The sequence below is a fragment of the Chlamydotis macqueenii genome, chromosome 3 (genome assembly GCF_036417535.1).
Source record: "Chlamydotis macqueenii isolate bChlMac1 chromosome 3, bChlMac1.mat, whole genome shotgun sequence".
NCBI lineage: Eukaryota > Metazoa > Chordata > Aves > Otidiformes > Otididae > Chlamydotis > Chlamydotis macqueenii.
This window is the reverse complement of record NC_141558.1, coordinates 47462748-47534836: the sequence shown is the minus strand read 5'-3', so window position 1 is coordinate 47534836 and position 72089 is coordinate 47462748. Positions and strand designations below refer to the sequence as shown.

General features: G+C 37.6%; 1 protein-coding gene across 4 annotated transcripts; it reads left to right on the top strand.

The window, feature by feature from the left end:
• Positions 1-11680: 11680 nt before the first annotated feature.
• On the top strand, positions 11681-67349 carry HACE1 (HECT domain and ankyrin repeat containing E3 ubiquitin protein ligase 1). Of its 4 annotated transcripts, none has more exons than XM_086744791.1 (24): positions 11681-11843; positions 15967-16021; positions 17241-17330; positions 19245-19349; positions 20659-20734; positions 21019-21150; positions 22323-22405; positions 24878-24974; positions 27312-27413; positions 29507-29613; positions 34048-34198; positions 39796-40133; positions 45179-45247; positions 45952-46039; positions 47420-47531; positions 47624-47721; positions 47915-48002; positions 49053-49202; positions 53661-53857; positions 58371-58502; positions 59198-59296; positions 59590-59660; positions 65908-66021; positions 66429-67349. In XM_086744791.1, exons 1-24 carry the CDS (start codon positions 11768-11770, stop codon positions 66529-66531), a joined length of 2733 nt encoding a protein of 910 aa, XP_086600917.1. In that variant the 5' UTR covers positions 11681-11767; the 3' UTR covers positions 66532-67349. The 4 variants fall into 4 exon arrangements, with proteins under 4 accessions (XP_086600917.1, XP_086600916.1, XP_086600918.1 ...); XM_086744790.1 differs by having other exon boundaries at positions 34048-34294; XM_086744792.1 differs by lacking the exons at positions 11681-11843; positions 15967-16021 and adding an exon at positions 19888-19965 and having other exon boundaries at positions 17267-17402; positions 34048-34294.
• The last annotated feature ends 4740 nt before the right edge of the window (positions 67350-72089 follow it).

The following is a 72089-nucleotide window of genomic DNA, read 5'->3' as shown; positions in this document are numbered from 1 at the left end:
CATCCTGCCCTCTGGGGAACACGCTCGTGCAGGGAGGAAAAGGAGACTGCAACAGAGAACTGCTAACTCTGCATGTCTCACTGGGCTTGGGTGGGTTTGTTTTCCACCCTTAAGTGCGTGTTCTGAAGGCCCAAAGTGATACTGGAAGGTGATGCAGAGGAGGAGGATGAGGGTAGTGGTTGTGGGTAGGCATGCTTTTAAAATCAAAATGAAGTGGCAGAATAGGAAAATAAGGAATGCAATGGGTAAGCTTAGGAATGCAGGGCAGGAAATGGATTGTGAATTAGCATCTTGCCATGGGGGAAGGCAAAGGTCGTCTGTCATCATCACTGTCAATGGTTAAAACTGATGTGGAAAGAAACATCAATCTATAACTTTGTCTTAAAATGCTAAAAATAGAAAATCACATACTGAGAACAGGTGAACACGTGAATAACATTTAAGAAGCTGATTAAGCATGCGGCCAGGAGAGAAAACTCTAATGGAATACAGTAACTCTATTAGCTGTCTTCAATGAAACTTGAGCTTGGGTTGTACTGACTGATGTAAAGTTACCCATGAAACCACGTGCTCTAGGAGCTTCTGGTTTAAGAGCTGGGGAGTTACACTAAGCAATTTTGTGACATGAACAAGCTCTTCAAATGGCAAATTCTAATAGACTGTGTTTAGAGATGTTGGAAAAAATACAATTAACTGACTTGTCTGAAAATTTGATTTTTTGTATGTTGGAAGCATTGGATTTTCTGCAGAAAGTATCTATGTCATATATTTTTAGATAAGTTCTAGTATTTAATTGTCTTGTTGACATTTTGTATTTCTCCAGTGGTACTCATTGCAAAATAATTGATGAGTACTAAATCAATGTATGTTAACTCCTGAGTCTATGATTCTATATCTCTTCTGACTGTGGTAGTGGTCAATATGTATCATTGCTTTTCAGAGAAGAAAGTACACAGGAATGAACTGATTTTGTACCAAAAACCAGACAGATTCCAAACAAATTACAAGACAGAAGTTGAGAGAAACAAGAAACAATAGCTTTTCATTCTTTACCTTTCTACTGTTAATATTTGCAAAGGATTACTCTAAGTAAAGGATACTGCTATAATAAGTGATGTATCAGGAAGGAGCTTTAACATCACAAAACATTTCCCCTCCTAAATTTTGAAACATCCTACCATAACACGTTCATTTTACAAAGCACAGAACAGATCTCAGCAGAACAGGAGTCGTCTTTCCACCAGGCACACAATTAACCTGTTTGCAGACACGCTGGTCCCAGACGGCAGGTGACTTCCAGCCAAGGGATGCAGATTCAGACTTCTGGAGGCTCCACACCAGAACACCTCCCTCCTTGCCCCGCACGGGTGCATTTTGTCTGTCCCTGCTTTGGGGGTAGTATTAGGCAGTTGCGGGGTGGTGTCTCTCCTCTCTGTTGGCTTCTCACCACTCAAAAACCCAGAGCCAAGCCCCACAGCATCTTTCATCTGCATATTAGGATGCCTGCTCTCTTCATAAAGCAGAAGCAAATGTCCCAAGGGAGACTGGCAACCATCAAGCAGTGCATTATGAAACCTGAAGACACAGCATGTGAATTAAATTTTAAGGCCCAAGTAACTTTAGTAAAAGTCCTTTCACTTAATACCTGAATGACAAGAGTCGGTCAGCTTCAGTTAGGTGGTTTGTAAGGCTGGAGGCGTGAGGTGCAGCGGAGGACGGCAGCCTGTGTAAGAACCTTGTAAGATGGGAGCCTAGAGGCTGCTGGCTTGCAGCGAGCTGAGAGTGGCTGAAGGAACTAAAGGTTCAGGGCTTAATTTCCTGTTAAGTATTGTGGTGCCTCAGGGTATTTCAGCTATAAATTGATGCGTAAGGATTTTAATTGTGTTCTGGGCAACTTGTCTGTGACTGCTGAGGGAGCAAATGCTGCAGCTTGTCATTGCATATCACAACAAAGGAATCAAAAGCAAATTTGGGTCAAAGCATCTTTTGGTGTTTCGTCTGTGTCTTCAGAGCATGGGTAAGATCCTGCTGGGAAATTTGCCTGTTATGGCAAAGTTGCTGTGCAGATCCTGGGTATCACTTCAACTTTTTAAGTGCAACTGAGAGACTGTATGGACTGCAGAAAGAAAGTGTTAAGCAGAGACACAGAAACAGTCAGCAGATTTGCTGCACAACAGAACAGAGCAAAGTAGCACAGCATGAACAACCAGCAGAAATGATGACAGGAGGCTGTGACTGATGGCAATAGCTAACGGTGAACCTGGCTGGTGTGAGCAACTGGTACCAAACACAAGAACATTCCTTGTGTGAGTAGCCAGAGGCAAATAGAGCATCCCTCAAAAAAAGCAACTGAGAGCACAACTCCTTTGTCAGCTTTCAAATGGTGAACTATGGGGAAATAGATTGCAAAGTATTCCAGGAACAACGATCAATATCTGTCACTTCAATGTCTCCAAACCTGGACTGGAAATGGAAATTGGACTTTCTTATTATCTTACAAGAATTCAGAACTGTAGGATAAGAACATGGTCAAGAATATAAGGAAAATAAAAATAGTTGTACAGGGAAAAGCCAAAAGTCCCTCTGGTCTGATACCCCAGCTCTGACAGCAGATGCTTAGAGAAAGAGTGTAAAAATGGGCAAGTGGGGAGTGACAAACCCCTGCTATGTCCTTCCTGTGAGGCTCAAGCACAAGAATTAAATATTCAGCTTTTTTTTTCTAGTAGTAACAAGTGTGCATAGGGACTACATTGAGCTGACAATTCGTTTTTCTGAGTCTGTTTATGACTAGGAATATTATTCTTAGATTAATTTCTCCACGATAAATTGTTTTTCCCTGTCTTACCAGGAAGGAGCCAATCGGAATAATCTGCTCTAATTCATTAAGGCTGACATCTTGTGGTTGCTTTTTGTATGCCGCCTTCTGCTAGAGTTCCTCAGAAAAGAATGATTTTCTCCCTTTGCTTAAATAGCTATTGCACATCTTCTCTATGTCACTGATTGTGTATTAGCTACACGACTCCGAAAATTATTCAGTAAACCCAACAGGGAGCTGAGAAAAAAAAAGTAATGCTGGTATAAAAATTTACTTCCATTTTTCTTCAGAGCTTTATGGTTTTGAATTGCTAATGTGTTAAAGCCTTCTTACCGCTGCAATTGCAGCCTTCTTTAACACATCTCTGTTTACATGCTGATACTTACCAGCTTTAATATTTTTAAAACTGGTAGTAATCCTACCCTAGAACACATTGTATAGCATTTGCAGCAATTAGCAGAGAAACAGCAGATGAATTATCTTCAGTTATTATTGTGTTAAGTAAGGATAGATCAACTCAGTATTTTCTCATGTGTATGTATTTCATCCACTTATTTATTTCCTTGAGAAAAGAGAGGAGATTGCCTTCCTTAGAACTTTTCTGAGTGACAGAACACTCCCTTGTCTCCCAAAAACTACAATTAGCCCAGTTTTAATACAATCCCAAGAAGGAAAATAGTTGATCAGGAACAAATTAATAGACTTTTTTTTTTAATCCTTCAAAATAGAATAAATTCTAGAATGACAGCAAATAGTGTCAGCGTGAATGCAATATTTTTTTTTAGCATTAACGAGGACCTGAAATAGGGATAGATAATGAAAATCTCAGTGTATCGTAAACTCTAAATTTGCAGCAAATGCAACTAAATAATTAGTTCCACTGTTCATTTAATATGTTTAGTTTGTTGTTGAGGATGTAATCTAGTATTTCAGCAGTGTTCACCTTGCAGGTTTCTTACTGTGACCTCTGCTTGAGTATAGAGATAATGAATTACAGGATCTTAAGTCATGGTTACTATTGCAGAACTGTTCATTGCATGCATGTTCTAGAAACATGACGGAATGTAAAGAAATTGCCACAATGATCTGGAGGGAAAAAAACCTCACATCTGTAGAGAGCTGCAGCTGCACAGAATAAAGCTGCAAACACAAGTAACCAAAGAAGGGAAAACATGACAGCCAGCAAAAATCTTACAACAGTGGTATCATCAAAATGAGACAGAAAAAACCAGAATGATTATTGATTTCTTATTGCCCAAGCAGATGTTTAAATAGTCGGCTCTTCTCTGACTCCACCTAGGCTTACACCAAGAGGAGTATAATGATTAGCAGAACAAAGGCTTGTGTCCATGTCTTATTTACCCTTTGATATTTTCTGCTCAAAAATGCTTAGTGCAGAAGATGGGTTTTACTAGAAGAAAAGTGATGCTGTTTTTAAAATATGAGGCATAGTTGTAAGCTTTTCAAGCTCCAGTAAAGATACTGCAAAGTTAAGGGCTATGATGTTATGAAAATAGTTTGAAGTATCTTCACTCTAATCCTTGAGCACTGTTGATTTGTTTTGAGGCACAGTAAAACTTTCTTTAAAAAAAATTATTTAACAAAAGTGTAGCAGAAATACAGAAAAAAATATAACAGAAGTGACAGAGTTGCTTCAGACCAGAAGCATGGATGTATTGGACAAAGAGAGAGTTAAAAAATATATCTTCAAGCCTGGACGCTTTACTACTGAGAAATTTCAGCAACTCAGCTTTAAGGAAATGTAGGTAGGCGTCAAGTAGCACTAACGGCTCCACAGAGAATAGAAATGGATGCTGCACAAACTGCAATTGATGGCCCTTTACTTTAGAAATAATGTTGAGCGTCAGTGTAAATCATTTGTGCCATAAAAATAGACAGTAACATTTTTAACCTTGTTAGGTTCTAATTAGAATTAAAACAAATTTTTAAAAAAAGATCTATACCTCTTTTGCAGCACTGTCATAAGTCTCAGGAAGAGAAATCAGGACGTAGTATAGTTCATATAGCAAAGCAGGAAAGAAACAGAAGGAAAGAATACATAGTTCAACAATGCAGATAAAACCAGAAACAGTGATGGGGAGTTTCTGTGATGTCCTGACCCACAGCTACTCACCTGCCAGTTGGCACAATCAAAGCAACTGCAGTGCTTTCAGAGCCTCCTCTGAGTGAATTTACTCCCCTGATGAAATCTGTTAACAATAAAATGAAAAGAAACACAGTCAAAGTATAGATGACTTGTACTTTTCTAGAATATAGTTTTCAGTATTATTTAGGGAACTAAGTTCATTCATTAAAATAAGATATTAAAATGGTTTTAAGAAATCCCATTAAGTGATTATAAAACCAGCATCTTTTTACATAGGATAATATTCCTCAAAAATAAGACAAGACATAGAAATAATGGATCTTATTTTGTGAGATTTATTATTATTATTACAGCCTCTATTAGTATTGCTTTGCCATCTATAGCACAAATATTGAGGCTTAGAACACAAATCTGAACACAACTAAATTCACATTTCATTTGGCAGCAGAAATAAATGTGTGGCCCTAATCCATACTACTATTATTGTCTTATAAATCCTATTGACAACAAAGTAAGGTTGCATTGATTGTTTTTAAGATGGATATGCAAATGAAACAATTGATTTCCAGTCCAGATAACAGATAAAAGTGAAACAGCTTAATGCTATGTTTTCTTACCCTCAATACTATTGACAACAAGGCTGAAGATAGATTTTGGAATCAAAAAAGCATCTGGAAAAACAAGGATCCATGTATATATGTATAAAGCCTATCTATTCAATGATACACAGCTAATATATCTTGGAAAGGTTACTGTAAGTCTAACGGCAGTAGCATTTTACGTGGTCAGATATACTAAAATACAGCGGTATGAATTAGTGTATAGCGCAGACAGGCAGCTGCGTTAGTAGGGGAATTCACAGAGATACCTATAGATCCTTCATCATTGTTTTCACTGGGATTATGCATGGTTCTCTGTCTGGAGTGGCTTGATTTGATTTCCTCAGTCCCTAAGAGCATCTATCCAGCAATACGAGCAGTCCTCTCAAGAGCAGCAGGAAAGTAGCATGGACGTGTTTTCTGTGAATGTCTCATGTTTTTTGACAGTAACATAGGAAAGAGGAAGGTAGCTGAAGTAGGTCTCTGTGAATGAAGTTGATCTCTACTATAATTCTGCAAAGGTCCTCTGTTACATAGCCTCGTCTTCAGCGCAGGCAAGTTCCTGCCCAGAAGATGCAGGCAGTTTCCCAACTCAGTCTGCTGGCGTGTCCAGAAGAAGCCAGCTCAGCTCACAGGGTGCACATGACTGTTGGGAAAAATGGCTCCAAGCCACACTCCGAGGATGTGCTGACTCCTAACACTGCAATGCAGCGGAGAAGCTTCAGACACAGAGCAGAGTAGCTTCCAGGAAGGACTCAAATTGCACTTGTGAGCCCACTGCTAGGGAAGGGAATCAAGGCTAATGGAATTGCAGGGAGAAGCACATCAGATCACGCCTGCCTATCTGGAGTATCCCACAGAAATATCATACTCCGTTAGATTTTAAGTTAATTCCTTGATGAAACATGAGCTAACATGTTATGTGCTCCTTCAGTATGAGTGGAAGACAAAAAAAAAAAAAGGAAAAGATACTCTTTTACCTACTTGTAAATATTTAATTATATTTTTCCTTTCTGAAGAGATTTGATCTTTTTTTTTTTTTCAAGCAGACCTGTCTCATAGTTTGCCAGTAACTGAACAGGGTCTGAATCTGAAAACTTCATCAGAATCTCTTTTTTTTTTTTTTTTTTTTGGCAAAAGGAGACAACAGAATATAGCTGAAGTGTGCTTTCCCACAAATTGAATTAGTTCCTGCATTTTGGCATCCAGTGATGCCAAAAAGGTCCAATTTAGAACCAGATGCTTGGGCTCAGTGCTGTCCAGGAAAGACTCTTTGTGAAGACCTGGCAACCTAATGATAGACAAGATGTAACAAAAACTGAGATCCAAAGTTCACTGAAGTCCTTATGTCACAAATTTCTCTGGGGATTTTAAACCAGAAATATAAATTTCTCTCATCTGTGCTGTAAGCTAACTAACTTGAAGTTCTTATAATTTTGTATGTCTGTGTGAAGAATGTACAGAAGAAAAACAGAGTGAAAGAAGTTTTACTTAGTACTACATTCCCTTTGTGACAATGGCCTGCATTCCTCCAAATCCTGAAAATAAAATAATTTTTCTCTCTGAAGAAGATTTTGCTCATAGCAAAATAAATGCCATGAGCTCCACAGTTTTAAATGTCTTGACGGTACTATGTTTTTGAAAAGAAACACAGTCAATCTCTGGTTTCCCCTGGGAATGTTCATGGCAATGAACTCCCTGTAAAATCCAGGGATGCTGTTTCTCTTGCAGGACTGAAAATTGATTTGATTTCATTCACTGGAAAAGACAAATTTGACCAACTGCTTTTAGGCAGTGGTCATGACATCTTTAAATACGTGAGTGCAATAGATAGATATATTAGTGTCTGCTTATCTCAGTATGGAAGGGAATACTGCTGGCTGTATTCAATGAGCAAATGACTTAAAAGCTGTAAGTGATAAGCTGGGAATCTTAGTCTTTCCTTGGGATGGCATTTTTTTCCTTGACACCAAGGAAGTCAATAAAATTTGGAAGTATTATTGATGACACCTGTCATGTGTAACTAATTTTAGCTAATTTTACTACTTTCAACTAATTCTAGTCTATAGGATCCATTTTTCATCTTACGCCTGAGCCTCCACACTTAGAGAAAGCGTTCTGTACAAGTGCGGCAGGTGAATATTTCCTGACAACAATATCACGCAGGGCTGGAAAGGAAGAAGGAAAGTGTGGCAAGATCTAGGTATCAGAACCCTGTGAACAAGGGAAGAAGAAAGCATTGTTTTGGCAACACAGCTAGGGATAAGCACATTTGCTTGTCTGTGGTGAGCAGCAAAGACATCCACATAGATATAAAAATGCCAGACCAGAGCACATGCTGTTCCGGGTAAGAACTGTCACACTACATAAGGCCAGTCTGGCTTCTTGTGTCTGACCATGACGAGTGGTGAATACATCCTCTGACATCTCTTGCAGACTTACAGAGTTTACAGAACAAGGTGTGCACAGTGTGATTCTTGACCTGGTTTCCACATTCGGTTATGGAAGTCTGTAGTTCAGTGACAGAGTCAGATTGCACCTACATCCACCATGTTTAAAATCTGCTGATGACCCAGTACTCCATGAATTGTTTACTTTTTGTTGGAATGCACTTTGCACACTAGCCTCTGCCACACATTTACCTTAAGCTTGTTGTGTGTTAACTTCATCACCTAGTCACTTCTCCACATTAATAAGATTTTAAGAATCTTTATCATGTCTGCTCGAGTCCACCCTTTTCACGTGAAAGAGTCCTAGTCTTGTTTGCTTTATCTCATAGACAAGCCATTCCACATCACTGACGTTGCTTCTCTTCTTTTCAGAGGTAGTGAAACCTTGTTTTTTCTGTGTCAAGGTGACCACATATGTGCCCATAATATTAAAAATATGTACCTTTTTTTCTGCTCTTAATTCTTTTTACATGTTAAAGAGCTACAAAGACTACAGCTTTTAAACCTGTCATTCATAATTAAAACTGAAAAATACTCAATCACCAATAAAACACAGGCTTGAGAAAAGAGATTGGCTTGAGAAAAGTTGATATTCAGACTATCAGACCAATGGAGACAACAAATTCCAGTGCTGAAAGTCTTTCACTGTGTATGCCCTCTCAGCATTCTCCAGATATTTTAATCGACTGACTTTTAGATGGAATACCTCAGCTGCTATCATCTACCAGGGGAGTTCAGGCTGTCACCCAGGTACCTAGGAGCTTTCTGAAGGTCAGGTAGTGTTATAATGTATATTTAAAAAATATGTAGGCAGATTAGCAACCTATTTTCCTCAGTCTGAACGTCTATTTGGTTTCTGTGTTTTTTTTTGTTTTTTTTTTTTCTTGCTAAACCTGTCTTAGAATATAAACAACTACCCTGTTTTATCTGCTGTCTGGAAACTAAGACTGATCCCTAGGAAGCACAAACTCCTTTCATTAATCATGGTGGTGCATTAAATTCACAACTCTTGCCTGCATAATCAACATCTCAATTACCTTTTAAAAAACACTGTGAAAAAGAAATCTGATGAAAGGACTGGAAGTCATCTGATAATTTCCTAGAGCAGGCTGGAGTCTAGCCACCACACATCTAGTAGGTATTAGTCTGAGACAGGATCTTATTGATGCAGGACTAATCTTTCTTTTCCCTGTTTTTTGACAGATAAAAAAGCAAACCTTAAGCAGTTAGGCATTTAACTTTGGCACACGGAACTAGGTATTGCAGTTCACCTGATCATTTCTAGTCTACTACAATATTCCACGTAATGCTAACCAGTAGAAACACATCTAACAAACTGAGAGTTATTAAAATGGCATTCAAATAAGTAAGTATATGCCTTGTTAACTAGCATCTCATTAAATTTTCACAGCATTCCATCACCCCTTGCTACAATACTAAAACTCACTCTAGAATTTTATTCCTCCTCAACAGTTCTGTATTTTCACTTTGAATTATCCTACTTACATTTTTTATTTTTTACATAATTGAAATTGCTTATTTTTGTGATTGGGATTGGGGATTCTTGTTCAAAACACATCAGTGTTACTGTGATACAAGTAATACATATCCAGTATTTTCCACAGAATTTTAGGAAGGGACTCCAAGGTGGTCATCCAGGCATGTCTTCATCCCAAAGCAAGAATAATGGATCTACATCACTCCTCTCATATGCTCCTCTTGCAAAGTATCTAATCACATCTCCTCAGACAATCTATTCTACTACTGCTATGGCTATCAGGAAATATTTCTCTAGTATCAAAGCTAAATCTAAGCTCCAAACAATTTGAGGACAGTTAGAGACTTCCTGAGGCAGATATGACTTCTGTATTGTCTTCTGTGGATTTTCATTCCATGAACTTCTCCAATGTTACTATGTCAGTTTTCAGCAATCATCACATCATTTGGCAAGAACTGCAGTTGTACTATCTCCTTCTGTTTTCTTCTGAAACTGTTACCAGCTACATGCCGTGCTCCCTTGCCTGACTACAGAGAGACAGTGAACAACAGACCTCCATCTCCTCTCCATGCCACTCATCGTTTTTCCAGTTCTACTCTGTCCTCTCCAGTGTTTCTCTTCCAGATAGCAAGGTTCCAACTCGGTTCTCACTTACATGGAAGCCAATCCACATCCCTTGATTGTCCTTGTTGTCTTTTCCAAACCTTTTCCAATTCTTAGATCTCTCTTCTCCAATTTACCCTTCCAGGTCGGAGTCATTGAAATGTGTTATGGCATTATCTTACTGAAATGTTGTACAGAATGAAACAATGAAATCATTACACAGAATCAGATCATGACAGATCCCTGTGGATTCCCACACACTTCCTTGCACTTAGAAGTTGATTATTAATAACAACTTTTTGTGGTATGATTATCTGACCATTTTTACATTCTTACCTTACAGCACTTTCATGTAACTCATACTTCCCTGGCTTGCCAAGATTACATTAAATAACACCTGAAGCATCATTAAGGCCAAAATACCTGACATTGAATGCTTCCTTGCACTTGACAACATGTATTAACCCACCAGAAGAAGAAATGAATTGACAAGCTCACTCTGGCAGCTGTTTCCTTGTTGACTTTGAGGTATCTACAGTTTTTGTTCTGGAACTTTTGCTGAAATTTAAGATACATGGACTTGCTGACAAACCTCCGGGGTTTTCCTCCCCCACACTGACTGGCACTATGTCTGCTCTTTTCGAACCCCACTTGTTAACCAGGAGTCCATCTCAGTGAGGTCTTGGCAAGTCTTAGGAGGGAGTTCATGAGGCACAGGTGACTTGAGAGCATGTAACTGATCTTTCCTTAGTCTATTCTCAGAGCGTAACAAATTCTTCTTGGATTCAAGTGCTTGATCTGCTTTGTTGCAGTTAGGAGTGACAACTGAAACAAAAAAAGGCGACAAATAATTTATGAACATTGGTTCTTTGCTTCTTATGTCTTACTCTATGTAGTATTGCTATTATTACATGCTGCTTATATTTTTTTAGGTTACAGCCCCTAAATCCTCCTTTTCCTGCATTTGTTCTAAAGTCCTAGCAAAGTCAATCACACTTTTCATCCTTGCTACATGCTTCCTTCTTCATTTTTATTAACCCCTCAGGTTTAAAGCTCCTAGAGTTTGGCTGGTAAGAGCCCATTTTCCCCCGGTCTGGGGCTTCTCTGACCGACACAGCAGCCTGGCGGCAATTTCAGGGCAGGGATTGCAGCAGAGCTGCCCCATCCTGCTCGGGGGCGTTTGCCAGGAGCAAAACGTTTGCCAGGGGCTTTTTTGTTTGTTTGCTTGTTTGTTTGTAATGGTGAGAGCACACAGCAACGACTTCCCTGTCTGCCGTTACCTCCCGTGCCTCGGGGGAAACGCAGGCCCTGGCAGGAACACTCGGTACAGGCGATTTCAAAAGGCAGTTTGAATTTTTTTTTTTCCAAAACCAGTAACAAGCAGCTGTTTAAATATCTGATTTACACAGGTTTTAGAAATTTATCGCCCCGACTCTTTTCTTTCGGCCCCTAGGAAAAAAAAAAAAAAAACTGAGCGCGCGCCAGCCGCCCCGCCTACAGGCTGCGCGCGATTCCCGCCCTCCCGGCCCCGCCCGCCGCGCATGCGCGCAGCCGCCCGGGCTCTGAGCATGTGCAGTGGGTCGGGGGCCGGCGGCGGCTCGGGGGGTGCTGAGTGCCGGTAGCGCCGCGATGGGCTGAGGGGGGAGGCGACGGCGGCGGCGGGGTGTCAGCGGCTCCAGCCTGGGCGCCCCGAGGATGGAGAGAGCCATGGAGCAGCTCAACCGGCTGACGAGGTCCCTGCGCCGCGCCCGCACCGTGGAGCTGCCGGACGGTAGGAGAGGGGGCGGCGGGCTGCCCCGGGGCCGCGGCGGCCTCCCCGGCCCGGCGGGGCTGAGCTGCGCCGAACCGGGGGCCGTGGGGTAGGGAGGCGACTCGGGGGAACGGACGCCGGCTGCCTCCCTCCGCCTCCGAGGGGCTTCTTTGTTTGTTTGTTTGTTTGTAATGGTGATAGCACACAGCAACGACTTCCCCGTCCGCTTCCTTTCCCCGGTCTCCCGGGGCGCGGGGTGCCCCTCCCCGCCGCTGCCGCCCCTGGGCCCGGGCGAGTGGGTGGTCCCGGGTGCTGGACTTTCTTTTTATCTGATTTTAAGTCCTTCGTTAGGTGCTTTGTCGGTGTCACACTAGTGATGACAATCTTTGGTTTGGTGGTTTTTTTTTTGTTTTTTTTTTTTTTTTTTTTTTTTTTGTATAGTGCTGAATTTTGTTTGAAAAGGTGTAAGTCACTGTCACCGGTCACAGGCTAATTTTTTTTGGCTCTAAACTCGTGGATGCTAGGCACCCGATATCGGGATGGACTTGAAAATGCAGATTCAGGCTCTTATGGCAAGTATTTTAGTGTTCCAGCCAGGTCCAGCTTTTGGGAAGGCTGTCCCTGCCAAAGCTTTTGGATGTGCAAAAGTTTCTGTTCCTGTGAGTCATGTGCTGTCATTGTACTTTCTTCAGCGTTTATTTTTACAGACAAGTCTTCGGCTGTATGTCTGCCAGCTTTCATTTCCAGTGTTGGAGGAAAATCAGTAATGTTCTATTTTCTCTGTGTTCCCTGTTTGGACTTCCTGGCTCCTGCATATGGACTTCCACCTATATTGAGCTGCTGCACTCTTCCCTTATTGTCATCTGTCAACAGTTTCAGTGTCTGCCAGGGCAGTGGCTCATAAATTTCACAGAATGACAGACAAGTTTCAGATGCATTTTGCTGCTTCTTGTAAACTCTTGAATGGCAGCAGCGAAAACTGATGTAATACTGTTAGTGCAAGCTCGGACTTAAAGAAATAATGTAGTAGCACCAGTTTAACTAATTGATGGTGGTAACATGAGTAATGCTTAGCTCAACCTATGCCAGTTGGAGCTGCTTCAAATTTACTCCAGTACTAGTGTAGGCAAATTTATTCTGAGTTTGAGTGCAGCTGTTTTCTTCCGATCTTGGACATTTTTATCTTACACTTCAGATGTAATTATGCCTGTGGTAGCGCAAGTGCAAGACCTGTGACCTCTGGAAAAGTACTTCTTTTCCCTCTAGTGCAGAAGGAATGCCAATCCTATGTATTCTTTAAGAATTACATGAAATAAATCACAGCTGGACTGAAGTAAGGAGCTAAATGGACTTCAGGCACAGAAGTCTCAAATTACATTCCAATAAAACCTCCATTCAATGACCATCTAACTTCAGATACATCTGTCTTGACCTTGGTGTTCCCTAGGTTCATGCAGGCCAGCCCAGACTCTTCTTGAGAAGCAGGTTTGGTTTGTAGTGTTTTACTCCATGTACTGACAGGATCAACTTAGAAAATACCACCACTGACTGGTCTAGTATGGCAAGCGGTTTGCTGGCTTCTTGTGTGCTTCTTTGCATGTGCTGTAGCTGTTAGGATATCAAATGGATGGTTCTGACACTTCTTTAAGATTGTGATCTCTGCCAAATTCAAGTGAATATCTCTTATGAAATAAAATAAGAAGTGTATCTGGTCAGGCAGCGTTCTAGATGATTAATTTTTTTCTAAAGCAAGCATTAACACCTGGGTCCAGTGCTAGTAAATACCTTAAGATTCCTATTGGCAAGGCAAATAGTATTGGTTTTTTTCATCACTCTTCTGAAGTGTGCTTCAGCAGCTGTTTTCTGGGCACTTAAAAGCTTGACACAAATTTGTGGATTCTACTGTTAGGGCTCAGTGCCTGAAAACTAGATCTTGCAGCCCAAAGCTGTAGGTTTTAGGCCCTTTGTTACCTCTGGCTCTGCATTTTTGATGCCTTTTTTTTTTTTTTGTCTTTAGATATTCATGACTTGAAGTGCAAGCAAGTTAGATAACAAATAAGTTCTATAAGTGCATGGAACATATAATGCTTTTTCTCTCCCCGATATAATGTACTTTAAGTCAATAGGAGTTTGTTTATGAATGGGATAATATTTACCCAAAACAGTAACAAAAGCTCCTTAGTCCCACACCCTTTTAATTATTTCTGTACAGAAAAACTCTGGCAAAATCCGCATATGTTCCACAGTGTGGATTCTGTTAATAGAGTAGCAAAGGGCTTAGTTTTGTAACTATACCATAAACACCTTAATGGCCCAGCTACACTCATATTTAACTATTGTCTTTTTCTAGATCACTGTATGTGTAATGCAGTTAAATTTAATTAGGGTCAATTTTAAGCATTTCAGTTAAGTGTGCTGGTATATTTAAAACTTTTTTTTTGTCTCTTCTCTTTAATACAGCATGATTATGGAAATACATAAGGATGTCTTGCTCAGGTTTAGTTGGCATTCTGAAGTTGTTTTCTGTTTCAGTGGAAAAGCTTTATCTTCTTGTCAGGAGATCTGTGGAACAGAGCTCAAGCAATAAGTTGTTTTTTTTTTTCATTTGCGTATACTGGGAGCTAATAATGGATACATTTTTAAAAAGTGATCAAATCTTTTCCACAATCTATTTATCTTTAATTTATCTTTATTTGGCATCTATTTAATTTTATTTTCTAGACTCTCCTTCTGCCTGTGTTCCCCACACCCCTAGCAGTCAAATTCTAGTGGTGCGTGTTGGGAATGGAGTTATCTGATGCTCACAGAATTCTGCCACAAGGAACAATCTATAGACAGTTGAAACTCTTGAACTTGGTGATGGTTAGAATTACTCTCTGCAGCTTTGAAATGTCATTTGGTGTTTTGAGAGGCTTGTGTCTCTTCCACCATGCATTCACTATAAGCAAGATTGATTGATTTTAATTTTTTTTTAACAACTTATCTCTTTTCAGTGTTCAAAAATATTAATAGATTAGCATTGCTTCTTTCTTTTGTTAGCTACAACCAGGCTGCTTCAAAGAGTAGGGTAGCAGCACTTATCTTGGCGCACTGCAGAGGAATAATAACAAGTAGCATAGTTGCAGCATGGTAAGGGTTTCTCTGGCTCCACTTGATAACTCTGAAGAATTCTTTGTTTAATATTTGGTAAATGTCAGCTTGCTTGTCTAGTGGAAGTAGTGAATGTATAGGAGCATGGTATGTAAAAGATATGAGAAACTACATTTGTTTGGGTCTGCTTTAATTCTTCCTGTTCTGATTGCTTTGTAACTTTGGTATTTGGATCAATTAAGGAGGAGGAAAATGAGGAAAAAGTTCAAAATAGAAGTTTTATGAGAACAGTCCTGTATTTCCATATCCTGGAGCCATGATACCTGCATTCTCAGAAAGTGTAATCTCTCCTGTCATCAGCTGGCATCTACCTGAAGAGTCTGTGGAGAATGTACTCCCAGCAATGGGTTGTTTGCCTGAAGTTAGAAATATAATGAATAAATAATAGTTATTGTACATTAATATTATTAACAGTTATTATACATTAAAGCCTTTTAAGTTCGTCAAATTAATCCTTTAAAAATAATATTTTACTCCAGAGAGTCTGTAAGTGACCAAACAGGCACATCGTACCCTTACAGTATGCTGGCACATGCGGCAGTGGTAGCGACAGGCGCTGTATAGCTGAGTGTCAGTCTGTTCCCACCATTGTCTTGGATCTTTATGTTCTGGCCTTTTTTCATTGCCTTCAAATGTGGTATATGAAACTGATCAGAAATTAAAATGAAATTTATTGTATTCGGGTATTCAAGTTTAGAGACAAAAAATGTGTATTTATGGAGTAACTTAGTTTAAAAAAATTATTTTTACAAACTCATAGGTATCAGGCGTATGGAATTCACCTTGGAACACAGGAAACTTCCTTCTTTTTAAAATAAGCTGTTTACTTTTTTTTTGTTAATATACATTTCTTAAATACTTTGATTTAATTAACAGAATTGTCAGTTGAATGATCTATTGAACAATGAATAAAAGGTAAATAAATGTTGCTAGATGAATTTATTTTACGTATAATATTTCTTTATGATAATGGAGTAATTTAATTTCTTCACAGATAATGAAACTGCTGTCTACACACTAATGCCCATGGTTATGGCTGACCAGCACAGGTAAAAGCTTCCTTAAATTTATTTTTTTTTTTTAAGGTCCGAAAAACCAGCATGTTTGCTGGAGTTGTACCTGCTAGAGCAGTTTCAGGACTTCTGCTGCTGAACTGCTGAGATTTCTTCTGTAGCTGGAGTTAGTCACTGACTGTGTGCATCTCAGCATATTTTTACCCAAGAAACCTGTTTTATGTTGTGCCATAGACTGGAGCTATGATTCGTTCTGTTGATGCACATAGAGAAATTTGTCCTAGGATAAGAGCAAAAGCATTGTTTTGTAATTGGTTTGTAGCTTGAGTGTGTATTTATTGATGACATAGAAGCTCATAGTCTCGTTAGGTGTCCCAAAAAGACATGGAATAATAGTTGGACAATAAGATTGATACTTCTGGGATACCTCAGATGAGCAGCTATTTCTCGTACCCACTTGTCTTCAGAGTGATTGGGTCCTGGGGGCTGTGTAGTGCCAGCTAAGTGGCGCTACTTTCTGCTAAATTTTGTAGGCAAGCAGATAGTAACTCTTACTGAAACTGTAGACTGTTTATCTAATCGGGATAATGTTTGTTCTGCTACATAATATCTTGTTGAGATTCTGTGCAAGTTTTTAAAATTATGTGATCAGCTCATTACTGGAGGTTGAAATCACCACTACACTTGCAGTTTCACCTGTTTTGAAATATTTAATCCTAACTAATATTCTGTCTTTACTACTTTGTTAGGGCTTGAAGGATCCGGTTTAAATTTCTTATCCTGTTGGCATATCATATGTCTTTCAACTTCATCATGATGATTTTGCATACCAGTCTTCTTTCTGAACTTTACCTATGTTTGAGAAAGCTGCTGGATATCTGGTTAGGGTGTCTGTGTTGAGAAAAGGAGGAAAATGGGAATTTATTGTTTTTCAAACGAAAGCTAGTAGTATGCTTGTTTTCCATATTTATAAATAAGTGATTTGGCCATCTGATCTAATTCTTACTACTTTACATTTGAAACACTTGCCCAGTGTCACAGTTTGTTTTTTATGTACAGGAAAGAAGTGAAAGAGTAAAAGTACTGTTAATATGCAGATCCTTGAAAGCTGTTGTATCTCTTGTTCAGAAGTTGATTGGAGGGAAAAGAAATAGTGATCAAGTAAGAAACAGAGTACTTGTGTACAAGTTACAGTATATACTTTGCTTGGATATTGTGAGCTTTTTTTTAATTGAAGTTATATTTCTGTTTGAAGGTCTGTCTCAGAGCTGCTATCAAATTCAAAATTTGATGTGAATTATGCATTTGGACGTGTGAAGAGAAGTTTGCTTCATATTGCAGCAAAGTAAGACTTAAGTACTTGAGTCCAGTCCAGAAGTTAACAGTGAAAGTATTACCACAAATCTGAGGCACCAATGTAAGCTGGAAAACTCTGTAGCATCAGTTAAGATTATGTTTTTACACATCCTTCTTATATTTCATTTGTTCTCTTAGCAATGTGCCTGCCTCATTGAGAGGACAGGTTTTACACATGATATCTCACGGCTTTCCAAATTCTAGTGAAGGAAGTCTTGGTGGATACTTTTTTTTTGTTTCTGCCACATCTCAGTCTGTGAAAAAATGTAGCCATTATGTATATCCTGTATAGCTAGGTTACTCTTGCCTTTGCAGATTTAGAGCAACCTTGTCTGCAGGTGCTGCTTGTTTTTGAAATATTCTAAAACGGTGGGAAGCACAGTTATGTTTGTTGGGAAGCAGCTATTCTGAAATGCTTCCTGAGACCATAGCTAAAGGGGATATAACTTGGCCACTCCTAATACATTTTTTGTATCCTGAATAAAGGACTTAAGTGCAAATTTCAAATCTGTGGCCTAGATTATTTATTATTTATGTGACCTTTGAAGATCCCTTCCAGCCCAAACTATTCTATTATTCTTCACTGAGGATAAATGAGGATAAGTCTATATTGCCAAGAAACACTCAGATTAACATAACCTTAGTAGAAATGACCTAGATACTTTCCTGAAAGGCCATTTCAAAAACTAAACTTTAAACTAATGAATGAATGCTTTATATCTGGGTCCCATTGTAAATATCTTTAAAGTTCTTACATTTAAACTGTTAAAAAAAGTAAAACCAAAATAAATAATAGTAGTATTGCATATAAATAGCAGGTATTTGGGCACAATAAAGGTAGAAGTTCCAGCTTTCTAAGCAGACTGTTTTAGAGGTATTAATAATTATTAATACTTCTATAACATTCCTTCCCCCAATTCCCAAATATTCCGTCTCAGAATTACATGCTGTGTATATAAAATTTACTTAAAGTATTTAAAGAAAAAAATGCCAGCAAATTCTTAGCATACATCTTAGAAGTATCTTTGAAAATCTATGATCTTTATTGATCATAAAACCCAAGAAAGCATGTTACATATAGCTTCTGGATTCTCTTTTGTCTTGGCTCGTTGTTGTGTCATTAGGAGGTCATTGAGGTGCCGTTTTTTCCAAGTTATTGTGCAGCTAGCCTTCAGTTTGGGTTGTTGTGTAGCAGTTTTGTCACTGGAAAAACTAGTAACAGTGGATAAGCTGATTGTGATGGATACAAAAATACTGTATGTTTATTCTCCTGATGAGCTCTTCCTCTTGAAGCATTCAGGAGTAAGATAAAAATATAATGCAAAGTTTCTACGTTGTTGGTGAAATTGATTATCCTGAAGAGATGCCATATTATGAAAGGTAAAAGGGAGTAACAGATCCAGAATAAATATCTGTATGAGTTTTAGAATTTCTCTGATGTTTAAACTTTAAACTTAACTTCCAGATACTGAAACAAAACAACCACAAAAAAAAAAAAAGATATTGGAATTGTTATTTAACAGAAAATTCCGTCCTATGAATAGATTAAAAATCAGGGATGTGAGAGAAAATAGTAAGCAAAACATTTTGTTTTAAACAACTGGCAGTCTGAAAGATTCACTGTTGGGTTTTAAAGTCACTAAAATCACATAGTAGGCCACCACCTATTCACTAGTACAAGTTATTATTGTCAGTTCTCACTGCATTTAAGTGTCTTTCCTTTAGCTTTGTGTAACTTAAACTATGAGGGTTTGAAAAAACGGCTTCGTGTTAAGATTCTATGATTCTATGATTTTCTACTGAATGTAATCTGTATATAGTATTGTTGTTGTCTTTACATTAATATAGATTTGGTTTGTAAATATCCTTGTTACAGTTTTTCCCTTCCTTACTTTGTTCTTAGCTGTGGATCAGTTGAATGCCTTGTTCTATTATTAAAGAAAGGAGCAAATCCAAACTATCAGGACATTTCAGGATGCACACCTCTGCATTTAGCAGCAAGGAATGGGTAAGAAAAAATTTTGAAAAACTCTTTAAAAGGTTTTGTGCATAACATACTGGAGCTGACATGTTCTGTAAAGTTTTTGCATAGTTCAAACAAAATATTTTAGTTTTCACTTTTGAAAGTATAGATGGCACACGTGTAGGGAACATGAAGGTTAAAATCCATACTTTGATTATTCAGAAAATAATTTTTTATAAATAGGAAGTTATGTCTGAAGTTGACAATTTTAGCGTTTTCTGTTAAGCAGGAGCTTAATGATTCTTACAACAGTGATCGAAAAAGGTATGCATTCACCTTCCAGTTAGCTAAGTAAAATATAAAGAGGGCACTGAAGAGTTTGGAAGAGCCTAGAGATTTCAGATTTTTCTCAGTGTCTCTGAGGAAATTTTTACTACAAGGAAAGGAAAACAAAATTTGTCTGCGCAGTATTTTGAGGAGAAAACAAAACAGTGAACAAGCACTTTTTAAATATCTTATTTCTTGAATTGTAGTGTGTGGAAACACACAACTGATAATGGTAATTTTGTCTCTTTCTTTTTAGAGCATATGTGTGTTACAGTAACTGAATTGTATCATGGCTGATATTTCTAATGAGGAGGAAGTGTTTGGTGGCTTTTAGGTATGTGGGAGGAGTATTTGTAAAAGGCAGAAAGAAGCAGCCAACTGATACATGGTGAAATGCATAAATACACGCAGGAGACAGTTGTGTGGAAAGGAGGTATAAGAAGGCTGTGAGAGGTACCAAATAAAAGAAAAAGTAAGAAAAAACTCTTAAGGGTAAAGCGCTTAGAGTATTAGAGAGTGTTAAAAGACCAAACAAAGCATGAAGTATGCAAAACACCCCTGCTTTCATTAAGGCAGTTATTGTACTTGCCGAAGATTTACATACTGTTAGAATGAGTGTCTCATTAAATAATGATTTAGTGGTGTGCTGCACACGTGTTCACTGAAGTGTACAGATGATGATGAACTTCATGGATTTCTATTAGCTGAACTCTAGCTTCTTGTCTTGAGAGCATAGTTCACCCTGAGCTGAAGCTGTTAGAGTGGTGGCAAAGTATTTCTACGCTTTCCACCAAAACATTCAACTACACAGCTGTGTTTTTAGCCCTGTGCTGTCCATATGCCACACTTGCACTGTATGAGTCTGGTGCAACTTTTTCACATGTGCGGTACCATACTCCTTATGAAGTAAAATTTCCTACTATGATTTGTACAATGATGAATTAGAGTGAGTGGAGCTCTAAGAAGATAGTTGGTCTTCGTAAATGATTTTTCCTGGCTGGGTTTTAATGTATTCTTTTGTTTATAGCCAGAAGAAATGTATGAGCAAGCTACTGGAATACAGTGCAGATGTCAACATTTGTAATAATGAAGGCTTGACTGCAGTAAGTGCTATTGATTCTCATGGTGTTCTTCAAATGAATGAGGAATTTGAAGATTCTCATTTCTTAATTTTCTGCTGTCTTACATGTAAATAAACAAAACTGCCATGTGTCCAGTGCCCTTAAGAATCAAAAGATATGATCAAAGTACCTAAGCATATGGTAGTATTGGTCGAAGCTTCTGTTTGTGAAAATGTTGACAATAGTACAATCAAATTTAAAATCATATTTATTAAATACTTATATAATTGCTAAAAGAAACATGTATATCATAATTTTATATTTAGATTCATTGGTTGGCTGTCAATGGACGAACAGAACTGCTTCATGATCTTGTTCAGCATGTCAGTAATGTAGATGTTGAAGATGCAATGGGACAGACAGCCCTTCATGTAGCTTGTCAAAATGGACACAAGACAGTAAGTTTCTAAATTTTATTAACACATTGCATTTATGAAGAATTGGGTAATGCCTCAGTGGTGTTGTGTTTTTTTTATAAACTGAAGGCTAGTCGTGCACGTGATAATGGTCAGAAGAGTGAAGAACTCTATTGTTTATCTTCGTATCGACTGCATGCACTTCCATGGGGAACAACTGATTATTCTTGTGGAGGTGATTGATCTCAGTGTTTATGGGAGTTTAAGTGACTTACTGTACACTGTTCAGCTGTTCTGTAGTACTATTATTGCCTTGTTGATTGCAGGTTTTGATGTAGTGTTAAACATTTGAAAATGTTTTTCCTTTTTGTAATGTGTTTCCTTCATTATTGTACCAGCTATTATATGCTTTTGAAATCTGAAATGTTCTTAATTTACTGTGAATAAAAAATGAACAAAGAGTTGAGTCAGTTAGATATTTAACATTAGAAGTAAACAAGTTCACATAGACTCTTCTATTGATCTGTGTGAATAATTTTTAGACCTGGCCTTGCATTAAGGCTGGCTATTTACTCTCAGAGTACACGTCTGAATGCTTTACTTGAGCTGCATTAGTCATGTACGTTAGCAGTCTTGACTTATACAGATTGTCTCCGGAACCACTTACTGTTCAAAAAAAAGTTATCTTTCTACCTACATCCTTTCTCTTGTCATTGTCAGAGCCTGACTTTGGAAGACCAAATTCTGAGAAACTGTTATCTATAGACTTACCTACCTTATGTGACTGGAATATAACAAAAGTTGTCTGAGAGTCTGCTCAATGTTTTCATAATTTAGAATGTGCTTAGTTATTTCTTCTGTTCTAATGTGTGTTTGAAACTTCAGTTTGTGATAAGGCTGTTCATGGCTGTCAGTAACTTGAGGTTTACTTCTCTAAAAAGTGTCATCTTCCTTTTTAAGTGGCTTGTAGTTCCAGGGGTCTTTGGGATTAGCTGAAGTTCCATAAAAGGCATTGTTATTAAAATGGAAAGTTCAAAAGAAGCTTTATGAGCTCTGACAGCTATGGTTTTCTATGTATTTTTTAGGAATTTTGAGTTTCGTTACTGAAAATTAAATCCTTCAGTGTAATTAGACATGCATGACACTAAATAGTTGCAAGCTAATAGACTTTTCTGTTGCTCTTTTTCTAATGCTAGTATTTTCTTCTGTTCTAGACAGTGCAGTGTTTGCTAGACAGTGGTGCAGATATAAACAGACCGAATGTGTCAGGAGCAACTCCGCTATATTTCGCTTGCAGGTATATACTCTTAACTTTTGAATACTGTGCTAGAAGTGAAACACTCCCCCTACCGCCCCCTCGACCCTCTCTCCGCGATAACAATTATTAGAAAGCACAAAATTTAGGAAATGTAAAAGCTGACCGTTGTTTAATCTTTACTCTGGTTTGGATATAGTTTAGTGTCTCATCTAAATACTTATCTTAGTACTGCAGATTTATATACCTCTTCCTAGCAGACATATTAAACACATAGCTGTACATGTTCTAGCGTGAGTCATAAATCAATGACTACTGAACTTTTCTTCTGAAAAAATGAGATCTACCAACTTAGATTATTTGGAGTAAATGAAAAATGCAGCCTTTTATAAGGCTTTTATATTCTTTAATGTACATTATAGTATTACAGTGTACATGAAATGTGCATAAATACCTTAAAGTTACAATATTGAGTTTAAATTGTATTGTTGCTCTGATCAGTTCTGTTTTCTTGACAGTTTAGTTTTATTTCAAAACTAATCACCTATGATAAATGACCTGTTGTTTTAATTGGAGCATTTCTGCTATTTGTTAGGACATTTACAATTTTATAATCCCTGTGCTTTGGTTACAGGTTAAATAGTTCACCTATGATTGAATGCTACTATAAACAAAAGGAGAAATGGACTGACCTGGTGGCCTGCCAAGAGTTATGTTGTGGGACCCTTGGTCTCTGGAACTAGTGTGTGCTGACTCTTGGCAGTTAAGAAGAAGGGAAGTGTAGAACACATAGCTGCTAGTTAATTAAGTGCCTTGGTGCTTGATTTAGGGACTGGTATTGGCATCCATTTTAAAAGAAGTAAGCAACTTGCCTTGGCTTGGAGGTTTTCCATGAGAAGGAAATGTGTTGCAAGTACAGCAGTGATGTTCTTTTTAGAAATTAACGATTAGAGCAGTTGGCAAAGTAGAGTGAACAGGGTGTGTAATGGAAGTCAATGTCTCCTTGTCAGAGGGACCAATTTGTGGTGCTGCCACCCGGGGGAGAAGGGTTGTAGGTCCCTGATGACAAGGAGAGCAGAATGTGCTAGTAGCAACTGATGATGGCTGGAGAAAAGGTGTTGGTGCTCCAAGTCTGGGTCTGAAACCTCTGTTTTTTTGAACGTGTTGGGTTGTGCACTTAGTCTAGAGAATTACAGTGAAGAGGTGCTTCAAGTAGGCCATTAGTATTCGCTTCTTTCTGAGATCTGATAGCTAATTATTAATACTTGTTTACATTGGGATGAAGTCTGGTACGTTAGATTAACCTGTTAGTTTCCTGGGCTGGAAAGACAGGGATGAGAATAACTCAACTGGGAAATATTCAGAGACCAGTGAAGCTACCTCTTGCCCCTCAACTATTAATTGTCACTTTTCCTGTGCCTTTCCTGAGCTGTTAGTGCAGGCAGCCTCGATGTGTTCCAGAACAGCAAATACTTATATACGTTTGTGTACGCGGTACGCTGCAAACTAGCTTATCTAAAACTTCATTGGAAACTTGTATCCATAACCTTAATTGCTATGTCTTTTGTATCAGTCTTTTATTTCATGCTTTAGATACTTCTGTGTTACATTTGTCAGTACGTGCACTAAATATCAGTAAAGGCAATAGTCAGCTAGTCTTTCAATATGTTTCTAATGGAGTCGACATCTAATCACTGGTACCCAATTTCTCATTTTCTTCATAAGAAAGGATTCTAGAAAATATATGCTCTAGGTGTTGAGGGGATATAAATAATCTTTGTCCTAATATTTTTCCAGGTAATGATGGCCTCTTGGAATAGTTGTTTGTGAAATTCTTGACTCAAGGAAACACAAATGTCCTACACACCCTGTAAATAGATGAGTGAGATTGTGAAATAGACTGTGAATGGAATAGTAGAACTCATCACTCTTCACATCTAAAGGCTAGACAGAACAGTCACATGTATTGGTTAAGAGAAATTAGAGCAAAGAGTGATGTATTGAACTCATGCAAAAAAAGATGTTTTATCAATAAAAGCATCTTACTAATATTTTACTGGTGTTTAAAGCACAATTAGATTATTTTTTTTCTTCAAATCTGGTAGGAGTGAGCAAAGAACTCAATGAGTAAGACTTTCTCGGTGAAGTAAATTAGGCTGTGAAGTGAGAAAGAGCTGCTTTTTTTTTTTTTTTTTTCCCTTCAGGAAATGCAGCTCATATGTATTTATGAGGCTAGGTGAAGATGAATAATTTCTGAATGATGAGGGTGACTTTGGCTTGATAAATGGGCCATACCCAGTTTTGCATTGTACTTCTGCAGTGGCTTCGGAAAGTGGTAGAATATAAGTGGCATTATTTTCCATCCTTTGTTTCTGCTTAGTTTCATACCATAACTGTTTGTTTTTTTCCTAGCTTGTGTTGGTTTTGTTTGTTAGAGGCAATGAAGTCAGATTTATCTCTCATCATAGAGCGTAAGTGCTGTATTAACTGTCTGTCTTCTCTTCTTTTGAACAGCCATGGTCAGAGAGACACTGCACAGATTCTTTTGATGAGAGGAGCCAAATATTTACCAGACAAGAATGGTATTACTCCACTGGATCTCTGTGTACAGGTATTGAGTTAGCAACAGTCTTTTTCTGTCAAATCTATCACTGATCAGTGTTATCTTTTTTATTTTTAAGGCCTGTGAAAGGTGATCCTTTGGCAAAACAGAAATGCAAAAATTTTTTTTTTGTTGTTAAATTGATCCTGTAGGCAGGTTCCTAGTTTGTATCTTTGCAAAAGTCTTTAACATCTTTAAAGACTTTGAAAGATTGGAGCTTATGAGAAACAAAGAGTTTCCAGAACTTGTTTGACTAGAAAGTTTGGGAATCCTTGGTATAATGGTAGTAGACTCTGTTTAGGTGGTAAACTGTTAACAAGTAAGAGGTAGAGGCATGCAGAAAGGAGTGATTTTTTTAACAATCTCAACTAGCATATTTTCTTTTATCTTTTATTAGTAATATCTAAGAGAGATTGCTAATAAAAACAAACAAAATTTACATGGTGCTGACTGTTACTTTTCAAAGGTATTCCTTTGAATGTTCCTCGCCCTATATCTGGGTGAGGAACAAAAGTCTTGAGCATTTTCAGCTACTGTACAAAATGCAGTCTTTCTTGTTTGATACCAAATAATGTCTGTACTGCTTGCTAAGGTGTCATGTCCTGATTTGTGAACACTTACATGTTTTTCTGTATGATCAATTTAAGGTCAGTGTATAAATAACATGGAATGAATGGAAGCTTTTGAACCTTTTGGTAGTAACCAGCAGATGAGAAAACTCTGAAATGGAGGCTAAAAAGCCTGCAGTTGAAGTAGCTGTATGTATGTGATAAAGACTGCTGTCTCCTGTACTGTGGGATATTTTTGGAATTATTAACTCTGAAAAATTTATTTCATAGACTATCTGTCGAAGGTCTTGAACAAGCTAAGTTACTTACAGCTTTTCTTTTTGGATCTGAGAAATCCTAGTAAGTCCTCAACTCCAGCTGCTCAGAAGTGCCAGGTCACTATACTGTCTCACTACTGACTCAGCTGGTGCTCTGAGTTAGGTTTTTTTCTTTATTATGGCAAAATCAGTTACCATAACCGTAAAACTACATGAAGTCTAGTCAATTTTGAGACTTTGTGCAGCCACAGACCTGTAAGACAGTATACCAGTGTGTATTTAATGATACTAATCTTAGTTTTTATGATTAGTGTTTTGAATGTCTGCTTCAGTCTCCAGTCTTACAATCCCTAGGGCACCACTTTATGCATCAAAATTCTGTCAACTTTTTTTAGGTATGAGTGGTGACACCTGATGTTTGCTGTTCTGTAGTGATCTTACTGTGTTTGAAATAGTCTAGTTTACAAGTTCATGATATTAAGTAAAAAAGGAGAAAACAAAATACTTTCCTTTTGCATCAAGGGTTTTATTCGTTTACAGATTTGCTTTTCAGAGTAGATAAATGTTTCTAGAAGACTGAAATTACAGCTTCATATACTTCTTGCCAACATGGTATTACCTTGATTTTGAAGAACTGACTTTCATTAAGTCTTGCAGATTCTGAGTGGTTTTAATGTTAATACTTAATTTCTTGGCTCTAGAAACAATGAAATGAACCTGTTTGAATCTGTTATTACTGAAGCGAGTTATAAACTGTCATGCAAAGAGAAGGAGCCTCTGGAGTTGCAGCACTTAATTCATTACGTGATCATCTTTCCAGTGTAGAATTTGATGTGTATTCAGGTTTTAGGTGTCTGCTTAAAAATGCAGCTGTGTTAAATAAGAGTTGATACAAATAAATCACAAATTCAAGGTCTGTTCTTTCAAAAAAAACCCATTTATGTCAAGAAGTTGTGATGTTAGTCTGAGCTGTTGATCTAAAGCATATGTGGAATCATACTTGTGTATTGATTTTTAAAGTTAAATAACCTTTTCATGGGTTTATCTTATTTCTTCCTTTAACAAGTTGGATTTGTACCTTATGAACTTTAAGGAAAATATTTGTTTTGAAGTATTACATTCTGGGTGTAGTTAGGTAGACATGTGTCATCCGTCAGCAATGGGAAGAGAAGCTAGATATTGCACTGTTTTTAATCTCTGGTAAGTTGTTAGGTGAAGTATTGTTCAAATGTAACTTTCTAAGTAGGGAAGTGTTTCAAAAAACAGAAGAAAGTGAGCAGATATATGTAAGCCAATATACTGAAAGAGTGTGATTCTGTCCTTTCCCGAAAGTTTTGTGATACGTAACTTTGATACATTGTTGAATTTCAGTTTGTCTTAGGACTGGATTTCGCCACTCAGCATTTAAAAAAAAACCAACCCAACTGTAATCATCAGTAGATTTTAATGCCTATAATAGTATAAACCCCAATTCTAATGTTTCTTTTAATTAAAATTGTTTTTGAACTATTGCTTTTTAGGGTGGGTATGGAGAGACTTGTGAAGTCTTAATACAATACCATCCTCGACTTTTCCAGACGATAATTCAAATGACACAGAATGAAGATCTGCGGGAAAACATGGTAATACAGTGTTACGTGTTTTATAGCTACTCATCTGTCCATGTTGTGGAGATCGGATGGCTGAATATGAGTGTTCTGATTAAAAGACCGTATTAGGAGTTGATTATCAATGCCACAATAGTTTACCACTATCTACTTCCCCCCCATCCATGGAAAATGTACAGTCTTCACATAGTTTGAAATACAAGAATTTGGGATTAAATGTAGGATCCACTTTAATTTACTTTCCATATTTGCCAAAGTGATCTAAACAGTGTAAGAATTGAAAGAGCAGACTTGTTGCAAGCTGAAATACAAAGGTGCTAGTAGAGCATTCTATACGTACACTTAATTTGTGTAATGGAGCCTATTTTCCTTTGTTTAGTGGTTATCTGCAGAAATCCATTCTAGGATGTATCTCCAGGCTTGAACTATCTAGACTGAACTTGAACATTTGGACTATGAGTACTCATCTGTATGAAGTTGCCTTGTACAATTACGGTGTAAAAGACTGCAACTGCAGTTTCATTTGATTATTATTGCTGTAGATGAAACTGTTCTTTTCCTTTTTCAGTACTGCTTCTGTATCTTTTCTTATTATTATGGGATAGTACAATCTAAAGCAAAGAAAAAACAAATTCCAAATCTAGCTAACTGTGGGGTTTTAATATATTGTTTGCTGGAAAATAACTGCAAACAATTTTACAGACTGTAATTTTTTTTTTTAAAGAAAGAGTAGATATAGTAAGATGTTGACACTAAAACCATGGAACAAAAAAGACCTACAGGAAGGTAAATGGCAAAGTATACTAACATATATTGTAGAAGTGAAGACAGTAAACAAGAGAAATGAATGTTTTGTCGGAGTAATGGTGCAGATGTGCGCAAAACCAATATCTGAGTGAGAGGGGTATGTAAAATATATTAGATATACATGGCATAGTTATGCTTCATTGACAAAATGGAAGCTTATTTTAGATGTGGTTTTCTATGGCCAAGTCTGAGCTGTTCTCCCCAAAATCTTGGATAATGACCAGTTCACATTGTCTGAAAGTGATGACATGGAGAGACTGGATATATGTTAGAAGTCAGGACTCACATTTTCAATGTTCTTGACAAACTGGAAAAAATATCAACAGACTGCGAGGAGTAAGATATTGACATAGACATTTGTAGCTAGAGATTCAACTGAACCCTGGGGAAAAACTTCCACATGGTCAAGGACAGTGAAGCGTTAAAAGAGATCACTTAGTGAAGCTGTAGGGCTTCCAAAATAGAAGATATCTAAAAATCAGGCAGGCAAATTGGGCAAGCCAGTTGGATCACAGATAGAATTGTTCCTGCCTTGAGGCAAAGTTTTTGTGAGATTCATTTTCGTTTCACCTTTTTACAGTTCTGTGAGAAGGATTACCGAACTTACTGAAAGTGAGAAAGGAGGGAGTAAATGAGGATACAATAGAAATGCATGAAGAGCAGTGTCACTGAAGAGTTAATTTATCTGTAAAAATGTCTGGGCTAGAGAAAAATGTAGAACAAAGGAGATGAAGACAGGACAATGTCTGGGCATTTGCAACATCTAGTCTTTATGGGCCAAGTGGTGGTATTAGCAAAAAAACTCAGGCAATTCTCAGAAGAGGGTGATCATAACAGTTATGGATTAGCAGGGTATGATCTCTTATGAAGGCAGTGAGAGCAAACTCTAGGATCCAGAGTTCATTTACACTGTGTCATAACTAACTAAGGAGTGAACTGGGGAATACAGGTAAATTATGAATATGCTCTTAGCTTTCAGAAGTTGAAAGTGTATCTTACTTATTTTTCAGATGAAAATATATTTTTCTTATGAATTAATAATACATGGTTAAGCATTCAGTGTTCATAGCATTCTATAATATTACATATCCTGTAGTACATGTATTGACACTAGAATATATATCTTTTCAGTTATCTTTGTAAATTATAATGAAGCATTAACTGAGGTTAGTTTAGATGTTGGACAATGTAGACCTACATTAATATTGCTAGATATTAATACTTAAGTAATAATGTTCTAAAATAAACGTTGGTCTGACTCTTCATGACACTATGCAATTTCTTTTGTTTTAATTTATCAGTTGCGGCAAGTTCTGGAACACTTGTCTCAGCAGAGCGAAAGCCAGTACCTTAAAATTCTAACTAGTCTTGCTGAAGTTGCTACAACAAATGGTCACAAACTGCTTAGGTAAGTGTCAGAGGATAAGCAGGTTGGTAAGCTACCTGGTAGAAAGTGCTACTTAATAGTTTTAGTAATCTAAACTATCTGATACTGGACACATGCTGGAGTAGATGGATCTCAAATCTGATTCTGTATGACCGTGCCTGTTCAGATCACTGTATTTATGAGGACTTCAGCAGATAAAGTTGGTGTCTTTGTATAGCTGTTGGTGCCCAGAAGCTTGAGTTGCAGAAAAGTGTATTTTTTGTTTGGTTAGTTTGGCTATGTCAGCTCTAGGAAGGGAAGCTTTTTAGCCAAGTATAAATCATTTACTTTTTTCTCTTCCTTTTTTCTTCTTTTCTACATCTTTGCTTTCTGTATGCTTTCTTTGTATGTTTAAGGAGAGTTTTCTTACTTCAGACACTTGTCTTATGTTTACTGGCTCTGATTTCTTTCCATGTCTACGAATATAAGACCAAAAATTTCATCTACCTGTGTGCTACTCAGCGGCACAAGGAGTGGTTACTTGTGGAAACACATAAAACAGGCAAGCATGTACTGGTTCTTGTGGCATTTGTTTGAGGGAGTTTGTGCAAAACTCCTCATCTGTAGTCTGTTGTAACACCAGTAACATTTTACTGTTTTCGATAGCTAGCAGGATTTGCTCTGACCTTTGTGCTTTACTAGAAGCTAAGAAAATCTGTTCTGAAAGAGGTCAAGAGCTTGAAAGCGTGAGTGGAAGTTCCCTGCTAACATGTTTTGGCTGGCTTTTTGGAAAAGAGAGGTTTAAGAGTGTTCCATAACCGGAGAGGCCTGTCGGCACAGGCTGCAGAGGAATAAGACTTTGAATGCTTCTTTTCAATTGAGGCTGGGGCACGAGAAGCCCATCAGTTAAATGGATGCTGAATACCGTATTCTTAGTTCTAGGTGCTTTTTTTTTTTTTTTTTCCTTCACTATCAGTCGTGTTAAATTTGGTTGGAACTTCCAGATAGCATGTCAGAACTCCTAGACAATGCTAGGAAATTCATGATGCCGTTTATCAGTCTTGTTCTGGTGAGTGTTTGCCTCGATGAATGAGCATAAAAGACTTAAACCCCTCGAATGTTTCAGGTTAAAGTGCATAGACATATTAATCATAGAATAATATAATTTTTAAGGTTGGAAAAGACCTCCAAGATCATCAAGTCCAACCATCAGCCTAACACCATCATGCCTGCTAAACCATGTCTTGAAGTGCTGTGTCTACATGTTCTTTGAACACCTTCAGGGATGGTGATTCCACCACTGGGCAGCCTGTTCCAGTGCCTGATCACTCTTTCAGTAAAGTGTTTCCTGCTATCCAACCTAAACCTCCCCTGCTGCAACTTGATGCCATTTCCTCTTGTCCTATTACAAGTTATTTGGGAGAAGAGATCAACACCTGCCGCCCTACAACCTCCTTTCGGGTAGTTGTAGAGAGCAATGAGGTCCCCTCAGCCTCCTCCAGACTAAACAATCCCAGTTCCCTCAGCTGTTCCTCGTAAGACTTGTTCTCCGGACCCTTCACCAGCTTCGTTGCCCTTTTCTGGATGCCATTTTCTTGTACTGAGAGGCCCAAAACTGCACGCAGCATTCAAGCTGTGGCCTCATCCGTGCTGAGTACAGGGGCGCAGTCACTTCCCTGCTCCTGCTGGCCACCCTGTTCCTGATGCATGCCAGAATGCTGTTGGCCTTCTTGGCCACCTGGGCACCACTGCTGGCTGCAAAGATAACTTTTTGAAGGACTTTGGCTGTTATTGTGCTTCAGTGTGTAATCAGCTTAACTTGTAACATACATATTCCTTTTGTCTTCATATTTCATTAGAGCAAATAGCTCTCCCACAAATAAACTGTGATAAAGTATAAAACCATTCTGCAGGAAAGGGTTTCACATTTGCTTTGTATGGGGACATTGTCAGAAATCATGGTAGCTGAATTAGATGATATGAAGTGGTATTTATTTCTATTTCAGTATGTTCAGAGATAAATTAAACTGATTGTGTGTTTAGATTTGATTTATTACTGTTATTGCTCCTCTGTATTGAGCAATGTTCCCTCAGTATGGCTGTAGAAACAGTATCTGTGTGCCTGTACTCTTTCTGAGTTTGAGCCGTTTGAGGAGTTGAGTACTCCTCTACTGCTGCATATGGCTTCACTAGCGGAGGCTGAGGACAAGTTGGAAGCTTTGTGTTGTGTTGGATGGGCAGGCATTTCCAGAGATATCTGTGCTTAGGGTACCCTATGGAGTCTTACTGGCCCACTTCTCTTTGGTACTTTGTAGTATGTCACAAGGGAAATGGAATTATTTTCTTTCTATTACAAGAAACAGTTTCACAAAAACGGTGTCTCTGTTCTCTCCAATTTTGTTTCCTGTCAGAGGCTTCAATCTCTACTTCCACTAAGTATTTCTCAGTTGCTATATTATTAACGTAATGAGGATGAAGGTAGTACTTGCTGAATACATACCTGTGAGCTTGGCCTCTTTCTGCTCCCTCCTTCTTCCAATAAGTAGTATGTAAAATGCACTCTCTACATTAAAACCTTAAATAATGATAGTCTTGCATGGCTGAACTAGTATTATCGCTATTAGTTTCCTGGGTGGTAACCCACAGTCCATTGCTGTTGGGTTTGTTGGTTGTTTAGTTCAACAGTGTCTTAAGTTGTTTTTTGTAATGCGTCTAGCAGGTATCCAGGAGTACCACCAGCCTTCTGCCTGAGGACTTGTGCCTTGAATACCAGCAAGAAGTCTGTTCAATTACTGTTACCTCCATTGTGTATTTCCTCTTTCCAAGAAATAGTTGTAGTGTGACAGGATTTGGTCTTGCTAGTGCAGATTTGGCCTAGCTGAATGTTTACAAATATGCTAGTAAAAGCATCAGTAAACCATTAAAAGCACTTTGAAGTTTTCCTATTTATGTAAGTCCTCTGCCTGGAGACTAGGAAATTTAAACTAAAATTTCACAGGAAAATATTGCTGCTGAGGGATGATAAACCTCAATTCCCACCTCCCCTCCCCGCCCCCCAGTACTTAAGTTATCTTCTTAATGTAGCTTCTTTTCTTCATAGATTCTTCTGGTATACAAGCAAAGATTTTTCCAAATGCTAATTTGTGTCTGTGACCAGAGCTTCTGGTAATATAATTGCAGCCTGCCAGTAAGGGAATTTTCATTACCTGGTTGCAGATGTAACATTCCTACTCTTGCACTGTTTACTCTTTTTATTCCTTTCTTAATCTAGATTTACTGAGAACTTATCTGTTTGAAGTCTAAATTGTGGCAAGAGCGTAGTACTTTGTGTGTGGCTTTTTAAATTTAACACCTCACTGGCAGTCATTAAAATGTGATGCCGTAAACAAGTACGTCTTTTTCTTTTACCCATGCCATAGGGAGAGTGAGGTCATGATAAAGGTACTGTGGTGTTACAACTAGCTGTGTTTCAGACTTATGAATGAATGGATGAGTAATTGCATCAGAGATTTACAGCATTCTCTAAGGTGCCAGTTTTCTGGCGTATACTGAAATTATAGTTAGAAAGCATGCTCTTAAGTTGCAAGTACTTTAAGGATAGAATTGAATATGTACTCGCTTATGTAATATTTATCAGTGAGTGGAGTTCAGTAGAAAACATTTCAGTTTCTTGCAGTTTTTGTTACGTATTCAAGACAAGAATTCTTACTGCTTCGGGTTTAAGGAGAGAAAACTAAGTGGAATTTGATGGAACGTGTTCTGCTTGTGTGTGAACTTGTGAACATTTCAGATTCTACGTTGTATTGGTACAGAGTTCAGTATTGACCAGTTCAATTAAGAAGGCATAAAACTTGCAATGTATTTATTGGATACGTAAAAAGCATAGTGGTGCTTTTATGTAGTATGTTTTGGATCATGTTTCTCTTTGAGTAGGAATAATGCCATCTTTAATATCTTGATCCCTTGTCTAATTGAGGTAGTTAATGAGCACTTAGGATAGTAGCTAGGTGAGGATGGGGTGTGGCTGCATATTTAATTAGCACATTTTTAACATTGGATGCTATCTTTTCTGAATTGAAAAACATTTTCAACTGGATATCTCAATTCGTTTTGTACATTGAGATCGTTACTTCATAAACTGAGATCCTTGCTGTAGTAAGTTTAATTTCTTATCAGTGGTTCATAAGAAGTGTACATGTGCATAAAAACAAATTAAGTATTTTGCAAAATCTGCAATTTGCTGTTCTTATTTCACGTCTACCTAAGATGATGAGTACATGTTAATAAAATTATAGTGCTTATGTTTGACATTTCAGGCTGGTGCATAAAAGAAAAGTTAAAATTTGTTAGATATTAAAGCTTAGGGGTGGGGTTTTTGAGCATGTGTGAGACCCTACCATTAAGTTGCTTACTCCTTAATATACTAAATTGTTTCATCTAGGAAAAGAAACTTAAACATTCCATTTTTTCCCCCAGCTTGTCAAGTAATTATGAAGCTCAAATGAAGAGTCTCTTAAGGATCGTGAGGATATTTTGCCATGTCTTTCGCATTGGCCCATCCTCTCCCAGTAATGGAAATGACATGGGCTACAATGGAAATAAAACTCCAAGAAGTCAGGTGTTCAAGGTCAGAAAAGTATATGATGTTGTTAGGAAGATAGACGTTAAAGAGATGAATTTCACAAAGCATGCATTCATTAATCAGGCATCTCATGAACAGGAAGTAAGTTTGGTCCCTATCCCTTCTTAAGTTAAGCCTACCTTTTTTTTTCTCCTTAATTTTTTTTTTTCTACTGGGTTCATTTAACCACTGATGCACATCTCATCTTACGATTTCTGTTTATTTAATATATTGTTTATTAGGTACTGAAGGTTTAGTCACGCAACTGATTTTGGTAAACTTTGTTTTGATTTCTGTTATGTTATTTAAGAGTGTAGTAGTCTCAAAATGTGGTAATATTAATATAATAGATTGTATTAATGTAATTTCAAAGTGGTATTTGGAGATTCATTGGGAGTTTTGATCATTCAGTTTTGTCCAGCTTCAGAAGATAAATGGAAATAATTGAATTCTTAATCTGTTTATTGTTTTCACTCTGATCATCAAGTTTTTTCCCAAGTTGTTCTTGAATTTTATTATTACCTGCTTTGGAATGTACCAGCTTACTACCACCCTCGCAAGGTTATTGATTTATAGCTGTTTTCAGACACTTGCTTTAGATCCTTGCCATTTAGATGCTTAATTCCTGAAGGCTTTTTTTTTATAATACATGTTGGATGAGGTATCCCTCTATAGAAAGTCATAGCTTGCCTTTCTATAAAGCAATCCTGTGTTCTGGTTTCCTGTATACCACTCAGTCTGCATTGGGTATATAACTGATGTACTATTCAAAGCACCTAAGTAATAACTGAAGGGTAGTCTCTTTTTTTCATGTCCGTCTCCATCCTCTTATAAGGCACAGTTCATATAATCAAATTTAGATGCCAGTGATTACATGAGAATTTTCCTTTACCTTCACATTTATTTCAGGGTGTTCTGAAAATGATATTTTGAAATCAACTGCATTTATTTGATGATCCAATGTGTTCATCAGGTTACTTCTAATGTCTTTTGAGACAGCTGTATTGATAAGGTCATGAAAGATGATACTCTAATTCCAGCTATATTTAGTTAATTAGCTCAATTTTTGTTTAAGTTTATTCTCTTGGAAAGAAGGAAAACATTAGACTGTTTAAAAAACAAGAACAAATATTTGTGTTTCTTCTAATAAAGCAGTTTTAGTAATTACTTGATTTGTATAATGAATATAAAAATAGTATGAAATACTGTGCAAAATGTAATGCATTGTACAGTGTGCAATGTAATAATTGTCCTTTAGAGTACTTCACTGAATTATATTGAGCTAAATTGTAAATTCAACCAGATTTCCAATTTCAAATTACAAAGCTCTACTCAAATCCCAAGAATAATTGTATTAAAGACAGTATTTTCCAAACTGTTTTAATGGAAATTGGTTTAAGTATTCAAGGCCAGGTTAGACAGAGCTCTGAACAACCTGATCTGGTTGGAGATGTCCCTGCTCCTTGCAGGGGGGTTGGACTATGTGGTCTTTAAAGGTCCCTTCCAACTCAACCCATTCTATGATTCTATGAAATATACATTTTATATGTGTTTGTTATTTAATATGGTGTTTAATACAGGAACTATCTGCAGTGATATATACTGTTACCTTTCTGTGTAGATATTCTGTTACCTTTTTTCTTCAAGGTTTTAGGAGTACTTGAACTAATCTTGCATTTTGTGATTGCTCGTATCTTAAAAAGGAAAAGAAAAGTTTCATGCTTTTCAAGTCCAGATCATTTTAGAACTCGCTATAAAATGAAAAAACCCTTTCGATTGCTGTTTCCTTCATAATTGTATTTCAGCAGAATCTCTTGTCTTTGTGCCCAAACTACTTTGTGTGCTGGAAGAATTGTTTTTCAATTTAGTATGGAGTTAAGTCTTGTGTGGTAGAATTACATTACAGAACTGCCACAGTTGTCCCAGAAAATATCAATAATTCATGTGTATTAAAAAACACATGTTTTTTAATAAATAAGCAGAATATATACTACTGTTGCATTAGCTAACAAAGCAAAAATTTCAGGATGGTTTTAAATTATTATTTTTATTTATTTTAGAAGTATTAAAAAAGAGGCAGCCTTCCATTAGCACCAGAGTTGTCTCAGTGATATTTTTAAGACTGATTTAAATTTTAAACTCAAAAATAGAAAATGGCTGATGAGAACTTATTCGCGTTTGGGAATGGGGCACAGTGGTCTGACACTGCTAAATTAATCTTCAGTTGTGATTGGATTTTCCTGTTCTGCCCTAAATTTATAGTAACTGGGTAGTGGGAGATGAGACCTAGTGCTGAGTCCATTGGGCGACTTCTTGTTCTCTCTTATTCCTACCTTCTCTTTTCTTTTTCTTTTTTGTCCTTGCCTTTAAAATGTGGTGCTGATGGTCTGTTTTGCCTTTTGGGAGGAGGGAAAAAAGCCCACTATATCTCTAAATTATTAAAATTGTACAGAGGCTACTTGAAGACCTGGCAGTTGTATGTCTTCATTGGTACCAGTACTTGCATGTGGGACATGCAGGTCAATGGAACAGAACTCCTTTTCTGGTTTTTTTTTTTTTTTTTTTTTGTTTTGGATTTTTTTTGAATACAGGCTGCGTGACTGTTTAGTACAGACTATTAAGGAAACCACAGAAGTTGCTGCTTCAAAACAAGAGTTAAATCTGTATTAAAAAATTTGACATGGAATTTAAAGATTTGAGATCGGTACTGAAGAGTTTAAAGGAAAGTAATTTCAAATTGGAATTTGCTGCTGATCTTAAAATTCAGTAGTGGGAATAACAGTTGTAGATAATTTGAATTTTGATACAGTTTTTACGGGGAAAACCAGATCTCTCAAACTGCCGGTTCATGTCCCATGTAAGGTCATGAGAACTTTCTGGAGCATAAGAAAGTGATACAGGTCACCACCACCATCTTTGAATGCTGTTTATTTGAGCAAGTGAAGACCTGTAGATAGTGTCTTTCTTTACTGTATAGGAAGCTAATCTGTTGTTCAATACTGTCTTCTGTCAATAATGGACCTAAAAACTTTTATCTGGGGAGTACTGAGAGTAGCAGTGGCAGGAGTTCTCTCTTGTAGTACCCTTGTGGGATATGCAGAGGAACATTATCAGGCCTTATTGCATAGTGTAAGAGATTGTTTCCTTCCCTTCTGAATGCATTCCCTTTAGGTCCAAATCTGCACCTTTAAAGATGTATCTCAACTCCTTTTAAGAAGCTAGTTCAAACCCATGTTTTTTTCCAGAATAAGACATGAAGAAAAGCTTGTTTCTTAATTCTATATTAAGATTTTCTGTATTACTATACTGATTTAACATATTTTGGAGCACATCAGAAATTCCTAGTAACTTTGCCACCTGCCTTGTGAATGTTGGTGGTTTTTTTTTTTGTTTGTTTGTTTTTTTTTTAATTAAGAGTTGACACGGTAATCTTACACTCATATTTTCAGTCCCTTTCAAAGTATCTTGATCTGAGGCTACTGACAAATGTTATTGCTTGACAGGAACAAGAAAATCACAGGACCATCTTTGCTTTTCTGAAGTTCCCTGTATGTAATTCATCACTGGCCTGGTCAGTTCAGGCCTATGCAAACACTAGCTAATTAAGGCATGCTATTGAACTAATCTTGCAGGAAACATAGTAATTGAATTTAGATATCCAATCTTGAAACAAGCTGCTGCTAACTCAAATGAGAACCTACCAGTGAGAAACTTCATGAATAGTAATTTTTGGCCAGTTTTACATTTATTACTTTTTCACGGATTGCTCTTCCAATTGCTATTCAGTGTGACTACATACTAAGGAAACCAGCTGCAAAATCTGCCTGTTTAGTTGAGCAAAGTTGGGAAGCCCGTAACATTTTTTTTCCCCTCGTTTCAGACACTGTTCTTCTCTTGAATTGAGTTGACTTCTCTGCGGTGACACAGTCACTTCATGGAGTAATGATCTCTTGCTCCCTGTATCTTAGAAGACTAACATATTTTGGAGAACATCAGAAATTCCTAGTAATTTTTCCTAGTAGTATCTGGCAAAAGATTTTGTTCCAGTGTCGCAGCTTGAATATGGGTTTAATTTCTAGTGTCTTGCTTTCTAAGATGGGTAAAGAGGAGTGTTGCATAGCTAAATCCTTACATTTGAGAAATGAGGTGTGCAGCTGCTAAAGCTTGGTACTTGATCAGACTCAGATGTATAATTGCAGAGAAACTTCTGAAGTGTGAGATATGAGAACTGAAGGTTAAGTGGAGGTTTGTGTTTAATCTGTGATTCACGGTAAGAATTGACTGAAGAATACTGACTTGTAGTTTTGAAAAAATGTTGCTAATGGTTTTATCGAATATGTCCATATCAACACTTAAAAAGGTCTGGTCATGGATGCTAACATAAAATGCTGACAGCCGTGGATATGGAGATGGTCAGCAATATTTAGAGGAATGCTTTATGTCCTGAAGTTAGACTAGAAAAAAAGAAAGTGAAATGTTGAAATAGCTATGCTTGACTAAGTCTTTAAATTAGTTTGTGATCAGAATCTGTGGAAAAACTGGCTTTGGAAAAACAAATCATTTGCAAGAGTTCTGAAAGACATGCTAAGTCTGTGAGAAATAAAAGATAAACTACAAGCTATCAGCAGAAAAATAATATCTTACAAGCTAAACATTGAAAAGTTTGGGATAAGAAAATGACATTTTAGAGAGGTGGGAGTATTGTAGTAAATAACTGTCTACTTTCTTGTGAATTACGTGTTAAGAACACAGCTGTATTTTCATTCTTCCATATAGTCAGTGAATCTTGTTTTCCATTAGAAAATTTTTCTACGTTATGTTTAGTCCAATCCCCCTGCAAGGGGCAGAGACATCATCAACCAGATCAGGTTGCTCACGTTGCCCCGTCCAACCTGGCCTTGAATGTTTCCCGAGATGTTGGTTTTAAGCTAGTGGTATTGATTAAGGAGTGACTTTGTTCAAATCAAATGTATAACTTTAAATGCTGGTATGTGATTCTACTGATGCTTGTTTCTATTTCGTAAAGCCCGGTATTGGTGATCCTTACTCTGAGACATCTGAGGTGGTATCAAAATGAGCTGTATGAGCTATGCATAAAGCACATATTATGAGATATGTGCATGAGTCTGAATGTCAGTTGTGTTGTCTGGAATTTGCTCTGTCTACCAGTTAGAGGGAGCTTCTTTAACGTGGACCTTAAAAAAAGAACTGACACGCTCTTATTGTGGAAAATCAATGTGTATGTTACTGTCTCTCTGCTTGACTGCAGCAGTCAGGCAGTAGTGTGCTGTATAACAACCGTGAAGCCAAACTCTGTTAAACAGTTCAGTGTTTCACCGTTTCTAAATTATTTTATCTTTATTCTGTCTGCTCCTTGATTGTTTTCATTCTATATGAAATTGTCTGTTGGTGCTCTGTGGCTACAAGTAATGATTTTTTAATGAGTATTTGACTCTTGTAGCTAACATGACTTCTGAAATATCAATTAAAGCTTTTAAATGGACATTATATTTGTTTGCATGAGGAGGACTTTCACATCGTTAATATTATCTAATGTAAACATGTTCCTTTTTTGTCTGTTTTCTTGCATACGTTTGTTGCAGCCGCTGGAACTGCTCTGGCATTCTCTAGATGAATGGCTCGTTCTTATAGCCACGGAGCTGATGAAAAACAAAAGAGACTCTGCCAACATTACTTCTATTTTACTGAAACAAAAAGCACCAGATCATCAGGATGCTCCTCCTAAGCCTTCCTTTGCCACTGCAGGAACCGAGGGCAGAAAAGAGCTGTCTGCTGATGCTGGAGAGTCAAAAACATACAATGTTTCTGGGAAGCAGGAAGCTTGTGCTGATTGCCAGGATGTTATCTCCATGACAGCAAACAGGCTAAGTGCTGTCATTCAAGCCTTTTATATGTGCTGCTCTTGTCAGATGCCTCAGGGGTAAGGAGAGGATCTTGTTTGTTACCGAAACCATTGCCATTTTGAAATCATATATGCTTTCTTGGAAGAATGGTGCTGACCAGATTATATTAGTGACAGTCAAGGGTATGCTTTTTAATGCTTTCACTGGTTCCATTATTGGAATGCTTTTTTTTTTCCCGCTGGCTTTAATGACATCAAACAGCGCAACAAATTTTCCGTAGTGCTACTGCCTATGAATGTAGCTGCATTGGGGTGGGTTTTTGTATTCAATGTCTAATGGTTCTTTTTAATCGTGTGGGATACTTGCAGGTAATGTAATTTTGATCGCTTGAAACTTACCTGTTCTTGCTGTTAGTTCTTAATGTGAAATTATCCCTGAACTTAGGGTGATTATTCAACAAGAAGAGCTATAAGCTCAGAAAATGTGAATTTTCTTCGTGTATGAAAATGACAACTGGGGCAAAACTTGTTTGGCTGTGTTGCAGACGTTTATAACAAGGACTGTTCAGTCTCAAAGTAATGCTCACTTGGAGCATTGGAGTACTGCTCACTGTCCTGGTTGGCAAACATCGTTTTGTGTGGAACAGATGCTACAACTTCTGTCACCAACAGAATTTGGGGTTTTTTGATCATGGGTCGATTTGCACAAACACTAGGCCTGCTGGTAACAGGTACACCTGTCTTGAAGGGGGAAAAGGATTTTTGCACAGGAGTAAGCAGGGCTCATTGAAAGAGCATTAAACTAGATTTTAAATGGGAAAGGGATAAAACCAGGCTTGCTAGAGATAAGCCTGGGGATCATGCCAGTGTTTGAGGGATGTTATGCTAGTGAGGTCCTTCAGTCTGCTATCTCAGTGGAGTTAGAGGATGGAGAGCCATGCGGCAGCAAAGATGCAAGGGTTATTGATCTGTTAGAAAGCACAGAAGCATCTGAGAGTGGTCACGTAGGAATTGGAGGTTCTTCCTGGGATGGGAAGAACCTGGGATCAGTAGCCCAACTGAAGTGCATCTACACCAATGCACACAGCATGGGCATCAAACAGGAGGAGCTGAAAGCCATTGTGCAGCAGGAAAACTATGATATAGCTGCCATCACGGAAGCACAGTAGGATGACTCGCACAGCTGGAGTGCTACAATGGATGGCTATAAACTCTTCAGAAGGGACAGGCAAGGAAGGAGAGACAGTGAAGTAGTCCTGTGTGTTAAGGAGTGTTTTGACTGTCTGGAGCTTAATGATGGTGATGATAGGGTTGAGTGTTTATGGGTAAGAATCAGAGAGAAGGCTAACAAGGCAGATATCATGATGGGAGTCTGTTATAGACTGCCCAACCAGGGTGAAGAGGCAGACAAAATATTCTGTAAGCAGCTGGGAAGAATCTCACAATCGCTAGATCTTTTTCTCATGGGGAACTTCAACTTACCAGATGTCTGCTTGGAAGTAGAATACAGCAGAGAGGAAGCAGTCCATGAGGTTCCTGGAGTGCGTGGAAGATGACTTCCTGACACAGTTGGTGAGGGAACCAGCTAGGGAAGGTGCCCCACTGGACCTGTTTGTGAACAGTGAAGGGCTTGTGAGTGATGTGGTGGTTTGAGGCTATCTTTGGCATAACAATCATGAAATTATAGTTTTTGATTCTCAGAGAAGTAAGGAGGGGAGTCAGCAGATCTGCCACCTTGGACTTGGCAGAGGGCAGGCTTTGGCCTGTTTAGGGGCCTGGCTGACAGCCTCCCTTGGGAGGCAGACCTGAAGGGCAAAGGAATCCAGGAAGGCTGGGCATTCTTCAAGAATGTAATCTTAAAAGGTGCAGGAGCACAGCCGAACCAGTGGGGAAGAAAACTAACCGGGCTCAACAGAGAGCTTTGCCTGGAACTCAGGAGAAAAAAGAGAGTTTATGACCTTTGGAAGAAGAGTAAGGCAACTCAGGAGAGCTACAAGGATGTCGTGAGGTTATGCAGAGAGAAAATTAGAAGGGTCGAAGTACAACTAGTACTTAATCTGGCTGCTGTCATGAAAGACAATTAAAAATGTTTCTGTAAATAGGTTAACAACAGAAGGAGAGCTGTGAAGAATCTCGATCCTTTATTGGATGTGGAGGAAAACAGTGACAAAGGATGAGGAAAAGGCTGAAGTACTCAGTGCCTTCTTTGCCTCAGTCTTTAACAGTAAGACCAGTTGTTCCCCAGGTATACAGCCCCCTGAGCTGGAAGACAGGGACAGGGAGCAGAATGAAGCCCCCATAATCCAAGGTGAAATGGTTAGTGACCTGCTACACTGCTTAGACACACACAAGTCTATAGAACTGGCTGCGATCCACACAAGGCTACTGAGGTGGCTGGTGGGAGAACTCACCAAGCTACTTTCAATCTTTTATCAGCAGTTCTGGCTAACCAGAGGTCCCACTTGACTGGAGGTTAGCAAATCATGTGACGCCCATCTGCAGAAAAGGCCGGAAGGAGAATCTGGAGAACTGCAGGTCTGTTAGTCTGACTTCTGGGCTGGGGAAGGTTATGGAGCAGCTCCTCTTGAGTGCCATCGCACGACATGTACAGGACAACCAGGTGATTAGGCCCAGTCAGCATGGGTTTATGAAGGATGGATCCTGCTTGACTAACCTGATCTCCTTCTCTGACCAGATGACCTGCTTAGTGGATGAGGAAAAGGTTGTGGATGTTGTCTACCTGGACTTTAGAAAAACCTTTGACACCATTTCCCACAACATTCTCCTAGAGAAACTGGCTGCTTGTGGCTTGGATGGGTGTACTCTTCGCTGTATAAAAAACTGGCTGCATGGCCAGGCCCAGAGAGTGGTGGTGAATGGAGTTAAGTCCAGTTGGTGGCTGGTCACAAGTGATATTCCTCAGGGCTCAGTATTGGGGCCAGTTCTGTTTCATGTCTTTATCGATGATCTGGGTGACGGAATTGAATGCACCTTCAGTAAGTTTGCAGATGACACCAAGTTGGGCAGGAGCGTTGATCTGCTTGAGGGTAGAAAGGCTCTGCAGCGGGATCTGGACAGACTGGTTTGATGAGCCGAGGTCAATTCTGTAAGATTCAATAAGACTAAGTGCTGAGTCTTGCATTTGGGTCACAACAACCTCATGCAACGCTACAGGCTTGGGAAAGAGTGACTGAAAAGCTGCCTGGCAGAAAAGAATCTGTTGGTCGACAGCCAGCTAAATATGAGCCAGCAGTGTGCCCAGGTGGCCAAGGAGGCCGATAGCGTCCTGGCTTGTATCAGGAACAGTGTAGCCAGCAGGAGTAGGGAACTGACCATCTCCTTATACTTGGCACTAGTGAAGTGACACCTCGAATACTGTGTGCAGTTTTGGGCCCCTCACTACAAGAAAGACATTGAGGTGCTGGAGCGCGTCCAAAGACGAGCAACGAAGCTGGTGAAGGGTATGGAGCATGCATCTTTTGAGGAGCAGCTGAGGGAACTGGGATTGTTTCATCTGGGGAAGAGGAGGCTGAGGGGAGACCTGAAAAGATAGGAGACTTACTCTGTTGTACTGAAGTTTTCATATTAATAGGAGTAAATAGCACAATGACGTAACTCAATACTACTACCGTCTTCAAATAACATTTGAAATTATAACAAATTATGTTTTCAGTGAAAATAATGTAAAATGAGTCAAATTTTAGATCTGTGTGTCTTTAGGTTTAACAGAGGAGTGTAAACAGAGCTCATGGTTTTCTGTTGTTCCTAATATTCATACAATAAAGATGGCATTTCATGCTGGTTAATATTTGAAGTATTGAGGTTATTTTCTTTTACTTGCCATGATTGCTTTTCTTCTGCAAATGCTGATATTGAATCGATGATTTCTTTGTTAATATACTGAAATACAATATTCCAAGTTTTAAGCATCAAAACTGATGAGTGTATGCTAAGTGGTTTTTTTTGTGGTTTTTTTTGTTTGTTTGTTTGTTTTTTGTTTTTTCCCCCCTCCATGTATTGCATCTTGCAGCTTGTGTGGCAATTTACAGATAGAGAGAGTTCATTTCCTTTCAGGGAAGACTGTTTCAGTTATTTAATATTTTCAGGTCATCTCTCAGACCAGAAGTGTGTTTAGCATGTTCATGTGTGGTCTCTGGAAGATTTTATTTGCTTGGGTTTTGTGCACATAAGGGGAAGGATATGGTGAGCCTTCTTTCTTCAAGACAGAGTAAGGGAGAGAAGGAAAATAGCTCAGTTTTATATAAAATGAGCAACTCTTGTCTACAACTGGTGTGGGGAACAGCAACAGTTCTAAGATTGTTATCCTGGACTTCTTAATGTACTGGTTTTTTACAGCCCTTCCAGGCACTTGATAAGAGAATTTTATTCTTGTTTGCAAGTATTTATTAGCTTTTGCTGAAGCTAATTCAATTAAGAATTTTTCTTTTTAAAAAATGCAAAACATAGATGTAAATAATGTGGGTGCAGAATTTACTCCACTTAATCCTTCTGTTGTTCTCCAGATATATATATATATATAGGAGAAAAAAAATAAAATTCCTTACTGGTTTGAGATGCTTGCCTGTCAGGTAGTTTTGTAATTTCACAGAGCCGTGAAATACCACCTTGCCCCCCATTATTAAGTTTGCAAAGTCTGTAATGTAATTTATTTCTGGCTCTTTTCCTCACTTACCACAATTTATAAGGTGTGTGATAGGAGTTTTATACAGTGAACAAGAAAATAGAACAATGTGCGTATCAGGTGTATTTTGCATATAATATTAGTCCTTCCATATATGTACTTCCATTGTTGTATTGAAAGCTGGAAGGATTTAATAGAGAAATGTGTGTATCCAGTAGTTTGACCTTTTTTGTTTATATAGTTAATAAGAGTTAATGGTCAGGTTCCTTAACCTTCTTGATTATTGGCATTTTTGCCTTTTCTTTTAGTTTGTTATGAGATCTTAATGCTACTGAGTATTTCGTTTCATGATTGACTAGTTAAATAACACCAGTTTCTATTTGGGTAGTGTTTTATTAAAAAAAAAACCACAACAATTTATGTAATTGAAATTATTTTTGATTTCATTAACCAAAAGCATCTTATGATTTTCTTTGAACAGGATGACATCGCCTCGTTTTATAGAATTTGTCTGTAAACATGATGATGTCCTTAAGTGTTTTGTTAACCGGTAAGCTTCAAGAAATATGGAATTTCCAATTCCCCCACTGCATCCCCCCAAATAATTCAAACTATTTTTTTTTTTCTTACTGAGTTGTATTTTTAGGTTATTGCTGTGATGTATGTACCATATGCACTTTAATGGTTCTACCAAGTTTAAGGGAGTGTATATTAATGATTCAGAGCTTAGGCTTAAATGAACTCTTCTGCATATGTAAGCGATCCTTTTGTAAATTCTGTGAGATTTCATGAGCAAAATCTTTTTCACAGAGCAACAGAATAATTTTCTTAACGGTTTCTCTCCTCATCTTTGTTCCAAATAAAGCCTTTGCTTTTGAGGCAGATGAAAACTTTTCGTTCTTCCTCAAATCTGTTATACTTAATGCCTTCTTAAAGGAGTCTAAACCATCTCTGTACATGTGGCTATGTCCAGAGTTTTTCTGGGGCTGCCCAGTTTATAAACTTGCTTCTGTCTGGAGAGCTATTTGTAATTCAAAAGTATGTGATGGCTAAACCATCACAAATCCTCCATGTTCAAAGGATGATGTAGTATAAATTTGGAAACAAGAGTTAGGAAAACATTACAAAATAGGAGAGTCTGTTGGAACTTTTCTGTATGACTGATCACATTGCCACTTTATGTTGATTTCATGTATCGTGAAGCATTATTATTAGATCTCTCACTAACAGGCTTCTAAATTATTTTTTTTTCAGAAATCCCAAAATAATTTTTGATCACTTTCATTTTCTTCTTGAGTGTCCTGAACTAATGTCCAGATTTATGCACATTATAAAAGCTCAGGTAAGTGTAAGGAGAGGCTTAGTTACAACTTCTATGAATATAAAGACTGTGTTTTGTTTAAAAATAATAATATTTAAAATATTAAAATATTTAATATTTTATTTAATATTTAATATAAAATATTAAAATAGTAAAAAAATTTGGGGAGAATGGAAGAACTAGGTGTGGCATCCAGTACTTCTGAATATGGGAGGCTGAAAGATCAAATAGACATGGCAGCCAGATTTCTGTACTTCCAAGTCTTTAAAACTCGTGTGTAAGTCCATTTGTGATGACCGATATTAAATATGTCTTAGAAATCCAACTTTCAGTTAAACAGAGTTAGCTTTCTATTATCGAATCTATTTGTGCACATCTAGTAGATTGAACTTGAAAATGCTCTGCTTTTTCCATAATTGACTTACGTTTGGAGACCAACCAGAGAATAAATACACCGCTATTAGTTGATTTGACCATAGTTAATTAGTGGCAGCTCCTTCAGTGAAACATCATGTTATCTTTGCTCTGTTCCTTAAATTAAAAGGTTTTGATCAAAGACAGAATTTGCTGAAAACAGGTAAAATTCCTCTAACCAACCGGAATCTCGTGGAGTCTACTCTGAAAGCTTTATTTCTTCAGTTGTGAACAGTACTCTGTCTTTGTTTTTAGATGCACATTGTTTTTAGTAATCCAGTTTCATTTTTAGGATATGGTGTAGGTGTATTATTTAATCATTCTTTGGTTGAAATGTGTGGTTTTGAAATTCATTACCTATGAATAATGAAGAGACCCTGAGAACTGATGCCCTGTTTGTTAGATCAAGTAAAAGTAAATGCTGTGAATTGCGATAGATGAAAGAGGCTGTACTTGTGTTGTCTGTTTCAGAAGAACTGCAAAATGTCAGTCTAAATACTGAGGCAAACAAGCTAGGACCTTCTTGCATGAGAACTGCTTTGGAAGGTTTCTGGTTCCTTTGAGCTGTTTCTTATTGGCAATGAACTTTACTACAAGTATGGCTTGTTTGTCTCACTTGTTCTCAGCTGTGGCTGATTATCAGTAGTGTTACAAAGTCAGTGACTTACTGCTTACCTAGATTTCTTCCTCTCCTGCCCTGAAAGAATTTTTGTGCTATTTTTCTCCTGTGTGGTGAACTCCAGTAACTATCTCTGGATAACTACTGGTCCAGTCTTTCTGCATATCAGCCTTCAGCGAGCACTCAAGGACACGCGTAGTCCTTTTCCCAAAATACTGTATAGCCTATTGAGGTAGCACCAAGTAACTCTCTGCGCGTTTCAAAAATGAGTTGAGAAGTATGCATAACCATTTTCCAGTCATTCTTGTGAGAGAGGAATTATTCAGTTGAATGCATCTGTGTAATATGGTTTACCCCTTGTTTTGTAGCCTTTTAAAGATCGCTGTGAATGGTTCTATGAACATCTGCATGCTGGGCAGCCGGATTCGGACATGGTGCACAGACCTGTCAATGAAAATGACATCCTTTTGGTTCACAGAGGTATTGTGTTATAAATGGAATTAGGATATCTCTGAAATACATTGACATATAATGAATTAAGATAAAAAAATTAATTATTACTTTGTATTTAGATTCTATTTTTAGGAGTAGCTGTGAAGTTGTGTCTAAAGCAAATTGTGCAAAACTAAAGCAGGGGATTGCTGTGAGATTTCATGGAGAAGAAGGCATGGTGGGTAAAATAGCATGATTTTCCTTTGTCGTATTTATATATGGAAATACTAATTCTCTTTCACAAGTACTGTTTTGAACTAAATCATAATTTAAAATAACCTTTATACTTTATGAAGAAATATGTGATTACCCAGTGTAACTGTGCAGTCAAAGTTCTATGCACTAATATGTTTTATTCTTTTAACATGCAGGGTCAAGGTGTGGTCCGTGAGTGGTTTGATATCTTATCCAGTGAAATAGTTAACCCAGATTATGCCTTATTTACGCAGTCAGCTGATGGTATGTCTCTGCCTTTTTTTCCTCCTAATTTTGGAGTGTCTTATTTTATAAAAGCATTTTTACAATCCAAGAAAAAAAGTAACGTAATTGGTTTCAGAATATAAGATTGTTACTTTTTAAAAGCAATATTAACAGAACTGATCTCATATATAGGGAACTGATCTACTCATTGTATGTTTTTATAGCTACAGATGAAATTTTTTTTAATTTGAAGTTTCCTTGGTTTTGGTCTCTTTTGTAAGAGGAGAGTGAGTCATTCGTGTTACTGAGTTCATCCTGTTTCTGTGGAGGTATTCCTTTATTTCCTTTTAGAAATACACATATTTAATCAGTTAATTTTTGTGGTAAAACCAGATGTTGATCTCCACAGGTCTACCTTGTATTTGACTTTGTCTTTTGGATGCTTCTATATAAAGCAAATCTTTACCAGTAAAAGATTTCACGTCATTATCAGTGATAAATGTTTTGCTTTCTACCTTATGAAGTCTTGGAAAGTGGCAAGGAATTCAGTCAACAGTAGAGGCATAGATTAGTTCCTGAAAAATAAAATAAAAAGTTCAGGGATGTCTGTTTGAGGTGATCGAAAAGATGGAAAACAAGGAGACCAAGACTGGACAGTCTTCTATCTGCATCTGGCTGGAGCCGGATGAAAGGAAGTGGATGCATCGTCATCCTTCCTTCAAGTGTGTTCACAAGTCTATAGAAGCATAGTCCATTACAGTGAGCAAAAAATGCACATAGCAGTATAGTAAGATGGAAAGCCAAATTTAGCAGATCATGATTACCCTTATATTGATCGTAATTATTTCGGAGTGGTGCCTTGGAGAGTGGCTAAGTGATATAATTGTAATAATGGGATGTCATTACGTTCTAGTGTGTTTTTCTAATGTCTTTTTGGTGTAAACAAGCTCAGTCAGTCTTCCAGAATCCCAAAATAAAACTTTCAGTGGTTTCAAATGCTTAGTGTATTTGATAAATATGAACTTCACTTAAAAAAAACCCCAATGAAAACAAAGTCATGAAACATGATAGTCGTCTTTTATTTTATAGGAACAACTTTCCAGCCCAACAGCAACTCTTCTGTAAATCCAGATCATTTGAACTACTTCCGTTTCGCAGGCCAGATCCTGGGGCTAGCTCTGAATCACAGGCAGTTGGTGAACATTTACTTCACAAGGTCGTTCTACAAACATATTCTTGGTATGGTTTCATTAAAATCCTGTTTATTAGTCATAACAGTTTTTCCTTTCTTTACTTTTGTGTTTGTATTAAAAATGAAAAAGTGTGGGGAAAAAAAAGTCTTTCTAATATTTTATGTATATCAGAGTCACAAAATAATATGGCAGTAATTGCTATTCCAGTCTGAGCCTCTCTTAGGAACTGTTACGGTTGCAAATATAGAAATACGTTAACAAAACTATATGTGAATTTTGTACAGTTAGGAACTCTTAATAAAATAGCTAATCTTTCAATTTATATTTGAATATGAATCTTAAAGGCATCATTAATCTACCTAAAGCATAATAATATAATTTAGTCTTCTTTAATGTTGCTGACTAGGAGTGCCTGAAAGGCAGACTAATGCAGCCAGTTATTTTGTCAAATTTGTCTGTCCTGCCACATAATGTCATTTTTGAGAAATGAAAATAATAATTCCCTTGTTAACTTATGACGGACTTATAAAGTTGATAATGTTTATGAACTCTGGCAAAAATCTGTCAGTCATTCTTTATTATACCTGCAATTCTTCCATCGTGTAATGTTTTAACAAGGAGAATCCATACTGTTGTGAACCTCCCTGTCTACCCACTCCAACAAATATTACTTATTTCGTGAAACAGTGTTTCAGAACTAATTCAGGTTCATCCTGTCTCCTTCCTAAGTAAAGTTAGTTCATACATTTACTGTAGCATTCAAGAGGATTGGTCAGAAGTCTTTATAAAGATCTAATTTTCTTTCTGATAGAGAAGGACCGCTGTTAGCTGGTGGTATCTGTCATCTAGGGCTCCTCTCTGCTCTTCTTTGAGAACCTTTGTGCCTCTTGTCGAATGTGGTGCCTCTGTTCTGCATTGTCATGACAAACTTTTCCTCTTGCATGAAGATGTGATGGAAGGGTAAATTCCCTTGCATTCCTGTTACTCCTTTAAGTACATAAATTCATTTGCTGCTGAATGTGGAGTTTTCTTTGTGTTTAAGTGTAATTCTTTAATCTTCTTTGAAAGTATAAGATAGCTTGATGTTGGAAGCTTTATTTTTCCTCAAGAATCACTCATTACTTTAAGACCTAGCAAGGTTTTCAAGGGATTGTTTCAAGGGATACTGGTTTTTTTTTTTGTAATTGTTCTGTCTACCTACAGTTTCCCTGTGATGTTTGTTGAGTCCAGGACAGATCAAGTTGTAACTTTAGATTTACTGTTGCAGTTTTTGATGGTGCCAGCTCAGTCATCTTTGTCAAGATTTTTTTTGACAAAGGGATGCATTTTACTTCTCTCCCTCAGTACCGCTTTCTGCTGCGGGACAGTGACCATGTACTGGGCAAGACACAATGGAGGACAGCCAAACTGAAGCAACACTGTGTTGGCAATGCCTCATCCGGCTTGCCTAGTGATTGATCTTCATATAGGAAAGTGGTTCCAAAGTAGACATATCTTTGTGTGGCACAGTTTGGCACTGACTTAAGGGTTAGCCTCTGACATCAAGAGATTGCTCTCTGTGAGGTAGTAGTAAGGTTTTGTCACTCTGTTGAACAGGCATCATGGAGCTCTCTAGAGGTTTATGCATATTTGACTTAAATTCAAAAGGTGCACAGATTGTTATCACTTCTTGTTACTTATCAGGCAGAGAACTGAAGAAATTACACCTCCACTTCCCAAAGTAGTTGTTTTTTCTGCCTCGATCACAGTAGTTTATTTAAACCTTTCCAAGGCCTTTTCACTCAGCTTTGTGCATCTCCTCCCTTCTTGCTTAAGGAACCCGAGTTGCACAGCAGCAGATGCTTCTGAGGGGTTTTTGTTTTATTTTTGTTTCAGGTTCAGCTATGGGTTATGCTAACTGTTGTTCATGCCACGTACAATTTACCAGGCTACAGACATAGAAATTCCCTTCAGCTGCTTGTCAGGCCTTAAGTAATGGAATATGAAATCTTTCAAAGCCTGAGACAGCATCCATTCCCTTGGTTTCTCACCTTGCACTGAGATCCTTGTTTTCTGTAGCCTTTCCTGTTGATGGCACTGAATCCTCCACCAGTTGTGTGGTAAGACCTCCTGTATCTGAGGAACAGTGTGAACCTGTTTCAAAGGAACTCTTTAGTCAACAGACGTGATGTGGAAGTGCCTTAATTAGAAGCTGAAATCTGTATGAACAGATGTGGCTACTTTTTTGAGACTCAGGTGGGTGCATCATCTTTTCACTGTGATAAATTGAGAACTTTCTGAAGCAATACCTGGTAGGCAAGGAAAGGTCACTAACTTAAGTGATGACCCTGCTAACACACACCTAACACGCTTTGTAAGATTTTTACATATATAGCTTGCATGATTTTTTTTACTTTGTTTGCTCTGAAATCAAACATTATTCCATAGGTTGTCATGTTTAGTAGGGCTGCACTCTTGCTGATATAGAACTGAGGCAGAAATACAGTCACACACTAAGGCCTCTTAGATTAGTTTTTCTCAAACTGCTTGTCTGTCTGCCTTCTGCTTAATCAGTGGAGGAGAAGATAGTTTCACTAATGCGGTTGTCCAGTTACTTTGTATTTTTCTAATGACCCAATTACTTTTCTGTTTGGAAAATGAAACTTCTACCTCCAACTCGCAAAGATACATAGCACATCAATTCCTAACTGTACTATCTGCTGTTAGACTTCAGTCCCTTCTTTCACAGTATAATAGCCAATACTCCTTGAAATGGCATAAACAAAAGCAAAAATTAATTTCTGGGTCAGTGTATTTTGAACTGGAGGACTTAAATCCTTGAATACTTACTGAACTTGTCTCAGAGCTTAGCTGTAGTATTTTTTTGAAGTTCTGTGTTGCACAGAAATACCTATTTGTCACAATTATGCTAAGGTAGATTTTTCTTCCTTTTAAAAGTACAGGTATTTTAAGGGTATAGCAGAAGAAGGATATGTAGTATGTAATGGAATTCAAATTTTGTCCTGTTAAATCTGATGGAGTTTCTTTATAACTGCCTATTTATAACCGAGTCTATTTATTGGTAAAATATCTGTCAACCGAATGAGTGAGCTTAGTGCTTTGGTCTCACAACATGCTGACTATGAGTGTCATCTCATCGTAATGCTCCAGTTCAGTTTCTTCTCTAAAGGAGTCTGATTCCTACTTTTCAGTCTCCTTCTTTTCCAATACGTTTTTGCTTATATCCCTCAGAGACATCTTTATTTCCACATTTCATATGTGAAGTGCACATATGCTTACTAGCTGGAAAAAGTGAGTCCTCTAGAAACTACTAGATGGCTGACAATTTTTTGTTTTTTGAGAGGTGACAGTGCAAAATTATTAGTAAATTATCTATCCCTCTCTGAAACTGGAGCATTGCTTGATTTTTATTAGAAAAACAATGCCTTACAGCTTCTGTACACACCATTTCAGCACGAGTCAGCTCTTCCAGGGAAATACTGTAACAGTTTTTGCACTTGTATATTTGCACTGGCTGCTAACCTTTGATTTTTGTGTTACTCTCTAGAGTACTGCTTCTACAGTCCACAGTGTGCTAAGACTTCTACTAATGGGCACCCTTGTGACACTTCACAATGCACAGAAAGAGAGTACTTCCCAATAACTTGCTTTTCTCTAAATCTACTACCACCTTCACTCCCTGCCCCTTTTCCCAGGTGTTTATCTGTCTTGGTAGAGTTAACATATCTATCATGACAGAGTTAAAGGATTGGGGTTTGCTTTCTTGTGTAGTGAAGAGGGTAGTTTTCATGTGCAAACTCAGGGTCATTTTATTCTGGGCACACTTGCTCAAATTTGTGTTTGACTGCCATGTCTGCGAAGCGGATGTCAGACTTCTGGCAGTTGTCCTTAATGCTTCTAAATGGCTTGCAAGTTCAATTTGAAAATGTGAAATTCTTATAAATATTTTTTCAACTGTATAGTAGGTCTCCATAGTAAACATGATCAAAAAGAAGAAAACTGAAGAGTGAAAGAATTTTAAGTACAGAAAGATTGTCTTCACCCCCCCCCCCCCCGCCAAGTTCTAAGTAATTTTGTAGGGGAAACTATTTTTTTTATTAGAGAAATATGATATTTGTCTTTCTAAAAGTTATCTAGAAAACTAAGACTTTTTTCTTAGTAAACTTACTTGACATTGTGTTCTGTATGGTTAGACGCTTTTACTGAAATCCATTAGTGAGCTAAAATTGTGCAAATTGTTGTTGCTGAAGTGATATGCTGTTTACTTCACTGGGAAGAAAAACATACAGAGGGAACTTTGTTGTTTTTTTTTTTTTTTTTAATACTTTTAAAAATGTAATAAATACAGTTCTGCTGTAGTTAGTAACGGTGAGTCTCTTCCTTTTCCTGTTACTGCATTATTCTGATTTCTCTCTAGAGGGAGATCTTATACCATATATTCAGTTAGAACCCTTTCTGCTTCATCCTATTTATTTGAGGGGTTTTATCTCTTTGTTTCTTCTAGGTATACCTGTAAACTACCAGGATGTAGCATCTATTGATCCAGAGTATGCAAAGAACTTGCAGTGGATTTTAGATAATGATATCAGTGATCTGGGTTTAGAGCTGACCTTCTCTGTTGAGACTGATGTGTTTGGAGCAATGGAGGAAGTGCCATTGAAGCCAGGGGGTGCAAGTATACTTGTTACACAGGAAAACAAGGTGAGTATACAGGTTTATTCAGAAGTTGATAGTAAAGAAAAGCAATTGGACTGACTTTCTGAATGACTGGAAGCGTAAATGGTGTACCCATTTTGAGGGAAATATACAAAATAAAAAAGTTGCTGACACTCTTCCCCCTTTTTCTAGCTTAGCATGGTACAGAAATAGTGTTATTTAAAATGTCTAAGTGTTCACATCTGAAGTTCTTCTTTCTGATAGAACTTTTGGAAGGAAGATAGGATTAACTTTAAATGAAAAGTTTATTTTAAAAGTTACAAATATGTGTGGATATATATGCTGGGAAGGTAAAACAGTAGCAATTGCTAAAAGTAAAATTGTAGGTAATGTTACAAAGTATCTGCCTGTTAGAGCAGTCTGTGGCACTGGGTTGCTCTATGGTGACGTACAGGTAATTGACATAGTGAAAGGCTGCAGGAAGCTTTTTTAGCCACTTGCAAGTCACTCGGTGTGTATGGAAATAATCTGCCTTTTGAATTTACTTCAATAGTGACTGCTTGGATAGTCCCTGAGTTCTCTGCAGCGTTAGTTGAAAAAACAATGTGGAAAAACTCAGCCAGATTATGAAAATAATCTAGAAATTAAGATAAGACATCAGTCTAATTGAATTCTACAGTTACGCACGAGATAGTTTTGAGTAACTGCAGGAGTATCTTGAGTAGACTTGTAATTTTTTGTATCACTGACTCTTGTGATTTGATTTTTTTTTTTTTTTTTTGTGTTGAGCTATTCTTACTTGCTTCATGTACGGTGTATTCATTTAGCTCTACCAGAGTGTAGAGAGCTGTTATATTGGTAAATGACCACTTGGTGTCAGCATTTGTTCAAACTAAAATTTCAGTTTATGTTGGAGCAATGGGCACTGGATTCTTGTATGTTTAATCCTTGCTTCCATTAAGACAGAGTGTCATTCCAATGAAGGAATATTATTAGCCTGATTCTGCACTGCAATATAGTCATTCATTGTCTAATTGTGAAAACAGTGGATGATTAATTTCTTTATTACCTATTAGAGAAAGCAAGGATGTTGATTCTTGTTTCTAGGGAGTCTTAGCTTCTCAATGTATAGAATATATGTACTTGATAGAAATTGTAGTTTTGTAAAAAACTATTTTTAAACTGTTATCAGTTAGCATGAAATTAGAAGTTTGCCTGCATGAGGATACCCTGTCACTAGTAGCTTAAATTGCTCTGTTAACTTCTGACTTGGGGCACAAACTAAAAAGGGTGGTTGAAATGTGTATAACAGCTGCATCCATTCTGGCTCATCAGCCTTCCTCAGCTATGGCAGGAGGGGACAGGAAGCTGCAAAATGTGAAGCCAACAAACACCTGTAAGATGGCACTGTCTCTTGTTCACTGATCTTGACAGTGGCAAACCAAATTGTTGAAAATTGTAGATCTGTGTTTTAGTGGCATTTGGGGATTTTTCCCTGTTTCTCTAATGTGAAATGGCTTTGCAATATGTTTTAGCTTAGCAGTTCTACCAGGTTAAATAGGAAAGTGTCTACTGTACTTTATAAAACATCTTTATTTCCTGCAAGAGAGATCTTTTTTTTTCCTGCCTTTACCTGAGGAATAAAACATCACTGTTTAAAACTCACTGTACACTGTATTTGCTATACCTATGGGAGAAGAAAATTCAGCTTCTAAAGGAATTTGCTGTGTATGCATACTAGCAGATTATCTGTTTAAAGCATTTTTTTAATGAATGAAATTATAAGTGAATCTTTGTTACTTAAACAAACCCCTCCCAAACCAACAACCCCCCCATGCCAAAACCAAACACCCACCCCTGTACCGCTGTTTGTAAAATGTGGTTTCCTTTGAACAAGGGAATTTTCTTCTTTTACATCAGCTGTGTAATAGATGAATGGTTGTGGGACCATACGATGTAGATATTCCAGTCTTGTAAATGGAGCGTCCATGTAGCTCTGACTGAGGTATCAGTTATAGTAGTGATTCAACTGCCTTTTGTCGTGGTAATGGGGAGACTTCAAAGGGAAAAGTCTGTCTTTGTCTGGTGTCCACACTATACATTTCTCTTTGTTCTTTACTGTGTTTTTTTTTTTTTTAACTTTCTACTTTTTAGGAAAAAATAAAATTGGAGCTAGACAGAGTTTGACCATATGCTATTTTTAAAAATGATGCAAATGTCCACAGTTCTATGCTTTTCTCTGTCCTTCCAGGACAGAGCTGGCTGTGCTGTTTGTCAGTAAAAAAATTACTTTTTTTTTTCCTAACAGCTTTGGAATGGAGCTGCTCTCTGAACATCATAATGAACATTGATCCTTTTCTCACAGTATATGGGATTGTGAAATCAGGGAAGCATGATCTCTCCTTGTTTTACCTCAAAGGAAAATACAGAACAGCCTCTCACCCAAATTGACTTTGTCATCATATTTGTGATGCCAGTCTCATGTGTTCAATCCAGTCTCCCCTCTTAAAAGAAAGTTGGATTGTACCTTTTATACACTATATAGGAATACATATGTAAATCTGGAATTATGTAGATATTTCTGGTTTTTAATGTGCTCCTAAGGCTTCTGAGAGGGAATAAAATGTAAATGAAGTGAACAGAGGGAAAAACAAATTGACCAGATTTTACTGGCATGTATTATGTAAATACTGTGGTACAGGTTTTTCAGCATGCAGCAGTGCTGATAGTCAGTATGCTCGGCTGTTCCAGGCTGTTTAAAACATTTCTGGTTACACCTAAAGCACAGCAACTATTTTCTCTTGTAGTGAAAGTGTTTAATGTAAATATTTTTGTAATGCAAAAAATAAGTGTCTGTCATATTTTTCTAATAGATTTAAAAAAAAAAAAAGACTCTGAATTTTTCTGTCTGCAACCCTGTTTTCTGAGTAGCCTAATTTATGTAGAAGGAAATTATAAGATATAAACTAAATATTTCTGATCATTGAAGACCAATATTAACACTACTGCTAATGCTGATATTGTTAAAGTTTCTGATTTCTTCCTGGAGCTTGTAAGATGTATTCACATAGGATGACTTTTATCTAGGGCAGTTAATCGCCTCTGGCTACACCCCTAATTCCTTAGAGAAGGAAGATATGTTCAGTTCCACTAACAGTAGAAGCAGCCTAGACTGAAACTAGGTTTTTGGGAAGAGCTCTGCAGTTGAAGGTACATTTAGGTAATGTTCCTCTTCTTCAGAGCACTTCACAAATTGTATTCTCATTCTAATAAAATGGTGGTAATGCATTTAAAAATATCTTCCAACTGCAAAGTGAATGACAACCCCTCCATACTTCTGTGAATGCAAGGAACTGCCTTTGAAAAATATGGTTCTATTTTGAAATGTTTCATACTTTATTCTATTTTTCAGAAAGGGAGGAAAGAAAGAATGCTTGGTTGCTTTTGTGCAGGTTCAGAACCTAAAAGCTTAGGTTAATGTTTTTTAAAATTGAAAGTCAGGGTGGTATTTTTGTAAGATTATTGTTCTTGAAGGAAGGTGATAGTTGAGATGGTTTGATTGGGAGGTTTGTTTCATGGTTTCATTATTAAAAATAATGATTAGGAAGTCAAAGCATCACTTTGAAACTGAGTATATTAAATAATCTAAGAATACATTTTGTTCTCAAGCGGAGATCTCTTACTGAGTAAAGAAAGTTTTGGACTTGCATAGTTTTGTCAGGGTAGCTGAGACATGTTTATACAGCTTTAGTGTAGGCACTTTTGTCTGTCTCATTCTGAAAAACCTTCCTCCATTAACTGCCTCCTGGCTTTTGTGTTTTCAATAAAAGCAAAGTTCTGGTGGATTCCTTTTCTAACTGGCATCTTGTAAAGGGGACAGAGCCTCCAAATCTCTGAAGCATGCGAACTACGATATTATCTGTTCACATGGTTATGCTATACATGCTTTTTGGTCTTTTTTTTTTTTAACTTTTTAAAAACTGAGGAGACTTTAAAGGCTTTCTTAAAAAATAAGTTGTTAAGGCAACAAAACTTGCAGAGATAAGTAATATATTCTGACTTCCAGAGAGAGGTGGAAAGCAAGGAAGTTTTTTGGCTCACAAATACTTCTTCAGAAATTTATCCTTTCCCCTGACTTATGTCAGTTTGCTTAGTAGAATTTTTTTTTTTTTTTCACAGACATTACCTTGTTTATGTCCTTAGATTATCCCAACAGTGGTTGTATGAGATGCAGGTGTGACAAACTAAGTTTTATTCACTTACTTTATCTTAGTCCAAGACTCTGTTTTTTATCTGGTTTGTGTTACAATTTAAACATTTCTATTTGGGAATTATCTTTGGAAGGAAGGAAGGGGTAAGAGCAGAAGGGACTCTGAACTCTGAGGGGTCTTCTGAATTATTTTGGGTTGCTTCTGTGAATGAAAAGTGCATAGGAGCTCTTAACATCTTAAAGTAGATGTCGTTTGTGATGTATTGAGGACTGCATTTATGTGTGTGTGAGTTTGCATGAGCACTCTGTGTTTTTGCTGTTGTCTTAATGCCATTTTCTATGTTGCAGGCCGAGTACGTCCAGCTTGTCACAGAGCTTAGGATGACAAGAGCCATTCAGCCTCAGATAAATGCCTTTTTACAAGGATTCCATATGTTCATCCCACCATCTTTGATCCAGCTTTTTGATGAATATGAACTGGTAAGCAGAAATACCTATGCTTCTTTAAATACTTTGTTCAGGATACTTCATCAGGAGTCTAATGATGTAGAAGTAAAGCTCAGTACCCACAAAATAAACACTTTGTATGGTTTTGTTTCCTGTGCATGTTGGTGAGGATCTCAGTATGTGTATTCCTGCTTATCCTAATTACTTAGAATGGCCATCTTCCTGGAATGCGATAACTTCAAGTGCGAGGGATAAATGCCTTAAATTATAATTTCAAAATGGAATCAGGATGTTGTGGCTTTTAAGCCTTTTCTTATTTTCTTTCAGGAGGACAGATCTTTAAAAGTAAGGAGATGCTGTCAGTTGTCTGCTTTTTCTGAGTCACAGAATCAAATTCTATAAGTGTTTGTGGCGATTTGGTCTTTTGTAACCAACACATCTTACATTTTGTCTCAACTCATGCCAAAACTCGGAGCTTTTTCCTTTTAGGTTCTTTGGCAATAATTTGTCTCTCTTGATACTGTGTGCTTAAATTAAACAGATCATGTGGAGTTACCTGAATTCAAGAATCTTCTTGTATTAAAATATAGTCATAGGTTCCGTAAGGTTGCAAGGAAACAGAAAAAGCATTATAATTTTTATGCTTCTTAAAGTGTTACTTTAAAAATAGCATAAACACATATGGTTAGTTGGGAGGACTAATCACAATCTGTGTGCTTCTTCTGAAGGAGCTTTTGTTGTCTGGTATGCCAGAAATTGATGTGAATGATTGGTTAAAAAATACAGAATACACCAGTGGCTATGAGAGAGGAGACCAAGTTATTCAGGTAAATTTATTTTTTAATAATGTAGATTTTTGCATTTTAATCCAATAAAATGTGCTTTTGTTGTTGTCACTTTCTGTGTGTGTTTTTGGAAACTTATTTTGGCTGAAATTTGTGGAGGTTTTTTATCGTATATTTTTATATCAAGTGACTTAGTTATGTATGGATTTCATATGAAAATTTCCGTCCTTTTAAGTAACAGACACACAAGTATTCCATTTATTGTTTTACCATTACCTTTTCAAGTACTGCAAGTATTTAATGGACAATACAAACTAACTTGTTTTTTCATTTAGTGGTTCTGGGATGTTGTGGAAGAACTAACTCAGGAAGAGAGAGTATTACTCTTACAGTTTGTTACCGGCAGGTGAGAAACTCTTCTGTAACAACAGATATATTGTCTGGATACTCTGAAATAAGTCAAAAGACTTCAGATTACCATATGAGATCACCCAACTAGACATGGTTTTGCATACTTTGGTGTTCTATATGTTGATCAAAGTAGACAGTGTTCGTTAATACTTTTGTTACCTGTATTGCCAGCAAAATGATTGATTACTTATTTATTATACTTGACTACTTTGCAAGAGGCTTTTGTTGCTGTCCCAGGCAATTTTCAACAAGGCAGTAGTGAATTTAACTGTGCTTTATATTCTTTTTCCTGTTGCATATTTATGTGTTTCTTGTCTTCTCCAGTAATCAATAGAGGCTTTAATATATGAGATAACTAGGTACCACTTCGGTCAATGTAAACAGAACATCCTTCTCCTAAAGCTGAGTTGAATTTAACATTAGCGCAATGTGTTGATATCAAATGAAGACGTATACTTATGCAAGACTGTGTTTGCTCTATATAGGATTTCTGTCCTAAATTCTAGTTGTTCTTCAGGAAAAGCCACTTTTATTTCCTTTACGGTCTGGAGGCTGTGAGGGAAGGTTTTGAGCAATAAGTACCCGTGAGCTAGGTGACTTGCCGAGCTTGTCTGCACAGACATTTTGCAAAGTGAATCCGTAGACATACATGTGGCACCTGAGCTGTTTAATCTGTCTTTTTTTTTTTCTGGTGACAGGTAGAGATCTCACAGTTGTCTTAATTTGATGTTCCTGTCATATTCTAGGATTAGTAGAGTAGTTGACCTTTTTTTAATAAGTTTTTGTGGTTAAGCAATGGTAAAATACAAATTAAGATCATCAAACCTTGTTTTTGTTATACCAAGGAATTTCACAGTCATGGACAGAATCATAGAATCATAGAATAGCTAGGGCTGGATGTAGCATCAAATGGCACGGTCTTCAAATTCTATTAGTTTTGCTTGATTTATTATGAATTTCGCTGTTTTTAGGGATAACAGACAATTTAAGAAGCCAGTTCTATACACATTGATCTCTTATTTTTGTCCTCTGCATGAATGATTCCTGCAGTTCTAACCGCACATCTGTTGCGTGCCAGCTGCTAGTCTTTCATTTTTAGTGGAGTAGTCCTTTTCTAAATCTAGACGGCAAATAAGGATCTTTAAGATGTAAGGTCATGTTTCAAATGCTTCTTCAAACATTCCAAATGATACTGAAGTGACATTCACTATTTTCATGGCATTTGGGATAATCTACTGGATTCTAAGGGATGCTTTCTATCAAGTAAGCAATTATTTTGTCTCATTAATATGTGCTTGAGCACCATTCATTTTGGTCACAAATCACATACTGACTTGTTCTTACCCATTTCTCATTAGCAGGAATGAAATTTTTGGTATGTCTTTTAAGAGCTCTGGTCTAGAATTTAAAAATAAATTGCTTAGGGTTTTTTTTTGTATCAGCTAGTAGGAACTCACTGTGTTTTTTCTTCAGTGATTGAAATGTCATAGGTATATTTTTTCAATAAAAATTGGACTTTTGAAAGTTACCTCTAATAGTGGTATGCAGCTGGCATTTTTGCACATAAATCCTCAGACAGTCCTAGTTTCTGGGCATGGAAGATTTAGATGCTGAGTTGTCTGTGAGCCAAAATCTAGTACAGATCAGAATCTTAAGTAAAATTGTACACTAAAATTTCAAACTATGATCTTTTTCTGGTGTCATATTTCCTTACTGAAGAATTTGTTTCTGCGTATACTGGTTGGCAGACTGCATTCAAAATTTTTTTTTTTTTTTTTTTCCTCCCCGTTTCCTTTAATCTCTTCAACGTATTCACTTATTTGATTTTTTTCTTTTGTATGTATGTGAAGTGGTGCTATTCTTTCTTTCCAATCAAAGACTATGAAATTAGTTTAGCAAATGAAATAAAAGTTATATTTATGATTATGTTTCAGTGTTTATGACATCTGTAAATATTTCTTAAGCTTTGCTTTTTGTCTTCTTCCCTTGTTCTTACATCTTTTTCTCTTCAATGTAATGAAACCTTACTTTGATAGTTTCAGTGGAGATACAATTCCATTCGTCATTAATACCTATTTTTGGATGTCTTTTAACAGAAAATTAATTGTTATGAGCAATGTTTGAATAGTAGATTCTGTGTGTTTGGAGATCTTGGCACACTCAAGGAAAAGTTGTCGTAGTTCAGCCCCGATCGGGACCAGACTACGCAGTCTCTCTCTCGCTCCCCCCACCCTCCAAGAGAACAGGGGGAGATGATATAAGAAAAACGGCTCAAGGTTTGAGATAAGGACAGGGAGAAATCCTTAAAGTTACCATCACGGGCAAAACAAGACGCGACTTGGGGAAAACTATTCATTTATTTCTAAAATTAGCAGGAGAATGAGACAGGGAACAAGATAGCCTCCCCCCACCCCTCCCTCTTCCCGGGCTTAACATTATCTATACTACCTCCCCTCCTGAGCAGCACGGGGCGGGGGGGGGAAAGGGAATGGGGGTCGCGGTCAGTTCATCATGCGTTGTTTTACACCACTGTGTCATCGTCGGGGGTAGAACTCCTCGCATTCCTCCTCTGCTCCAACGTGGGGTCCCTCCCACGGGCCACAGTCCTTCGTGAAACTGCTCCGGCGTGGGTCATCTCTTCCACAGGGTGCAGTCTCTCCAGAACAGCTGTCCCAGCAGCCCCTCCACGGGCCACAGCCTCCTTCAGGCCTGCACCTGCTCTGGCATGGGGTCCTCCACGGGCTGCAGGTGGATCTCTGCCCCTCCGTGGACCTCCATGGGCTGCAGAGGGACAACCTGCTCCACCATGGTCTTCACCACGAGTTGCAGAGGAATCTTGGCCAGGAGCCGCGTTACTCCTCCCCCTCCTTCTTCACTGACCTTGGCGCCTGCAGCTGTTCCTCACAACAGGCTGGCAGACGCCTCTCAGGATCTTTTTTTACATCTTATTCACTTCTCATCTCCTCTCCACTTCTTGCAGCCAGGCTGGGCTGAGTTGGGCCCAGTCGGCTGCCCGGCAGGAGGCCAGAGGGTGAGGCCTGCAAGGTCCACCAGGCTCGCGCCTCCCCGTCTCTGCCCCCCGCTCAGCTGCTTCACATCTCCTTCCCTTTTTTTTTTCTGTTTTCCCCTACTTAAATACGTTATCGGAGAGGCGTTATCACGGAGCATTCTGCTACCAGTCGGCTCGGCCTTGGCCAGCAGCGGGTCCGCCCTAGGCCCGGCCGAGTCCACTACACGAAGGGGAGCGACTTCTAGCAGTTTCTTAAAGAAGCTGCCACCTTAGGGCCCCCCTCACTAACAAAACCAGAACAAAAGTCTAAATATTCTTGTGCCTAATGTTGGGGATCTGAAAGTTTGTATATGCACCACTTCCTTTTTCCTCTGCTGACAGCTGCTTGAGATGGTATTGCCAAGTCCACGTGCTTTTACTTTTTCCCCCCCCCCCCCCCCCCTCCCCTCTCTTGATCTGTTTGGTGTTTATAATAATATTTGGCTAAATTATTGTTAATTACCCACTGGCAACTTTTGATCAATTTTTTAGTTAACAGTTGGAGGGAAGTGTTGGCAGCTTATCATGATAAATTGTACTTTATTGGTATTCTGCAGGTATCAAGATTGCTGTTATACTTCTTAGGGGACTGTACTTTCTGTTGAGTAGTAAGCTATATGCTATTTTAAATGTGATAGATATATATGACTACTTTTAAAAGTAAAACAAAATGTAAGGAAACTGGCTTGAAGTATCTCTTCTACACTGTTTCCATTTCAAGTAAATTTATGCAGAATCTGTAAGTGGAAAAATAGATACAAAAGTTAGGATTTAGATGTAAATGTAAACATTTTAATAGTGTTGAAGTTTCCAGAGCTATGAAATTGTATTGTTGCTCTTGCTGAAGGCTATTTGCACATGCAGCAGGAGAGGTAAGACAGCGTGATCTTATTTGCACATATTTGGAAGGCTTTCTTTACTATATTGGCAGTGTTTTACTTGGAAAGGAAACTTGTTCTTGGAGGCATGAGTTGGCAGCCATCTGTTACTTTTGAGTGATCAAAGCCCTGATCATACTAAATGATTTTGACCTGTTGTATGGGAAACACTTTTAAGTTTGATTTTAAAAACTTTTAGCTAATAGTGGACTGGATGAGAATTTTTCAACAATTAGGTCTGTGTTTTATTGCTGATTTGAATGTGGAATTCTCTTGGTTCATCGAAGGGAAAAAAAGTCACTGCAGAGGAGGCAGCACTGTATTAGAAATGCGAGCCAAAACCATGATGTAGAAGAGTACCTCTGTAAAATCTTTACAACTGTTCTGAACTGTGGCTGTGAGCACAATTCCATTTGTATGTCAGAAATAGTATGCTGCAAATAATCAGTACTTCCCTCCATAGTGGTTGCCTTATATACCAGTGCTAGAACTATGTAGCCAATATTGCTGTCATGAAGCGAGGTAATACAGATTTGAGTTGGATACTATAGCTAGCTCTTAAAGGCATACTTAAAGAGTATTAGTGCGAGCTCTGTCCTAGCTCCTTAATATTTGGTACACTTTTGTGTTTTTACCAAGTAGTTTTACTGAGTAGAAACATTAATTCATTATTATTTTCCATTTTTGCTTCTGGTTTTTACAGTCACTTTGATTTTGTGAATATGGTAGCATTGTTTTTAATGTAAGTACTTGTAATTCAAAATTCTAACAGCTGTTACGTATTTTTATGGAAGGTTTATTTTGTGTTATCAGATTCTTTCTTTGCTAGCTACAAAATCACAGAATAGCTGAGGTGGAAGGTACCTCTGGAGACTTAGTCCAACCTCATGCTCAGAGCAGGTCCAGCTAGAGCTGGACTTTCAAGATCTCGTCCAGAGAGATTTTGACTATCTCTACAGGTGCTGACTCCTCAGCTTCTCTGGGCAACTTGTTACAATGTTTGACAACTTCGAAGTAAAGAAGTTGTGGAGTGTGGTTTTTTTCCTGTTTTTTTTTTTTTTTTTTTCTTTTCCTCATGTTTAAATGCAAATTCCCTGGATTTCAGTTTGGGCCTGTTGCCTCCTGTCCTGTGACTGGGCACTACTGGGTGCTTCATCGTGAGACTTGTGCTCCATCTTGTTTATTCCTCCCTTTGGGTATTTATATACATTGATCAGATTCCCCTGACCCTTCTCTTCTCCAGGCTGAACAGTTCCAGCTCACTCTCCTCCTGTGTTGGGTGATCCATTTTTGTGTCCCTTTGCTCACCTTGCTCTGTCCCTGGCCCTTCTGTAGTGGGTAGCTTGGAGCTAGACTGCAGATGTTTCTCACCAAGTACAGGGAAAGGATCACCTCCCTTGATCTGCTGGTGACATTCTTTCTGAAGCAGCCCAAGAGGCTGCTGGCCTTCTTTATGCAAGGATGCATTGCTGGCTCACATTCCACTTCTGTAGTCCTTATCCTTTCCCTATAGTTTTGTTTGTTTGGTTTTTTTTTGGGGGATCTGAAGGCTGTGCTAATAACATGTTACGTTGTAATGCATACCAACTTAAGCTGATATTATAAAAATATCTGATTTTTATTCTGTTTGTCTCTGTTAGTTTAAAATTATAGGGAGTGACTCTGAAGACTCCAGGGCTATTGCTCATTTACACCCTGAGTAATCCTTGCCTAATAAAAGGAAAAAAAGTTGAGTAATAAGGTTAAGTGAGAATGCATTCCTGAAGATGCTAGTGATTTTTTTTCATGTGTTCTGGTTTTGCCATAGGTTGTCACTGGGTGATAGTGTGACTGATGTAACAGTTTTATTAGTTACTTGAAGAAATGTGGTCTGAAGTAGTAAATGAAAAGATGTGTCAAATATACTGCTCAGTTGTCCCACAGATAGTAACTGGATGATAAACTTTTTAATGATATAGTATTTCTTAAACTGCAAATGTAAATAACCACAGAAGTTTGCCTAAACTGAGATAACATTCTTTTTTATAAAAACAATGTTATAGAAATGAGTCCTATTTGCAAACAGAATTCTCTTAAATACCATTCATTTTGATGCCTGAAGTAAATGGACAAATGTGTTATTCAATATTGTAATTAAAAGCATTTAGACTGAGAATTTTGGTATGGATAACAAAGAGGAAGCCTTGATTGAAGTATTAGTAACTGTCTAATTACTAGCAGTAAGAGATATTTACAGTGTAAAGATTATATATATTTTTTTTTTTTTTTTGCTTATAACATTCTTGTAGTGGTCTAATTTCTGTGGATTTTCTCAGTTCCAGAGTGCCTCATGGTGGCTTTGCTCATATAATGGGTGGCAGTGGATTGCAAAATTTTACAATTGCTGCTGTGCCATATACTGCAAATCTTTTACCAACATCAAGCACATGGTATGTTAACTAGTCTCACTGAAATATCCTAAAAAAGGGGCTTTTTCATGGCAGTCACAGTCAAAAGTACAGTTCTTAAAATCAGACAGTTTGTGGAGTATTTACTATCCAACATGAAAGTGGTGGGTTTTAACCTAGGTAATTGCTTATAGTTTGCTGCTTCATTTTGCTTAACTAAAGGCAATGGGATCAATAAGGGAATATTCAAGTTAAATTATTGTATTACAATTTACTGAAGTGAAAAAAACCTTAATTTCCTGCAATATATTTGAATGCTCAATGGTACTGTAATGCAGCACAGATTTGGTTTTGTTCCATAAATGTGACATCTTCAGGGTTTTCAATCAGAAAACTTTACTGTTGGATTTCTTGCTGAACTGTGTGGCTTTTTTTCCGTTTCTTTTCAGTATCAACATGCTTAAGTTACCTGAATACCCAAGTAAAGAAATCCTTAAAGACAGACTTCTGGTGGCATTGCACTGTGGAAGCTACGGTTACACAATGGCATAGTGAAGTCTAGAAAACTCATCTGACTACTGATGTGTGATTCAGAGTGGCAGAAGTAATTTTGGAAACTGTCAATAGAAAAGCAGCTTAGATGCTACAGCCCACTGGCAGGACTGGACTTCAGAATTCGTACAGGATCATTGGTTTTTTTCCCCCATTATGTGTTGTCAAAGTAACTTTGATACCGTCACAACAAACTTCTCAGTATGCGGTATTTTCGTTTTTTTAAAATGACAGATCTATGTGGAAATCAGTTTACATGCTTTTCGTTATTACTTCAGTCTGAATCAGAAAGTTTGTCAGAATCTTTTTCCACAGTTTAGTTTTGATTTTCAACTGTATGGTTGAATGACGTTTGTGTTTTAGTTTACTTTGTGCTCGGATGCCATACTGCTAATGGATAGGCTTGTACTTTATGCCTTGTTGCATGTGAAAGTGCCATTTATTTTTGCAGAGAATGCTATAGAAAGTTCAATTTGGATATTGTACAGTAAGACAGATCTGAGGTATTTTCCATTTCTTGGCATAGCAACAGAAATAAAATTTTATAACTTTTTAGTATTTTAATGTATATAATATGTAAAGACTAGACTGTTATCATTGGGAAAAATATCAGATGAAGTTAATATCTAATTTATATTAGAATTTACACTATATTCTGCTAAACGTTTGAAGTATTTGTGACTTTATAGTCAACTTGCAGTTCAGAATTTGTAAATATTATTTAAGATCTGTATCCGTTTGTTTGAATGCATTTACTCTTTCCTTGACATAATTGTATGTTCAAAAGGTATTATTAAATTTTAATATTTTTACCAGAATCTGAATATGTCAAGTTTGTGTGTCTTTGTGGGTGGATTATTCTTTTTTTTCCCTAGGATTTTATTCGTCTTACTGTAATTTAAATTGTCATGGAGACAGCATTTGAGAAGGCATTGTCAAAGCGTAGGGATGGACATAAGCAAATGCACAAGGAAGCAACTTAGTTTGTTGAGGTTAACTGACAAGACTGTAATAATTAGAATCTCATATCCAAATTTATATAAAATTATAACATGTTAATCAAATAATATGTAAAAATACACAGCAATTACTCATCAACATGTGCTTTTGATAAGTGGCTGCACATATTGAGGTAGATGATGGATTTGCATAATTGCTTTTTAGAGTAGACGTGCTTTACTGTTTTGCTTCAAGCTAGGAATGGGTTGTTGGGTTTTTTGGGGTTGTTTTTTGGGTTTTTAAAATTAATCTGGTCATCTCTGCTTGTTATGCTTTTGCTTCAGAGAATGCAAACTGGATTCTCTCCAGGTGAAACTGAATAGAAAACATGATCCAAAAATGTACCAAATGCTAATGGGCGAACATCTAATTATGTCTGCAAGACCTAAATGATCTGAAGAGGTGATCTGAAGATCTAAATGAGTTCAGGCGTAGCTACCCCACCAGACACATAAATTTAAAGATTTAGGTCCTCAGCAAAAACTTTGCTGCTAATTCCTTTGTGTTTTCCTACACCAAGTCCTTATACCTGTGCAGCCTGAGTTCACCAGGTGATCTGTCTAGGCTGCTTTCTTGGTGCTATTTTTCCAGATTTTATTTATTTTAATTGAAAGCATACATAACATCTCTGGGTGTGTGAGAGAAAAGTCTGTGGACCATCTGATTCTGTGGTGACACAGTAGTTTTCCTTTGGACTAAGCTTTGTACATACGTAGGCTTTATTTCCCTTCCAGCTCTGCTTGTGCACATGTATGCATAAGTGTTGGTTTAAATTCTTACATGGTGTTTGCAACTGCAACTTAAGGAGAATACAGCTTTTCATTAGTGGGAGCAGAGCAATCCAGTGAAGGCTGGTTAAACTGTTGCTTCAGTCAGTGAAGAGATGCTGTTCCTCTCTGCCATGCTCTAGGAAGCTTAGACTATTTAGAGAAGTGAGATGTCTGAGGCTTGGTGGGGTTTTGGTGTTAAATCCCATTTATCTTGAATCCTTCAGTTAGGAAAAATACTTTGCTTTTCTGCACAGTTAGGCAGTGCTTGGTTCTTTGGCTATATTGCTTATTTCTTCACGTGCCTCTGCAAGGCAGATTGATTGCAGGACTGTTTTGAGCAATACAAGGTATTTGTTAGGAATTATGTATTTCTGTTTTCTTTATGTAAACTGGGATTCTATCTTTATCCGAGGGTTTTACTGTAAATACCGTTGTGTGGTAATGAACAATCTGCGATTTTTTTTCCTTTGTGGTTTTTTTTTGGTTTTTTTTTTTTTTTTTCATTTCACATGTTTTATTTCAGTGATATACAGCTGTTTGCAGGAAGTGGAAGCCTTGCATACTCCTGTGTGGATTCCGAAACATGTCCTAGCACAAGGGTGAGTGAAGAGGGAAAAAAGAATCAGATTTTTTTTTTTTTTTTTTTTTTTCCCCCACTTATACTTCCATATTATACTGGAGGTGACACAGATATCAACAAGCTCAGTTTGGTCTCAAACAGTATTCCTAAAATGCTTGGCGACTGGTTTTGAAACATAACAGCTCAGAGTTTTAATGTTATCAAGAGTTTTTTGTGACAGATCTCCCTGCTACAGCCTCACAAACGGTTCAGAAGCAGGTTACTCCTTCCTCCTCCATTCTGATGTTAGTCATATCCCATATGATGTATCTTGTAGTATTTCTTGTAATATTTGTACCAAATACTCCCTTGATAGGTCAGAATGAAATTTTGTTAAAATACTAATGTAATAAAAAAGCATGATGAAAATATGTAGGAAATGGGAATAGAACTCTTGATACTGGACTCTTGGTATAACAGCAACCTTGTTATTACTCATTTTGAACAGGATATTTTTTTCCTGCTAAAATGCTAAACAGTACTGTCTGCTGCAGTTGACCATGTAAAGTTAGCAGATTTTAATTATTGCATTGAGAGACTGTTTTTAGGACACCTGTGTCCTATTAGCAATGGGGTGTGAAAAGCCTGTTGAGAAACTATAACTTAATATAGCTTATAGTTTAGAATGATTAATTGGTTTATATTTATTCTCTCCCACTGTGCCAGAACAAGGCGCCGTGAGTGTTTTGTCTCGGAGAGAACAACAGATGTCTTGTCAGATCATAGATCATGAGCGCTCATTAACTTTTATTATCTTTATGAAATGTTAGATACCAAAGCCTAGTTTTTGATGCTTGAAAATGTGTTGTGCATCTAATGTTGCAAAGCCATTAAAACCATAAACTGTGAAATGTAGCTTAATGACTTCTACTGTATGTTCCATAGTCAATAAGATTGAAAATGGAATGAGAGGGAGAAAGTGGTTGGCCTGAATTTTCCAGAGACTTGTAGACTTCCACGCAGACAGTAGAAAAAAAAAAAAAAAAAATTAGGATCACTCTGCTTTGGAAGTGTGCAAGCTCTTTATTTAGGAATAGAAACTCAAAGTTTTAGTTTATTTGGACAGTTTTTGAAGTCTAATGGGCTGATTCAGCTCTAAGTACAGCTCAACAGTACCTTAGAAAAGCCTTACTCTTCCCTTTCCAGACCTGAGCGGGAGTGGAAGCTCTCTTCGTGCCATCCAACCTGGATGTATGAGCATCTACCTGGTGTAGAGCAAGGAAGAGGGAGAAGATTGCTCAGACTCCTTTTCTAAACCTTTCAAATAAATAAAAAACCTTATTTGTCCCTCACAGTATGCAGACAAGCAATATTCTGTAGGTGTTCCTCCAAGTCTTGAACGTGTAGGTGATTTTTCCAGTAATACTTCTATGATGTTGCACAGGGATCGGCTGTAGAAATTAAACCAAGTGATTGTCATTACTTTTGTACACGTCGTGGCTTGATTTTTCAGTCTGAAGCAAAGTAGTCTTTGCAATTCTACTCCCTGGACACAAGAGGTCCTTTGATGTTCAGGAAGTGGAAGTCTTTTGCTGGCGCTGAACTCCTTCCATGCCTCCCAGTGCCTTCTGCCAGCCAGGCATCCGTGGCTAAAAAGGAGAATGCAGAGTTCCCTCGGTGATGAAGACTTAATTTTTTTTTAATTGATTGATTGTAAAGAATACAGCTGAAGAATGCTCCCAACAGGATTAAGTGTTTTTGTAATAATGCTATTTTAGTTCTTTGTGTGTAAATAATCTTGGTATTACTTAAATATGGTTGCTGAGTTCTGGATTCTTGGTTCAGTAAAGACCCTGGGTTTGGTTATGTTTGGTTGTTATCTGCAGTAACTTTGAATACCTTGCAATGTGCCATTGCTAATTGTGTGTCAGCAAATCTTGACAAAAGGCAAATTTCTCAATTGACATATTTTTCATGTTTCTTCTAGAATTAAAAAAAAAGCCCAGCATAAGCAAAAGTCTCACTAAGAGCATCCAGTGACCATTTTAAAGACCTTGTAAATAACTGCTGCTTATAGAATATTCTATTAAATATGTTTTTAAAGCAATTATTAAAATACTAGAGGATACTGAAAAAGCAGTCTAGCATATCCCACTTCATAATGCAACTTTTATGTTGATGATTTCAAAAAGTCCAGTGAATTCACAAAGGAATTTTTTTTATAGGCACCTTCGTGACAAAGGAAGACAGCTAGTGAAGTAAGCAATGCCTTACCTCGATAGCTTGTTCCTGTGGAACATCGTCCCCTCCTCCTGAGCAGAGGCAATCTTTACCTTAAATGGCTTATAACCTGTAAAAATGTGGGTGTTTTATTGTGATTCTTTTTTTTTTTCCTTTCCCAAGTTGCCATTTTGCTTCTGTATCTTAGCTTTTGGGGAGTGGTTTTCATCTGGAGGAAAAAGGCAAATGAGGAGTTCTTCCTGGCCTAGTGATTAGGGGAAGCAGAGGAGAAAAGTGAGATGAAATACATTAGTGCTCATAGTTTCAGAAAGGAATCTTCCGTAAGGTCAGATGTATGACTAAGGTCGGATGTATGAGTGGAAAACAGGATGACTTCAAGGTTTGTTTCTCTCTTTTTCTGTGTTACATCCTTCTGTTTAACACGCATAAAATGTAAGTTCTTGGTTCATGATTGATGTCAACCTCAAGTCTCTTGATTAATCAGCAGATGTGAGGAGGAAAAGAAGACAGGAGAGCTTCTAGAAGAAATCTGAGGTGGTATCAGTGTATCATGCAATGAACAGCTGTTTGCCTGGGAACCTTTACACTGATCAATCCCTACAAACTCTTCTGATGCAAGATTATTTTCTAGAAGCCACTCTTTCTACAGAAAATCTTTCTGGAGTGGGTACTTTAGGAAGCCAAACAGTTGCAGCATTAAATCGAAGATACGGCTTTATTGACTGCCATTCTTGTATCCTCGATTCCAGGTAGTAAGTGATGAGATCCCTTTGTGGAAATCAGAACACAAAGATGGTACTATCTCTATGGGAATTCTTCTTGCATGTTAGAAAGAATGCTTGAAGAAAAATAGCTGATTAATTAAAGGACTGATGAATATGAACTGTGGTAAGAGGAAATGGGTGACTGTCTTAATTCTTATCAGGCAGGCACAGTGATCTGTGTTTAGCGCCTTTTATCTCCATGACAACCTTTTGGAATGTGATGCA

Bases quoted from the DNA above. Each gene is read 5' to 3' on its own strand.
- HACE1 (XM_086744790.1), top strand. From the start codon at position 11,768: ATGGAGAGAGCCATGGAGCAGCTCAACCGGCTGACGAGGTCCCTGCGC. The intron at 16,022-17,240 runs GTAAAAGCTTCC...TTCTGTTTGAAG, and splicing joins GTTATGGCTGACCAGCACAG to GTCTGTCTCAGAGCTGCTAT. The intron at 20,735-21,018 runs GTAAGTGCTATT...TTTTATATTTAG, and splicing joins ATAATGAAGGCTTGACTGCA to ATTCATTGGTTGGCTGTCAA.